Source organism: Mesoplodon mirus (genome assembly GCF_964341445.2).
Source record: "Mesoplodon mirus genome assembly, chromosome: 10".
Lineage (NCBI taxonomy): Eukaryota > Metazoa > Chordata > Mammalia > Artiodactyla > Ziphiidae > Mesoplodon > Mesoplodon mirus.
Window position 1 is genome coordinate 44,562,769 of NC_138986.1, and position 72,089 is coordinate 44,634,857.

Genomic DNA, 72,089 nt, shown 5'->3' on the forward strand with positions numbered 1-72,089 from the left:
TCCATACACTAAAGGATAAATTTGATATACCTGAACAGGACATGGAAGAGTAGTAATGATCTGGTTGTTTCCCCCCCTTCCAACCTCATTTCCCAGGGCTCCCTACATGTAATCTAGGCTATAATGCCGTGAAACATCTGGATTATACACACTTACTAGATACAGCTCACTGTCTTTGTGATGCCTTCTGTACCCATTTCCCAGGCAGAATCCAATACTGCCTTTTCTCTGCTCACATAGCATCTTAAAGTATATACCACTAATACATTGACTACATATCATTTTGTGACATTGTGTGTGTGTGTTTCCTTTATAAATAGAATAAACACAATAGTGGAATAAGATGGGCTTTGAGGGCTACATACATGGTAAGTCAAAATAGGTTCCTTTACTTTCCATTCATGTGTTAAGCAGGAGGGTAGAAAAAGGAGAGAGTAAATATTCCAAGGGAGAGAGCAACTCCTGGGACAGCATCAGAGAAGACACTTCTATAGGTACCAAGGATACAATAGTGAATACAGCAAACTAGGTTGCTGCCTTCACGGAGGTTTTACTTTGCTTTCATGTAATTATCTGTTATTTCCATTTGCTATCTTCACTGTTTCCATTTCCTAGCACAGTGCCTATACAAGGTAATCAATAAATGTTTGTTAATTTAATTGACTCAAATATAAAATCCAGATTAGATTTTTACATGGAATTGTGAAATGTGCGTGATACACAGCAAAAAATACTAGACAATCAAGATGGTCATTTTTCTAACCCAGTAGTTTATGAAGTGACTATTGCTTAAGCACTCTTCCGTACTAAAATTTTGTATGCTGTCAGACTTAAAATGCTGGCAAAGCTGTCCAAGGCAATCAATCAATATATACCAGTAATAGCAGACATCAAAATCTTCAGCATCTGTAACATCTATTACATGTTCCCACTTTTAAACTAATAGAACTTTGGCAGAGGAGGACAAAATGTGAACAGAATTTACAGCTAGTCTCCTAGGTTATAATCATTTAAGTGTATCAGAAAAAATGTAGAAATTTCCGATGTAACATTTAGCCAGGTAATGACAGAGAGAAATAAAAATGTGAGTCTGCAGGTCTTTAATACTATCTTTGTCAAAATCATCATCACTCCCTGCAACTAGATTTGTTGGACAGCCACTCTGTGTGCATTATGTGCTAATGTTATATTTCTTGCCTAAAAATCAAATGCCAGATTCTTACCCAGATAAAGCTTAGAATGTAATAGAGGAGATGTGAAGTGCACCCGACTGGTGTTAACAGAAGTACTCGCACACACAACCATAAATGTGTGAGCCATCGCTGAAGTTGGCAAACATCAAGTGATATCTCAGCTAATTAGTAGTTAGTGCTTTTGTTGATGACACATGTTCTTAACCTAATGATTTGTTTACTTACCTGTGGTCAGTTTTTAAGTTTATGTTATGAATGAAATCGAGGTTACCACATGATCAGCATAGGGGCTACCTAAATTGGCTTTGTTAACTTCTACTAGTTAGCTGGTGAACAGTTCACAGGAAAGAAATGATGACATGTCACTATATCTAAACATTTGCATCACAGCAGCCAACAAAACAACTAGAAGAACATGTCTTGTTAAAAATAAATCAGGAAGATCATTTTTATCTGCTAAAGAGGAAAAAGGGTCATTTGTGATATTTAGCCAGCTACAACTTAATGACTTCATTAATAGAAAAAACCCAGTGTTAAGCAAAGAAAGATCCTTTTTCTTGGTAATATTGTTAAAAATCAAGGAAAACATTCCCTGGCTAATGAAAGCAAATATGAACAAAGCATTTGGCAAAGTTTTAGGAAGATTATGCTTTGGGGACAAGATGAACTAACCAACAGTTGTTTCTATCACGTGCATGTGACTCTCTTAAGATCATTTCTCTGGGCAGCATATTACTTCAGGTTGATGTTGCTTTTCATGATTTGTGCCATCCAGGGACCAGTGTAATCACGAATGCAGCGTAGTGGGTTTGCTCAGAACCACGCTTTTGCTACCTCTGTCAGTTCCTACATGACCATTTTGTGCTTGTGCACAACCTCAACCTTTGTGATTGCTTTAGATGAATGTCAGAAGCAATGAACTCCTGCCTCTGTTAAATAAATACAGAGCCACCACTGTTTATTTCCAGTTGTCATTAGTAAGAAAACGGAAGAGCAGAAATAAAGGACAGGAAAACAAAAAGTGGGGATAGCTGATTAAATCTAGTTCTAGCGGCAAAAATAGTTAACACAAAATCTTTTTTTCATAGAATTTTGTTTAGAAAGTGCACCTGAGGGACCAGAAGGATTAGCAAACCTTGCCAGTCACTACAGGGTGCAGCTAAAGTAGGCTCATTGAAGTTTCAGTTCAAAAATGATAAGGTTTAATAAATCTCTGTGGGTAGATTTATCTCATAATTGCAGATCATATTTAGAGGACTGGACTAATTAGACTTGATTTGTATATGTTTTAGGTTTAATTGAAAGTCATTTTTTTCCTATGTTACTTCAAAATTATTCTTTGTTAATGTGGAAAGAGGTAACTTTCGTATAAGCTAAATTCTAAAACATACTGTGTTTATCTTCACACAGAGCATGCTGCTCTGCTGTTACGAAATACAGTCACTGTGCTAAAAAAAAGAAAAGACGCTGATTTCTGTGGTCTGTGATGTGTGATACTAAAGTATGATGTTTAGAGATAAATCTTAAAGAGAACACAAGAACATATTTATGCCAAAGCAGAGTTATATGTTAATAAAGGAAACAAAAGGATAAGAATAAAATAATTTCTTCTGTGCACCACCTTTTGTTTAACAAGGCCACTCTTGGTGGCTGATTAATTGTTTAAAAAGAATACTAAACCTAAAATGCTATACCTCATTGCAATAAAAATTATAATCCTTTGAAGTATTTAAATTAGCATGGTTACAAATATGACTGTATATGTTGGTTCCATTATTAGGCCATTATTATTTAAATTTTGCATTAGTATTCATCCATTCTGGAATTTTGTCTTTGGATTTCCATAATGTTTCTCTTGGTCCTCATTAGGGTATCTCGGTACATACGCTGCTTATTGCTAATGTGGCTATATTGCAATATCTTTCAAGTTATGGATGAAATCCGCAGTCATTTAAGTGCATTGCTGCAGTAATCTTTGTGTAATATAGCAAACTTCCTCATGATTCAAGTTGTTTATGAAATTGTGGAGGGGGTCCAAGGACAGGAAGAGAGCTTTGGTGTTTTCTTTGTGTCAGTGTTTTCCTGGAATTATTTTCCAGTTTTCCTTTCCTAGGCTAAACTTATGAATTAACAGCTCATGTATACAGTTACAGGACAAATTTGGAAACCATTGGAAAGTCTCTCTTACCTCAGAATAATTGTATTTGAGTCTCATTTTCTAACTATAAGCTGTGTGAATCTCCATCACTAGATTTTCATTAGGTAAAAGTTAATATCCTTTTAGTTAGTAAAAATAAAGTTGATCAATTAAATACCACTAAAATTCCCAGGAAGTTATTTTGTGGATATTGATAAACTTATTCTAAAGTTTATGTGGAGAGTTGAAAGACCCAGAATAGTCAACACAATATTGAAGGAGCAGAACAAAAGAAGCTGACATCACCCAACTTAAAGACTTACTATAAAGCTACAGTAATGAAGACAATGTGGTCATGGTAAAAGAATACACAAATTGATCCATGGAACAGAATAGAGAGCTTCAGCTAATGGTGCTGAAACAACTGGATATCCACATACAAAAAGATTAATCTAGACACAGACCATACACACTTCACAAAAACTAACTGAAAATAAATCACAGACCAAAACGTGAAGTGTAAAACTATAAAACTCTTAGAAAATAACATAGGAGAAAACGTAGATGTCCTTGAGTATGCAGATGACCTTTTAGATACAATACCACAGGCACAATCCATGAAGTGAATAATTGATAAGTTAAACTTCATTAAAATTATTAACTTCTGCTCTGTGAGAAACAATTCCAAGGAAAATAATAAGACAAATAAGATACTGGGAGAAAATATTTGCAAGACACATTTGATAAGGGATTGTTATCCATAATACAGAAAGAACTCTTAAAACTTGACAATAAGAAAACAAACAACACAATTAAAAAATAAGCCAAAGACTAACAAACACCTCACCAAAGAAGATAAACAGATGGCAAATAAGTATATGAAAAGATGTCCTATATCATATGTCGTCAGGGAAACGCAAATTAAATCAACAAAGTGATACCACTACACACCTACCAGAACGGCCCAAATCCAGAAACCTAACAACACCAAATGCTGGTGAGGATGTGGAGCAACAGGAACTCTCATTCATTGCTAGCAGGAAAGCAAAATATTACAGCAATTTGGAATACAGATTGTCTTTTTCTTACAAAACTAAAAATACTCTTACCATATGAGCCAGCAATCAGCCTCCTTGGTATTTACTTAAAGGAGTTCAGTTTCTTTAATTTATGTCTACATAAAAACCTGCACACAGATATTTATAGAAGCTTTATTCATACTTGTCCACACTTGGAAGCAACCGAGATATCCTTCAATAGGTGAATAGATAAATAAACTGTGATATACCCAGACATTGAAATATTATTCAGCATTAAAAAGAAATAAGCTATTAAGCTAGGAAAAGATATGGTGGAACCTTAAGTCCATATTACTAAGTGAAAGAAGTCAAACTGAAAAAGGTTACATATTGAATGATTCCAACTATATGACATTCTGGAAAAGGCAAAGCTAAAGTGACAGTAAAAAGATCAGTGGTTGCCAAGGAGTAGAATGAGAAGGAGGTATGAATAGGCAGAGCATAGAGAATTGTTAGGGCGGTGAAACTACTCTGTATGATATTACATTGGTGGACGCGTGTCACCAAATATTTGTCAAGGCCCATAGAATGCACAGTACCAAGGGTTAACCCAAATGTAAACCATGGGCTTTGGATGGTAATGTTGTATTTATGTAGGTTCATGGATTGTAACAAATGTACCACTGTGATGAAGGATGTTGCTAATGGGGAAGGTTGTGCATTTGTGGGGGGAGGGAATATATGGGAATTTTGTGTACTTTCTGCTCAATTTTGCTTTAAACCTAGAACTGCTCTAAAAATAGTCTTTTTAAAATTGAAAAAAAAGAAAAGAACGTTTCAATTCAACAAACAACAAAATAATGAAGTTAACCCTTATATCCATTAGGCCAAATTATTAACTTTTTATGTCTCCTCAACTTTCAAATAAAGCAATTTCTCTTGTAGAAATATTAATAACCAATATTAAAAGGAAACTTCAGTTCCCTTTCCTTCCCCCCCCCAACTGTCTGTCCCAAGACTTTCCACGTGCCAGATTTTGACTACTGCTCAAAGATGCCAGCTGCCTTGATGACAGAAAACATTTAATAATTATATGTCTAAGAAGGGGTGTGTTGGCAGGTGGGAAGGTGGGGTGTGAGATCTATCAGTCTGGAACAGAGGCTAAGAAAGAGAAAGGAGAGCAAGTACAAAATCAAAGGGTTCTGAGAAATGTCTTAAGAAGGAAAACAACAGAGAGGACACAGAATGGTAAGTGAATTTGCAGAGTTCTTTCCATGGTGGGCTCAGATTCAAAGGTGGGGTGAGGAAAAGATGAGCCTTGCCTCACAAGGAAGGGATGAGAGAACAAGCTGAGATGCCCAGAGGACTGCAGGATGGCCTTGAGCATGGATGGGAGGAACCATATATGACCCACATCCAACAATAACTTTGTGTTCATCATTCAGGGCATTTATTGTAATAGGTATAGTAAAGGGTTATTGTCCCGACAATTGATTTGTAAGTCAGATACCTCTCAGTGAGTTGAGATGATTGCTTGTTGTGAGATTTTTGCTAGAAATCTGGCAGTAGCTGAAAGCAGTTTTTGTTAAATAGGAAAGAGAGAAAGAGTGCTGGATTAAACGGCAGTGGACATTAGAGAGGAGAGAAACTGGCAAAGACCCATGGGATGCTTTCTAGCTTTTCCTGATCAGGTTCCCCTCTTGCTTTAGAGAGCATGGCTAGTGTGCAGTGAACCATATGGGTAGAAAGATGACAGCTATTTATTAAATAAATGATTGTGTGTAAATGTTTTCAGTAAGTGAAATTAGTTTAAATTACATTAAAGGCTAAGATTTTTTTAAACTTTTTATTTTTGAAAATTCAGTCACATAGCTTTTAAATTCAGAACTGCATCAAAGAGGGTGATGCAGTCAAAGATGAAAATAGTCAAAGGAAGCAAAATTGTTTGGTGAACAGCAAATGATGGGACATGTGGAAGGCTAAGATGGCCTATAATGCTTAAGAAATGCCATTCTCAAGGGCTTTGTTGTTGGGTGAGCAAGAAAGTAAATGCAGCTAATGCAATTTGGCACTAATATTCCAATTGATGATTCATTGGTTTTTAATGTGTATTATTCATAACTTTGCAACATAAGGGAGAAAGCAGTGTAAGCACAGGGGTAGTATTCTGACCCTAGCATTCAAACTAACGCTGATTTTTTTCATAAATTGGATCTAAAGATAGATTGGCATCTGAAATATTTTCTATATAAATTTTAAGCTCTTTTTAAAATATTGTTGATATTAGGTTTTGAACTGAAAGAAGTAATAGTTGCCAGATGTATGTAGCCTGGAATGGATAATGTATATTTTGCAATAAAATGAAGTATTAACTTTGAGAAAATACTTCATCATATTGAAAACTGAACATGTTAGTCTGATGCTTACATAGTTTATAAGGCATGTGAATTCAGATATGTGGCCTTGTTTGGGGTCCTAAGAATCAGGGACTAGAACTTATCATAAGTTTCCTATGCTCTTAAGATCCTTATGAGTGTTTGTGTAGTAAGGTTTTCTAGTTCATTGTAAGTTAAGTTACACACACACATACATACATACATATATACACATATAATTGTGGGTGTATATATGTATCTGTATATATACATGGGGGGACTAAGGGGGTGACAGAAAGTGTGTGAGCACAGGAGCAAAGAGTATATGAGAATCATTTTCAGAAGAAATCAAGCAAAATTACTAAAACATCATAATATGGATCTTAGTGAATGAAGAATCGTATCAAAACAAATTAATGGATAATTGTTAAATGAATATTGCTTTATATTACTTACTTAAAATTCTTCCATCAACCGTTTTAGATGGTAAAATATAATTGTCAAGATATTTTTCTGTCATTCATTTTTCTCATTCAATCATTCATTTAATGAATAAGCATATAATGTCCTAACTCTGATTTAGTGTTTTGAAAAAAAGATGCAAACACTGCATATTACTAAGGATAGGGTGGGGAGGTCAGACATTTTTCTAAAGAAAGTAGCTCTGATCTCTGAGTCATAAGTGCTGTTAATTTAGCAAAGTTGTGGGTTACTAGTGAAAAGCACATTCTGTTAAGCATCAGTATGCACAAGGCCTTGAGGCAAATGAGAACAGCAGAGAAAGCCAATACATCTGAACTGTAGAAAGGGGGCTAACCTGCAAGGTGAGGATGGGGAGTTAGGACACAGATCATGCAGTGATATGTAGGCTTTGTTACCAATGTTAGTGTTTGTCTAAGAGAAGTGTAATTCTTTGGAGGGTTTTACAAAGCGGGATGAGTAGTAGCATTTGCATTTTGCAAAGATTGCTTTGGCCCATAGAGATAATAAATTGGAGGAGAAAATTAAAATGTGTAGATTTAGGGTTAAAGTTCGTGGAATAAAGTATTTTTATTTATTGAAACACATAGAAAGAAAAAAGTGTGTGTGTCTGTGTGTGTGTTTGTGTGTGTAAGTATCAAATAGTAAGGATGACAACAAATTTTGAACAATATCTATAATAAAAAATGGTCCAAAAGAAGACAGCATGTTGAGAGCTAACACAAACTACAACCTCAGGTTGAATACGTACATCTTTTGTAGAAAGTGCCATATCTCTGAAAGGCTTATCCAATGTTCCCTTGATTAATAGAAAAAAGATCAAAGGGTTTGGATGGATCAAAGGCAAAGTAGGGAGAGTCCCTGACACTGCCGGTTCCAGGTCTCAGAGTGGAGAGTGGCAAGGGATGGGAAAGTGAGAGGACACCTTTATCATCTAATAACCTGCCCCTCCTGGTGAGAGAGCCTGCAAGAGGGAAGGTGCTTGAAAGGTGGGAGGGGAAGGGGCATGGGATTAGGAGCTTAAAACCCAGAGAGTATGAATAAAGGAACTTCAAACTGCCACCTCCAAAATCAGAGTGGAAAATTGTACCCAACCAAAAAGAACACAGCAGATTTTGGGAGAGTGGTTCACCAAGGACTTGAAATTATTGATAGCCCCAGTAGAGTCTCCTGACTCTCACTGTATTTCAGACTCTGCTGAATGCTACCAGTCACAATACAGAAAGGAACAAATGCAAGACCTGTGCAGATATGCTGTAAATAAAACTAAAACAAACACAATAAACAAACAATAGCAGAAGTATATAAACACATGACAACAACAACAAACAACAATTGGAAAGAAAGGAAGATAAAAGTAACATCTAACAAGTTTTAGTTTTAGAATCAGAAGAGGTCTGGAATGTGGTTCTCTACACTTTGTAGCAATTCTCACTCCATCATAAAGTGGAGACAAATGTAGAGAAGAAAATAGATGGCTCATGATCTATAACCAAGAAATGCATTTTAAATTCTCATAGACTTCATAAATTTGTGGAATTTGTGGAATTCCATGATTATATTGAATCCAGTACTTTACTGGATTTGTAGAATTCCGTGATTATATTTGTGGAATTCCATGATTTGTGGAATTCCATGATTATATTGAATCCAGTGCTTTAATTCTCCACTGTAATATTTGAGTCACTTTATATTACATTTAGGAGAAAAAGAGAGGTGACAGATCAAATTATCCAATATAAGTGTACTCTTACACGAGACTAAACATGCCCGGGGAAAATTGTGAAAATAATATCTGTAGACTATTACAGCTGTTCTTCTAAGGTTATCCAGACTATACACACACACACACGTGTACACGTGTGCACACACACACACGGCAATCAGGAAATGCTAAAAATTCTATTTTCTTTTCTTTAGTTGTTCTTTAGAATATTTATCTAAAATTAGAAAACATAATTGGGAAAGCAAACAATGGAATCTAATCTTAAAAATTAGGAAATTATTATTTCATTCTTACTTATATTTCACTGTTTATAAAGAGATGCATGATTTAGTCATCACCTATGGCTCCAGCCTCACTTTGTACCATTCTAATTCCTAGCTCAAATTACTTCAGCCACAATGATCTTCTAAGTATTTTTTGAATGATCCAAACTCAATATGTACCAGCTTTTGTCCCAGCTGGGATTGCCCTTCCTCTCAATTTCGCATGATTTTCTCTTCCTTTTTGTTCAGATCTCAGGTTAAATGTCATGCAATATAAAGTAGCTATTCAATCTCTTGCTATCTCTTTGACTTACTTTCTTTTCTTTTTTTTAGCTTTACTGAGGTACAATTTCCAAATAAAATTATAATATATTTAAAGTGTACAATGTGATGATTTGGCATATGTATACATTGTGAAAGGATTTCCACCCTTGAGTTAATTAACACACCAATCATCTCACAAGTTTACCTTTTTTCTTTTTTCTTTCTTTTGGTGAGAACACTTAAGTTCTAATGTCTTAGAAAATTTCAATTTTAGAATACAGTATTATCAACTAGAGTAACCATGTTATACATTAGATCCTCAGATTTATCCATCTTATAACTGAAGGCTTTACTTTTTTTACCAGCCTTTTCCCATTTCCCTCACCTCCTAGTCCCTGGCAATAACTGTTCTACTCTATGTCTTCTATGAGTTTGACTTTTTTAGATTCTACATATAAGTAATAGTAAACAGTATTTGTCTTTCTCTGCCTGGCTTATTTCACTTAGTATAGTGCTTTCCATGTTCATTCATTTTGTCATAAATGACAGGATTTTCTTGGTTTTTAAGGTTAAACAATATCCCAGTGTGTGTGTGTGTGTGTCTCTGTGTGTGTGTGTATCACATTTTCTTTATCCAGTCATTTGTTGATAGACACAGGTTGTTTCCATACCTTGGCTATTGGCTATTGTGAATAATACTGTAAAGAAAATGGGAGTACAGATATCTCTTCAAGATAGTGATTTCATTTTCTTTGGATATACACTTAGAAGTGGAATTGTGAATTATATGGTAGTTCTGTTTTTCGTTTCTTGAAAAATCTTTATATTGTTTTCCATAGTGACTGTACCAGTTTACATTCCCACCAATAGTGCACAAAGGTTTACTTTTCTCCACATCCTTGCAACATACGTTATCTCTTGTCTTTTTGGTGACCACCATTCTAATGTGTGAGGTGGTATCTCACTGTAGTTTTGATTTACATTTTCCTGATGATTAGTGATATTGAGCACCTTTTCCCGTACCTGTTGGCATGTGTATGTCTTTATTGGAAAATCAATTCAGGTCCTTTGCCCATTTTATTTATTAGGTTATTTGGGTTTTTTTTTTGTTTTTTGGGGTTTTTTTTTTTTGCTATTGAGTTCCTTGTATGTTTTAGATATTAACTCCTTATGAGAGATGTGGTTTGCAAATATTTTCTCCCATTACATTGCTTGTTTTTTCACTTTTTTGATGGTTTCTTTTGCTGTGCAGAAACCTTTTAGTTTGATAATGTCCCACTTGTTTATTTTTGCTTTTGTTGCCTTTGCTTTTGGGGTCAAATCCAAAAAAATCAGCTTCCCTGACGGAAGTAGCCACCCCCCTAGTGCATGCTAAATTAGAAGACTGGCTCTCAGGCAGCTTTGAAAGTATGCAGATAAACCCATTTCAGGGAAAAAGTGGGAAATGGGTATTTTTATCTCCTTCCTCTGGGCTGAGCCCTAGGGGGATAGTTGCAGTGAGTGCTAGTGAATTTGTTAAGATGTGCTTCTTTGTTTGCTGAAGTCCTGTGGGTCTTGTGGACACAAGCCCTGTTAGCTTTCAGAGCTGTTTGGGGGGGCCCATTCCTCCAGTGGGAGTCTTAAAAGTTAGGGCACTAGATGTGAGGTCCAAGCCCTTTGCTCCTCAGAGAGAAGCTGGGAGTCAGGTGTTCCTTTCTGATTGTATGGTGCTATGCCATGGGTGGAGATTTTGACAAGAGTGTCTCAGCCTCTCCTTTTTGTTTTGATGTGGGTATTTTCTCATTTATCTGATGTGTAGGAGTCACTCAGCTAGTTTCTGGATCTCTTTCTGATAGGCTTGCTCCATGGGTAGCTGTACATTTGGTGTGTTCCTGAGAAGAAGGAAACTCAGGAGGCTGCTATGTTGCCATCTTAGTCTACTCTGACTCTCACTAATTATTTTTATATCGAACCCACTAGGATATAAAAATCATGAGAATGGAGACCTTGCCTATCTTATTCACTGCTGAATTTGGAGTAATACTAACACACAATAAACACTTAATAACTACTTCTTAACTAATTAGGTTAACTAAATTCAAAGGCAAGAAAATGTTAGTCATCCAACTTCCGAGTTCAAATAGATATTTTGTCAGTTCAAAAAAACTTGCAACGTTATGGAAATATGTTGCTGCCTCCCTCTAATATGAATGCAAAGTATTGGATCACAATACTTTTAATCTTTAGATATGGTGCTTTCCTATAAGGTAAGCATTATCAACCTTGTTTTCTTAGATTTTGACTTTTCCAAATGTTTATAAATAATTCTGTATAATAGTCTAATACAACTGTCATCTCTTAGAAGCTTAAATTTTTAACTTAACTTTCTTTAAGTGATATCTTTTAAAGGGGATTCCATGTGCATTTACATCAATTATTAATATTAAAGAAGTCCATTTTAAACTTTTTAAGAAAATTCATGTGGTAATTTACTTGTGTTTTACTCAGCTCAGGCTGCTGTTGACTGAAGAAAAATGAACAACCTAAAAGTTGTGAGTTAAGTTTTATTTGGGGACCTTACTGAGGGAGTATAGCCTGGAAGACAGCTTCTCAGCTCAGAGGAACTGCTCCAAAGAGGTTAGGAAGGAGCCAGGATATATAGGAGTTTTTGCAGGAAAAAAACAAACATGGAGTCGAACATCAAAAGATTACTGCAAATCACAAAAAGCAGACATCTTAAGTTAATAATTTTAGCACTTTTCTGTGTTTCGGAAGATGCGAAAGTCTGGGCTCATTGAAATTATTCCTTAGATATTCATCTTAACTATTTAGGGCCAGTATCCTCTTGTTTTTTATTTTCCATCCTGAATTCCCCTCTGGGTGCACCATGGTTGGGGGTGTGTGGCTGCAGTGGCTATGGCTTGATGGTGATGGAGGGCAGCATTCATAGTCTACTGGAGTAGCAGGCGACATTTTTTGTCCACACTGCCATAACAACAACAACAAAAAAAAACACAGACTGGGTGGCTTAAACAACAGAAATTGGTTTCTCACAGTTCTGAAGCCTAGAAAATCCAAGATCAAGGTGCCAGCAGATTTGGTGGCTGGTAAGGGCTCTCTCCTTGGGTTGCAGTCAGCTTCTTTCTCACTGTATATTCCTATGGCCTTTCCTTAGTGTGTACACATGGACAACTCTCTCTCTCCCTCTTTCTAAGGTCACTAATCCTATCAGACTAGGATCCCACTCTCATGACCTCATTTAATCTTAAATACCTCCTAAAAACCCTATTTCCAAATACAATCTCATTGAGGAGTAGGGCTTTAACATATGAATTTGGGGGCAGGGACACAATTCAGTTCATAACATATAGATAATTGAATAAAAATAGACATTGAGGTCTTAAAAAGTAACAGCCCTAGAGTTTCAGGTTTTGCTCTGTGAGTGTGTGTGAAAGCACAAACAGAAAATATTTACCGTTTATCAATCAGAGTGTCGAGGAAAGGTCTGTAATTTACGAATATCTGTGGCTATACGTACATGAATCTAATCCATGCAATTGACAAAGTAAAAAAATTTAGTCAAGCGTCATTCAGGGATCTGAACATACAGATGGTTGACTCTACTGTTTATTGTTTGGTGGTGTGTATAGAGGCAGAACACATTTGCATGAAAGGGTCATATTCCTTATTGAGAGCTAAGAGCTTTTCTTCATGCAGATAATATACTCACAATTTACAACATTATGATTTTTCTTTTATAAAAGACATTTTCTAGATCACTGACTCAGAGTTTTATATATGTGTCTGTGTTAGAGACTTATGACACTGATAAATTTTCAATAAAAATAGAGAAAATATATTGTGAATATGCTGAAGTGCACATTCACTGAAAAATCACCCATACCCTTCTATATTTGTTTACAGTTACACAACATAAGCATATTAATTCATATAAGTCACTCAGTAATTCATTCAAAAGATATTTTTAAATGTTTTCTATTTAATAAGCCATGGGTGAAGTTGGGAAGCATTTCTTCATGTATATTGCACATGCTATTTGATCAAAATATATTTTGTATAGAAAATTAACGATTATCCTGGGGACTTTTTTTTGAGACAGAGAAGGTTAGAGAGTTGAATGATAATTGTGTTAATATGCCAACATGTACATAAAGGACTGCATAAGTAAATGAATTATTTTATGTTCTCTTGTACAGGGAAAATAACACAATATCTGAGTAGATAGGAACTAATAAACTGCAAGAGACAAGATCTATTTCATTGACACATTAATGCTCTGTGTCATTAGCACAGGAATCATCAAAGAAATATTTAAATGAGGAAAGCTAGGCAAGTCTAGAATCTGGATAGGCAAGGCATATCAGCCCAGTTTCTCTGTGTAAGAAATAATAGAAAAAATCTCAGTGATATACAATAATAAGCATTTATTTCTTGTTCATGTACCTGCTACTCATTTGGGTAGATTTGCTTCAGCTGTGTATATAAGGTTTAGCCAGGGCAGCTGTTTCAGACTGTGGATCCAGCTTAGCTGGGTTACAAATGGGGTTCAGTTTTCTTCCACGTGTCTGCATTTGGGAGCCCAGATAAAGGAACAACAGATGTCCAGAGGAAGCTCTTCTCATAATGATCTCTAGAATACATTCACTGATGCACATGATAAACCTCACTTGCATCACATCCATTAGTATCTTACTGGCCAAAGCAATGGTGTATATCTAAGCCATTATCAGTTAGGCAAATAAATACAACCCTGTATTCATGGTGGGGCAAGGGGCAGGGATGAATATATGCTGAAAAGTAATCTAATTTTCACAGTGTGCCCTCTTATTCATAGGTATTCACTTGCTTTCTTCATGCAGAGTTACTATCTCCTTAGAAAGAATATGCCAAAATCTCATTGAAAAGTTTCATTCAATCATGGCGTCAAGCTTGAAGTCTAGGATCTTGTGATTTACACTGGGCCAAGATTTTGCTCCTCTGAAACCAGAAACAATGAACAAAAAACAAGTTATTTATTCCCTATATACCCAGTATAAAATAATGGAACTGGGGCAGGATAACTTCATTAACAATCCCATCCAAAAAGGTGAGCATATAGCATTCACTGATACATAAAAATTCTAAAATTTGGCCCAGTAAATGCTACCAGGTTGTTCTCCTGTTAGGGAAGTTGCCTTGATCAGTCACCAATTAACTTCCTCAAAGTGGCTTTCCAGTCCATAGTTTTCCACAGTTCTTGGATTCACTTTCTGGGGACTGCTTCAGTTTTTTTTTTTGTTTTGTTTTTTTTTTTTTTTTTTTTTTTTTGCTGTACGCGGGCCTCTCACTGTTGTGGCCTCTCCCATTGCGGAGCACAGGCTCTGGACGCGCAGGCTCAGCGGTCATGGCTCACGGGCCCAGCCGCTCCGCGGCATGTGGGATCCTCCCAGACCGGGGCACAAACCCACGTCCCCTGCATCGGCAGGCGGGCTCTCAACCACTGCGCCACCAGGGAAGCCCCGGACTGCTTCAGTTTTATCATTTTCCTTGGTCATTTCTAAAGAAAGTATTGGGAAATATGTCACTCATTGGTGAATGCATAGCTTTTCAGCCTCTTTCTGCATCTAGAAATTTGGGATCCAGTCTTCTTTTTATACTTTATATAATCTCAGTTTCTTTTAATCTGGCTGCTTATACTTTTTCCATCATAACTCTTTCAAAAACGTTGAATGTGTTTTACTCATTAGTTTCCAGCAAATTTATTTGCTCAAAGCTATACCCACAATTACTTTCCAGACTTGTCTTTCTTTTTAGATTTACTTACCAGTAATTTGGTATATTTAATTTTTCTGCTATCAAACTTTCTAAAAGCACATTGGGCCAGCTGAAAGAATCTTCTACAATCACCTTAATTCTTTTAGAGGTCTAAAGTTTTGCAGATACACTCTTAATTTCATCATTGCCTTAGCACCAGTTCCATTTTTCAGTTCTGTAAATTCTGGGCTGTTTTTATTTCCTCTGAACTCTGCTTGCCAACAGGTCAACTCCTTTCTGAGCTCATCTTTTTCTTGTAGTGTCTTAACTAATTGTATTAGTCAGGGCTCTCCTAAGTAACATAACTGATAGGATGGATAGATACATACATACATACATAGAAGAGGAGATTTGTTATAGGAATTGGGTCATACAGTTATGGAGACTGAGAAGTCCCACTACCTGCCATCTGCAAGCTGGGCAAAGAGGAAAGCTGGTGGTACAATTCAGTCTGTGTTGAAAGACTGGAGACCCAGGAAAGTCGATGGTGTAAATCCTCAGTTCTGAAGTTCTGAGAACCAGGAGTTCTGATGTCCAAAGGCAGGAGAAAATGGATGTACTATCACAAGGAGAGAGAGAGAATTCTCCCTTTCTTCACCTTTTATTTTTTGTTCGGGCTTCCAACTGATTGCGTGATACTACCCACACTGGTGAAGTGGATGTCTTTACCCAGTCAACTGAATCAAATGCTAATCTCTTGCAGAAGCACCCTCACAGACACACCCAGAAGTAAATTACCAGCTATCTGGGCATCCGTCAAGCTGACACACAAAATTAACCCTCACACTAAGGTACTTGATGTACACTTTCAAAATATTGCCTCAAAACTGCCTGGTTCAACACTGCCAATTCAACGCATACATTTTCTTTTTACTTCATTACTGCTAGAGTTACCAAATGTTTTGCCACTACATTACACAGAGCATTCTTCTCAACTGCATTTAACAATTTCTTTACCAGCCTGCCAATTCCCAAAATCACTGCCACTAATTTTAGTTTTTAATTTTTGCAGAACCATGCTCCTAGGACCAATTATGTGTTAATCAGTTGTTGTTGCATAACAAAGCACCACAAAATCTTTGTGGCACATAAAAATAAGCACTTACTTCTTAGTCATAGATCTGTGATTCACCTAGAATGTCTCTACTTCAGACTGGGGTAAGGTTACTTTGGTTTGAGAGCCTGTGTTTGAGCCCATGTCCGTTCAAGTAAATTCATTCTGTAGGTAGAACTGAAAGAGGCAGAAGCAATCTGAGGGAAGCTCTTCTCATGGCAAAATACCAGAGCCCAAGAATATTTGCCTAAAGGCATATCATATTTTGAGTCTTGTCATGTACACTATCATCCCATTGAACAAAGAAAATCACGTAGCCAAACCCAGTATCCATGGGGCAAGGAGGATTTTCTTTCCATGGAGACCAAGGTTTGCAGGAAATGAGTGAATGCTTGCTAAACAAGGATTGAATCTACCAAAGCAAGGGAAAGCATTAGAAGAATACAGTTATTGCATGTCCTGCCGTGATGGTGATAAGCATGGGCTTCTGGGTCTCTCTGTGTAACTTAATCTTGAGACCCCACGGATATCTGGGGAAATTGATGGATTTTTTCAACCTAAAAGTAGACTGTGAGACCTTCTAAGAATAATAGAAGGTGGTTGGATTCTGGTGTTTGGGAGGAGAGAAATTAATAATTGGCAGCTCATAGTAAAAGGGAGCTGAATACTAGGAAAGGACGACTGAGTAGGAAAAGGTGTTAGGTGTGCTTTTCTTCTCTTCCCTACTTGCGCATTTCTTTACGTGAAAGGGGAAAACAGCATTAATCATAGCAGCAGTCCATGGGCTAATATCAAGATGACATAAGGGCAAAAGTAACTATACACCTTATGCTGGGAAGCCACCAAGGAAGACTATGCAGTGGTCAAAGCCATTAAATAAAGGTACCTGTCTATGTGTCTGCTCACACAGTCACCCTGCAGCGAGATTGTTTGGGACCTACATGATTTTCCTTAAAGGAGGAGCCCTGCTGAATGGAAGATGGACTAGAGTAAGAGAGTAAGGGTAGGGAAATCCATGCTCCTATGAAATGAATAGCTGATTCTGGCAAGATTTCCAGGAGAAATATGACTATGGCTAAAATGCAATCATATCAGAATTGATTTGCTGTGCCTGACCTCATTGTATACCAATCTACCATAAACTGAATGGGAATTACTTTAAAGAGGAGGTGGGTCCACTATAAAGCAAACTGTCAAAGCTGACAAATATACTGTCAAAGCTGACAAATATACATCTTTCCCCTGCTGACTTCCTCTGCTTCCTTCTGGCCTGAAGGCAGCAGCCTTTTGTGTTTATTTAATGGTGACCCTGTAACATTCTTCTCTATGAACAGCCTCATTGCTGTCCTGTTGGTAAGAAAGTGGCTTGTTTTTTAAAGTAGATCTCAGTTATCTTACAATCTCATGCAATGTGCTTCTTAACCCAGGCATAATAGGAATTGATATGAAAGCCCCTGTTAAATAATAAAAGGGTAGAAAGAAAAGCAACATTTTTCTATTCATATGTAAATGAAGGATAGGAGATGAAAAAGAAGAACAACTCTCCTTTTTGTTGTGATTCTTTTTCTTTACACTTTATACTATATATTTTATCAAAATTAATTTCTTATCCCTATTAAACTTTATAGTTAAAAATTTAGATACAAGTTGTATCTTATTTATACTAACTCAAGATTCTCTTTTTATCAACAAAAATAATGTATAAATCAGATGAATCATGTACAAATATTGTTGCTTCTTTCTTTCATAAACATTTGAAACTCTTTAGAGTCAACTAAAGTAGAAATCAAAAGAAGAAAGCAAACCCCCATGCTTTAATAAAATGAACAGGTAACAGAATAGATATTTGGTGCAAGGAAGAGAGCTGTCTTTAGAAAAGTAACAAGGTGAGCTTTCAGAGACCCTGTTTATGTTCACCTGTAGAACCCATCGATGTATGCAGTAATTTGCAAGCAGAGGCTTGTAAATTTCATTCTCTTTTCTACTCTCCTCTATTTATTGAAATTCCTAGTCTACCTGAAAAATTTTAATAAGTGGCGTAATGCATTCAGCCAAGATTTACAATGTCATCCATTGAGTTGGTAGAGCCAAAAGAAAGTGCTTTCCTGAGTTATGATTTTGCTCTCTCCCAATCTACTTTCTTTCCTGCACCTGTGCTGATTGGCTAAAATCATCGAGCATAAATGGCTGGTCACCCCTCATGTATAATTCATGTAATCAAAACTTTGCAACTGTGCACAATTTCGAAACCTATGTCCTATGTGCCCAAATGGGCTTTCTCTAAGTTGTCAGGACTTGCTGCAATGCAACATGGCTGGCTCTGCTATCATAAACTGAAGCAATAATGAAATTGTCTGAATGGTTCTAGAGAGAGCAGTTTAATCAGGCACTGCTTCTACCTGGGATTGGCTGACAGGTGGCCCCAAACATTGAGAGGCTTAAAAAAATAAACAAACAGCTTTCCTCGTATCAAACCAAATGCTTGTATGGCTTACTGGGCAATGTACATGAAGAGATTTTCTTTTTTTTACTTCATAATACTGTGTTAGTTTCTGTTGCACAACAAAGCGAATCAGCCATATGCGCTCACATGTCCCCATATCCCCTCCCTCTTGAGCCTCCTTCCCATCCTTCCTATCCCACCCCTCTAGGTCATCGCAAAGCACAGAGATGATCTCCCTGTGCTATGCAGCTGCTTATGGAGGTTCCTTTAAAAACTAAAAATAGAACTACCATACGACCCAGCAATCCCACTACTGGGCATATACCCTGAGAAAACCATAATTCAAAAAGAGACATGACCACAATGTTCATTGTAGCACTATTTACAATAGCCAGGACATGAAACTAACATGAAGAGATTTTAATCAGTGACTTTTCATTCCTGAGGAACAAAAGTAATGCTTTAGAAAAATGTAGGTATTGTTACTTAACAGTGTTTGTAAATCCAGCATTAAATTTAATAATTATGTAATTGGATCTGAATTACAAAAATGAATGCTTCTGAAGCATTGGGACTTGCAGAGTATGTTATCTCATATATGCACATGCCTCTGAGTAGATTAATGAAATTAGCCAATGGTAATAGGGAAACATTTCTCATTGTCCTTTCTTAGATGAATGATTTCATGATTTGGTATTGTGTCCATAACCATGAGCTAGTGATAGAAGAGAAAATATGGAAACATTATGAAATGTCACATGTTTCCCATGTGCCAAATGTGAATCACTGGCAATTTTGAAATTTTTCACCATGGGGAATACTATGAGTACTACTTAGGCAGCTCTTTATTCCCCCAAAATATAACATTTTCATGCCTTTTTGGTTATTTTTCATAACTGAAAGATTATACCTAGCTATTTTGCCTTCAGCATTGGAACTGGGTGCTTTATCTAGCTCATTCAAAGTAAAACTATAGTCCAGGTAGGTCATCATGCTATTTGGTATTAAAACAATCTTAAAATTAAGGAAAACCCAGAAAATGTACTATGAGCTAAGATGATACACTGATGATACACTGAGAAGCAGAAGAATACTCATTTATTTAACCAACAAGCATACCCTGAATATCTGCTTCATGTAAGACACTATGCTATATACCAAAAGGTATACAAATGTCATTACAATGCAGATACTGTCCTCAAATAGCTTACAATGTATTAAAGGACAGAAGAGAGTTATACAGAACTGTGACACAAATTAAGGTATGATAAGGCTCCATAAGATGTAAAATAAAACTTTCTAATATGGTTGAGAGCAAGATAAGTTATATCAGTTTTGGCATCAAGACTCCAGATTGTTTCTTCTCTTTCTATATTCACTCTACTGACTTCACTTTTGAGGCACTAGCTCTTCCCTTGGTTCCAGGATGATTCCATGTTTAACACTGCAAAACATTAATATCCAGGGTCAAAAGGAGTGAGGTTATAATGAGCGAGGAAAGTGATTCTTAAATCCACACACTTTTCTTTGGCCAGAATTGGGTCATATGCCCATTGCTTCTAGATGAGGCAGAATAGAACTACTATATGAACTTAGATTAACTAAGTTCTCCTGCCTGATTTGGGCATGGGATCACCTTTCTTTGAAGTAAGGCTGGACTTCTTTATGAAATCAGATTTCTGTTCTCAAGGAAGAATAAGGAAAAAGATGCTAGGTGGACAACCAGCTGTGTCTGCTGCAGTCAGTTGAGTAGAGTAAGAGAGGAGGGCCAGGACGTACAAAATTACATGAAATTTTGTAATTAATTTTGTTATTGGAAGCAGCAGGGATAACAGAAGTCCAAGTTAAAGCCTTTCTGGGGCTTCCCTGGTGGCGCAGTGGTTGAGAGTCTGCCTGCCGATGCAGGGGACACGGGTTCGTGCTCTGGTCCGGGAAGATCCCACATGCCGTGGAGCGGCTGGGCCCGTGAGCCATGGCCGCTGAGCCTGTGTGTCCAGAGCCTGTGCTCCGCAATGGGAGAGGCCACAGCAGTGAGAGGCCCGCGTAATGCCAAAAAAAAAAAAAAAAAAAAAGTCTTTCTGGAAGTATCCTGTATAGAGTAATTCTATCAAAACATCTGGTAGGAAAATGTAGGAGAGTAATGATATATTCAGGAAGAAAGTTTAGGGTGATGAGAAGGATTTTTCTAATAAATAAAAGAAACATGGGCATTTTTATTCAGGAATACTGTCAAGGAAGAGACCAGGTATTACAAAATGGAAGTAAAATCTGGAAGGAGGCTAGAGTAGTATTTTCCAATATTTGTACATAGTATTTTCCAGTAATGTACATATAAATCACCTATTGATCAGAAGGATCATGGTGAAGCCTTATCAGCAATATGTATCTCAATATAAAGAGCATGATGTTTTGTTTTGAGACTAGCCTTTGTTGAGGGAGAAAAAGGGCAGAGAGCATGTAAAAAATAGGTGACTGTTAAGGGAAGGAGTGAGGAGAAAGCAACTGCAAAGAAAGGACTTCAGTTGTTCACAATGGCTAGAAAGAATTTGTTGTAGAAAAGGTAGAAGGGTGTCATGGGTGACTTAAAAAACCTTAGGTTTACTCTCACCCTATTTCACACATAGGAGCCTAGCTGAAAAATAATCAAAATTTTATATTGAACTTTCCCAGTTTTACCAGAAAAAAGAGAGAAAAGTGGGGGAGGGGGATAAATAATTTAATTTATCACTTATACTCTAAGATTCTACAAAAGTGACACATTGTAAGTCTTGGGTTACAGCCAAGGTTAGCTATTTTAATTTGCCACATATTAAAGAATCAACCAACTAAAGATAAATATTGGAAAATTACAAAGTCCTTTTTATGAAGTATTGTAAATTATAGTGAAAAATCTAGTAATCGTGAGCTTAGATAAATAAGGGGTGTTTTGTCCCTTATTTATTTAAAAATTATAGCTTTGAACAAGTTCACACTGCATCCGAGCCACAAATAAATTGTGTGAGAGTTTGTGTACGTGTGTGTACAAAATATATGAGATTAAGAGTTTAGAAGCCATAGTTCATGAAGTATGGTTTTGAAAAGACAGGACAGAAAGGGATATGAGAGCTATTTTTTAAAATAGGGACTTCTCTGTAGAAGTAAGAGTAGACTCAGAAGTTCCTAGAGAAGAAGTCAATGGATAGAATTTATAAGAAGGCAAGTTTTGACTTAATAAAAAGGAAAAGATTTTAACAGTTTAAGAAAGCTCAACAGGCTTCCCTGGTGGCGCAGTGGTTGAGAGTCCGCCTGCCGATGCAGGACACACGGGTTCGAGCCCTGGTCTGGGAAGATCCCACATGCCACGGAGCAGCTGGCCCCGTGAGCCACAATTACTGAGCCTGCGCATCTGGAGCCTGTGCTCCGCAACAAGAGAGGCCGCGATACTGACAGGCCCGCGCACCGCGATGAGGAGTGGCCCCCACTTGCCACAACTAGAGAAAGCCCTCACACAGAAACGAAGACCCAACACAGCCATAAATAAATAAATAAAAATTTAAAAAAAAAAAAGAAAAAAAAAGAAAGCTCAACAATTGATTAGGTTGTTTTTGAAGGAAGCAAGGTTTGATCCCTTGAAGAATGATTCACCATCTGCCCAGGACATTATGGAGGAGATACATTTATTGATGACAAGGACAAAATGTATATTGCTTTCAATTTACTAATATTAAGCTATATGTATGGATGTGGTCTTCAAATTCCTCTTATAAAATTTTACTCCTCATCAGGGTTAAACACATGTAATTCAACAAATAGAAAACACAAATCTGATTACATTAGTATGGGTAACGAGAATTTTGACAATGTCATTAAAATATTTCTATGCCAATTAGTCTTCAGAAATATACTTTCTGGGCCTGAATCTTAGGTACTTGGGATTTGTTCAAACAATCAAAAGTTCATTTTACTACAGTTCTTGTGCCTATTGATTCCTGTTGATTGATTGGAAAGCCATGTTTACCTCAAATGAGTTAGTGGGAGTATTTATATCCTATTTGCCCAAAGAACTAGGTTCAGACTACATAAAGTAACCTAAGGCTTAGCTTTATATATTCTACTAATCACCAGGTATTTATAAATATCTGTGAGATGAAGCTGATACCTCAGGAAAACAAATGTTAGCTTATAAAGTTGATGATCTTATTTCATGCCCTAAATAGCTTTACATTTATTCCTGTTAGTTTATTGAATTTACAAGGAATCAGGATTTAAAAAATTATTTTAATTCTAATTTTTTCCATCGTAAGCAATGCATTTGAAAAGAGTACTTTGCAAAGATAAACATGAGACCAAGTTCCATGCCGTATATTCATAGTGGCTTACACATACAATGATTACAAATTCTGTAACAGTGGAAGGAGAGATGTGACAGAGTATTTATCTTCTCATGAAAGAGGATCAAACATTTGTTACCACGGTCAGTTTTTAGACCCAAATGAAAGTCAGACCACCAGGGAAGTCCCCCTTTCTTTCTTCCTTCCTTCCTTCCTTCCTTCCTTCCTTCCTTCCTTTCTTCCTTCCTTCCTTCCTTCCTTCCTTCCTTCCTTCCTTCCTTCCTTTCTTTCTTTCTTCCTTCCTTCCTTCCTTCCTTTCTTCCCTCCCTCCTTCCTTCCTTCCTCCTTCCTCCCCTCTTCTTTCCCTTCCTCCCTCTCTTCCTTCCTTCTTTTCTTTTCTTTTTCTTTCTTTTTTTTTGAGTGTCAGTTGGCTCATAGCTGTACTCATTTACTCATTCTGGATGTTTTCTAAAATATTAATAGAAAGTGTTGCTATAAGCATCCTCGCATTTTGTGCTAGGTGATTAGTTGCCCCCTTTATTACTGAATGGTGAAAAATCTCATTCATAGGCATGTGGGAAATACATCAACTTGAAAGTAGTGACATACATCAAAAATCAATTTTCCTAATCAGACATCTGATGTGCCTACTTATAATTGGAAGGTGTTTTTTTTTTTTAAACTTTCTGATTTATTCCTTAGGACTTCAACTTGACAATCTGGATGTAGAGGTACCAGGAAAAAATTCCAATGGTCATTCCATAGGAGTTCCACAAAGCTCATCTTTCTTTTTCCAATGGAAAGAATATTAAAACTTTGACTAATGTGGTAAAAAAATAATTGAACCATTTTAAGTGATTAATATTTTATAATTTCATTGATTTGCCAAGATGATGCTAGTAGGAGTTTGAGACCATCAAATATATGGCCCATATGATGGTGTAATCATGTCTTACACATACTCAATTCCCATAAACAAGGAAGCAAGAATTTTAAATAATTTCCTGGTTGGGTGGATTGTATGAGTAGCAGTTCATTGCTATGTTTTTCTACCCAGGCTCAAAGGGCAGAATTTCCATTATGATTCTCAGTGGTGTTTATTTACCTTAGTGGAGGTATGCTTGGTTAGGGTTAATTTTTGCTCCTGCAATCTCTGAAAGCTCGGTATCTAAAGTTTCCTTAGGTTTCTGATTCACTGATTTCTAGATTTTACCTGTCATTCAGAGACCATGGCATAGGAACAATGGTTCTCAGATAACTCTAGAACTCTTATCCTGTTGGTTTAGAGCCTTTCTTTTAGAGAAAAAAAAAAAAATCTTTACCATGGCACCACCTTACAGAATAGCATCCTTTGTTGAAAAATTGGAGTACTGGGGTATACTATTGCAGCAGCAACAGACTGGGTTGGCTTACCAATGGCATAGATAGGGCATGCTGAAATGAAAATGGAGTCAAAGCTTGAATTGTGAACATCTGTATATAATTGAGTTTTGCTTTCAGAGGATGCACCATGTTATCAAGCTTGATTGGTTTTATGCTAAATGTATTATGGCAGCTTTCCCCAAAAGAATTGGTCAACTTCTCTGGAAACTCATTCTAGAAGACAGCTTCATTCTATTTTAGGTTTCTGACAAGGTTTGCATAACATTGCTCCATTAACTAAATTGACATGTATTTATTCATTTGTATTTCATTATTTCAGATTTACTGGGCCAATTATAAGTGCTAGTTATTATGCTAAACATTATCATATGTTTTGCAAGTGTTCCTATAAGGGTATTCACTGTGATATTGGTACAGACAAGTGAGGCACAATAAGAACTGCCAACATCAGGAAAATGATGTTAGGGCTAATGTTTGAAAACTATAGGCACTGACCAATTAAATAAAGGACTGTAGAGATTTCTCTTAGGACAAAGCAGTAACAAGTGTCAATGAAGTAAGCAAGAGCATGTGGCTTTGTAAACAGCTGAGTACACCTGAAAGAGAGGATGAGAAAATAGGGAGTGTTAAGAGTTCACAGGACCAAGATCATGAAAGCAAAGGAGCCTTGAAGTATTTCAGTGTCAAATAATGACACAATCAGAACTGGATTTTTAAATAGAAAGCCTGGAAGAAAGATGGAAAATAAATTGGAGTTTGGAAACTTGGGGTAAAAGTTAGAAATCTTATCCAGCAATCCGAGTGCAAGTGATGAAGTAATGGAGTGGCTGTAGATATACAGAAGAAAGAATAAATAAATGACATGGAAATGGTGGAATGGACGAATCTTGATTACTGATTGTGTGTGAAAGGTTTGGGAAAAAGTCACCTTTGGGATGCCTAGATCTGCAGTTTTCAAAATAAGTACTGAGGTTCCCCTGGATGCCACAGTGCACCCACAGGATCCTACACAATATTTTAAATTTTTAAGAAAATTGCAGCAATATCCATAGGACACGTGTGAATTACTAACTCAAGGTAGTTCATAGTTTCAACATTCGATTGTGCTGCCTTCCTTTCAATGATGTCATATCTTTGTAAAGCTAGGTTTTCAGTGGTTGTTGTGATAAATATAAAATATTGCTTAAAAAATGTAGAACAAGAAATGAAGGTGGAATTGCACAATATAACTCCATGGTTGGAGAAATTTCACAGAGCCCAGAAATACACATCCCCTTAGCAAGTAAACATGGTTATTTAAAAATGAAGTAAAATATTATCTTTTAAATTTATTTTTATCATTTTTTCTAACGGCTACTAAATTGTTAGAATCTAAACACTTATTAAATTATTTGGGTCTAATTTCTTATTAAATAGAACTCTTAGATATTTCATTTGGCTTAGGTTTTTTGTGGAAAAAAAAGCAAAAAACAAAAAAAACCTGAGATACTAAAGGCACCACCGATCAAAACAGTTTGGAAATCTCTGGCCTAATGATCTCAGTAGAAAGCCAAAGAAGACAGGGGAAAAATGATCTGGGCAGACACTAAGGACATAGAGTGGTTCATAAAATGAAGTGACCTCAAAATTTGTGATGGCTGACAAGGGGAAGAGTATGAATGGTAGTGAGAGGAGAGAAAACAGAGATTAATATGGTAATTAATGATAAATAACCACATTTTAATTTTTTTCCTTTTTTTTTATATGGCAGGTTCTTATTAGTCATCCATTTGATACACATCAGTGTATACCTGTCAATCCCAATCTCCCAATTCATCACACCACCACCCCCGCCCACCGCTGCTATCTCCCCTTGGTGTCCATACGTTTGTTCTCTACATCAGTGTCTCAATTTCTGCCCTGCAAACCAGTTCATCTGTACCATTTTTCTAGGTTCCACGTATATGCGTTAATATACGATATTTGTTTTTCCCTTTCTGACTTACTGCACTCTGTATGACAATCTCTAGATCCATCCATGTCTCTACAAATGACCCAATTCGTTCATTTTTATGGCTGAGAAATATTCCATTGTATATATGTACCACATCTTCTTATCCATTCATCTGTCTGTGGGCATTTAGGTTGCTTCCATGACCTGGCTATTTTAAATAGTGCTGCAATGAACATTGGGGTGCATGTGTCTTTTTGAATTATGGTTTTCTCTGGGTATATGCCCAGCAGTGGGATTGCTGGGTCATATGGTAATTCTAATTTTAGTTTTTTAAGGAAACTTGATACTGTTCTCCATAGTGGCTGTATCAATTTACATTCCCACCAACAGTGAAAGAGGGTTCCCTTTTCTCCACACCCTCTACAGCATTTGTTGCTTGTAGATTTTCTGATGATGCCCGTTCTGACTGGTGTGAGGTGATACCTCATTGTAGTTTTGATTTGCATTTCTCTAATAATTAGTGATGTTGAGCAGCTTTTCATATGCTTCATGGCCATCTATATGTCTTCTTTGGGGAAAAGTCTATTTAGGTCTTCTGCCCATTTTTAGACTGGGTTGTTTGTTTTTTTAATATTGAGCTGCATGAGCTGTTTATATATTTTGGAGATTAATCCTTTGTCAGTTGCTTCATTTGCAAATATTTTCTCCCATTCTGAGGGTTGTCTTTTCGTCTTGTTTATGGTTTCCTTTGCTGTGCAGAAGCTTTTAAGTTTCATTAGGTCCCATTTGTTTATTTCTGTTTTTATTTCCATTACTCTAGGAGGTGGATCAAAAAAAGAACTTGCTGTGATTTATGTCAAAGAGTGTTCTTCCTATGTTTTCCTCTAAGAGTTTTATATTGTCCAGTATTACATTTAGGTCTCTAAGCCATTTTGAGTTTATTTTTGTGTATGGTGTTAGGGAGTGTTCTAATTTTATTCTTTTACATGTAGCTGTCCAGTTTTCCCAGCATCACTTATTGAAGACACTGTCTTTTCTCCATTGTATATCCTTGCCTCCTTTGTCATAGATTAGTTGACCATAGGTGTGTGGGTTTATCTCTGGGCTTTCTATCTTGTTCCATTGATCTATATTTCTGTTTTTGTGCCAGTACCATATTGTGTTGATTACTGTAGCTTTGTAGTATAATCCGAAGTCAGGGAGTCTGATTCCTCCAGGTGCAGTTTTTTCCCTCAAGACTGCTGTGGCTATTTGGGGTCTTTTGTGTCTCCATACAAATTTTAAGATTTTTTGTTCTAGTTCTGTAAAAAATGCCTTTGGTAATTTGATAGGGATTGCACTGAATCTGTAGATTGCTTTGGGTAGCATAGTCATTTTCACAGTATTGATTCTTCCAATCCAAGAACATGGTATATCTCTCCATCTGTTGGTATCATCTTTAATTTCTTTCATCAGTGTCTTATAGTTTTCTGCATAAAGGTCTTTTGTCTCCCTGGTTAGGTTTATTCCTAGGTATTTAATTCTTTTTCTTGCAATGGTAAATGGGAGTGTTTCTTTAATTTCTCTTTCAGATTTTTCATCAGTAGTGTATAGGAATGCAAGAGATTTCTGAGCATTAATTTTGTATCCTGCTACTTTACCAAATTCATTGATTAGCTCTAGTAGTTTTCTGGTAGCATCTTTAGGATTCTCTATGTATAGTTTCATGTCATCTGCAAACAGTGACAGTTTTACTTCTTCTTTTCCAATTTGTATCTCTTTTATTTCTTTTTCTTCTCTGATCACCATGACTAGGACTTCCAAAACTCTGTTGAATAATAGTGGTGAGAGTGGACATCCTTGTCTTGTTCCTGATCTTAGAGGAAATACTTTCAGTTTTTCACCATTGAGAATGATGTTTGCTGTGGGTTTGTCTTATAAGGCCCTTCATTATGTTGAGGTAAGTTACCTCTATGCCCACTTTCTGGAGAGTTTTTATCATAAATAGGTGTTGAATTTTGTCAAATGCTTTTTCTGCATTTATTGAGAAGATCATATGGTTTTTATTCTTCAGTTTGTTAATATGGTGTATCACATGGATTGATTTGCATATATTGAAGAATCCTTGCATCCCTGGGATAAATCCCACTTGATCATGGTGTATGATCCTTTTAATATGTTGTTGGACTCTGCTAGTATTTTGTTGAGGATTTTCGCATCTATATTCATCAGTGCTATTGGTCTGTAATTTTCCTTTTTTGTAGTATCTTTGTCTGGTTTTGGTATCAGGGTGATGGTGGCCTCATAGAATGAGTTTGGGAGTGTTCCTTCCTCTGCATATTTTTGGAAGAGTCTGAGTGGGTGTTAGCTCTTCTCTAAATGTTTGATAGAATTCACCTGTGAAGCCATCTGGTCCTGGCTTTTCTTTGTTGGAAGATTTTTAATCACAGTTTCAATATCATTACTTGTGATTGGTCTCTTCATATTTTCTCTTTCTTCCTGGTTCAGTCTTGGGAGGTTATACTTCTCTAAGAATTTGTCCATTTCTTCCAGGTTGTCCATTTTATTGGCATAGAGTTGCTTGTAATAGTCTCTTAGGATGCTTTGTATTTCTGTGGTGTCTGTTGTAACTTCTCCTTTTTCATTTCTAATTTTATTGATTTGAGTCCTCTCTCTCTTTTTCTTTCTGAGGCTGGGTAATGGTTTATCAATTTTGTATATCTTCTCAAAGAACCAGCTTTTAGTTTCATTGATCTTTGCTATTGTTTTCTTTGTTTCTATTTCATTTATTTCTGCTCTGATCTTTATGATTTCTCTCCTCCTGCTAACTTTGAGTTTTGTTTGTTCTTCTTTCTCTAGTTCCTTTACGTGTAAGGTTAGATTGTTTGAGATTTTTCTTGTTTCTTGAGGTAGGCTTGTGTAGCTATAAACTTCCCTCTTAGAACTGCTTTTGCTGCATCCCATAGGTTTTGGATTGTCGTGTTTTCATTGTCATTTGTCTCTAGGTATTTTTAAATTTCCTCTTTGATTTCTTCAATGATCTCTTTGTTATTTAGTAACGTATTGTTTAGCGTCAATGTGTTTGTGTTTTTTACGGTTTTTTCCCTGTAATTGATTTCTAATCTCATAGCATTGTGGTCAGAAAAGATGCTTGATATGATCTCAGTTTTCTTAAATTTACTGAGGCTTGATTTGTGACCCAAGATATGATCTATCCTGGAGAATGTTCCATGCGCACTTGAGAAGAAAGTGTAATCTGCTGTTTTTGGAAGGAATGTCCTATAAATATCACTTAAATCTATCTGGTCTACTGTGTCACTTAAAGCTTGTGTTTCCTTATTAATTTTCTATTTGGATGATCTGTCCATTAGTGTAAGTGAGGTGTTAAAGTTCCCCACTATTATTGTGTTACTGTCCATTTCCTCTTTTATAGCTGTTAGCAGTTGCCTTATGTATTGAGGTGCTCCTATGTTGGGTGCATATATATTTATAATTGTCATATCTTCTTCTTGGATTGATCCCTTGATCATTATGTAGTGGCCTTCTTTGTGTCTTGTAACATTCTTTATTTTAAAGTCTATTTTATCTGATATGAGTATTGCTACTCTAGCTTTCTTTTGATTTCCATTTGCATGGAATATCTTTTTACAGCTCCTCACTTGCAGTCTGTATGTGTCCCTAGGTCTGAAGTGGGTTTCTTGTAGACAGCATATATATGGCTCCTGTTTTTGTATCCATTCAGCAAGTCTGTGTCTTTTGGTTGGAGCATTTAATCCATTCACGTTTAAGGTATTTATCGATATGTATGTTCCTATTACCATTTTCTTAATTGTTTTGGTTTCGTTTTGTAGGTCCTTTTCTTCTCTTGTGTTTCCCACTTAGAGAAGTTCCTTTAGCCTTTGTTGTAGTGTTGGTTTGGTGGTGCTGAATTCTCTTAGCTTTCGCTTGTCTGTAAAGCTTTTGATTTCTCCATGGAATCTGAATGAGATCCTTGAGGGGTAGAGTAATCTTGGTTGTAGGTTCTTCCCTTTCATCACTTTAAGTATGTCATGCCACTCCCTTCTGGCTTGTAGAGTTTCTGCTGAGACCCTCCAACATTAGCAGGTAGGTCTGGTTCAGGCTCCTATGGGGTCACTGCTCCTTCCCCTGGGTCCCAGTGCACACACTACTTTGTGTGTGCCTTCCAAGAATGGAGTCTCCGTTTCCCTCAGTCCTGTCAAAGTCCTGCAGTCAAATCTCACTAGCCTTCAAAGACTGATTCTCTAGGAATTCCTCCTTCCGTTGCCAGACCCCCAGGTTGGGAAGCCTGACGTCGGGCTCAGAACATTCACTCCAGTGGGTGGACTTCTCTGGTATAAGTGTTTGCCAGTCTGTGAGTCATCCACCCACCAGTTATGGGATTTGAGCTTATTATGATTGCACCCCTCCTACCTTCTCATTGTGGCTTCTCCTTTGTCTTTGGATGTGGGGTATCTTTTTTGGTGAGTTCAAGTGTCTTCCTGTAGATGATTGTTCAGCAGTTAGTTGTGATTCTGGTGTTCTCGCAAGAGGGAGTGCCACATTTATATTTTTAATGATTATTCTTTGTCAGCCACAGTGAGGATGGGTTAGTAGGCATTATCAGTCTCAAACCTCTCAGCAACCATGAAAAATACTCTTATTATCTCCTGACCAATATGGCCAACAGGGACATGAAAAGATGCTCAATATTACTAACCATCAGAGAAACACAAGTGAAAACCAATGAGATATCATCTCATACCTGCTTTTTTTGGACTATCATCCAAAAAAAAAGAAAAGTGACAGCAAATGCTGGCAAGGATGTGGAGAAAAGGGAAACCTTTTACACTGTTGGTAGAATTGTAAACTGGTACAGGCACTATGAAAAACAGTATAGAGGTTCCTCAAGAAATTAAAAATAGAACTACTCTATGATCCAGCAATCCCACTTCTGGGTATATATCCAAAGGAAATGGAAACAGGATCTTGAAGAGATATCAGTACTCCCATGTTCATTGCAGCATTATTCACAGTAACAAGATGTGGAAACAACCTAAATATCTGCCTATGGATGAATAGATAAAGAATATGATATATATATTTTATAATATTATATATATAAATATTTGTTATATATATAATTCAGCCACTAATTCTGCCATTTGTGACAATATGAATTAAACTTGAGGACATTATGGTAAATGAAATAACTCAGAGAAACATAAATACTATATGGTATCAGTAGAATGTGAAATCTAAAAAAACCAAACTCATAGAAACAGAGAGTAGAATGGTGGTTGCCAAGAACTGAGTGGGGAGGTGGGAGTGGGGGTGAGGAGAGTTAAAGGGTACAAACTTCAAGTTAGAAGCTGAATAAGTTCTGAGGATCTAATATACAGCTTGGTCAGTATAGTTAACAATACCATATTATATAGAAGTTGCTGAAAGAATAGTTCTTACGTGTTCTCACCACACACACACACACATGGTAATTATGTGAGGTAGTGGAAGTATTAACTAACCCAACTGTGGTAATCATTTTTCAATACAGGCATGTCTCTTTTTATCACACGTTGCTTTATTGCGCTTTGCAGATATTGCAGTTTTTACAAATTGAAGCTTTGTGGCAACCTTGCATTATCAAATGATGGTTAGCATTTTTTAGCAATAAAGTATGTTAATTAAGGTATATGTATTTTTTTAGACATAATGCTATTGCACACTTAATAGACTACAGTATAATGTAAGCATAACTTTTTTTTTGACCTGGACCATTCACTCATTTATTTAACATGGAAGTGCTGACCGTACCTGGGGAAGCCCAGATTCCTGCCTGTGCCCAAGGAGCTCGTGGTCTAGCAGAGCAGGCAGACACACAAACATGCAAGGTATCCTCTGTAAGCAGTGTCATTGTCTGAGTCCAAAAACATAACTTTTATATGCACTGGGTAACCAAAACATTTGTGTGACTCGCTTTATTGTGATACTCACCTGATTGTGGTGCTCTGGAGCTGAACCTGCAATATCTCAGAGATATGCCTGATGTAAGAGTAGCAAATTATCACATTGTACTTCTTAAACTTACATGATGTTAAATATCAGTTATATCTCAATATAGCTGGGGGAAAAACTCCAAATACAGGTGGCCTAATCACATTGACCAGTGTCTCCCAATGTCCCCCAGTACTTTTCCTTTAGTGCACTCCAGTGCTTCAAAACCCTCCTGCCTTTTGTTCTAGAGGAGCTATGTTCAGTCTGTCTCTTATTGCAATAGTTTTGACATCTACTGAAACAGTCTTGAATAGTCTTCTTTGCCTGTTTAGCTTCATTGATGTAATTTTTTGGCACTCTCCATTTTATAGATGTGGAGCTGAAGTTTAGAATGATTAAAAAACTTACTGAAACTCACACAGCTGGTAAATGATGGAGGCAAGATTCTTACCCAGGTTATCTGAGTCCCAAGCTTGAGCTCACAGAGGATGGTACAGGTTCACCTTTTGGGAGATAACTGTGTGCAGGCATCAGACTTCATTGATGCCCATACTATGAAGCCCAGCGTGGCCTAATATTTTTCTAAAACTCACAACATGAATTGTTACTAAATTTCCAGTAACTAGAAACAAGAACCCTGGAGTTTGGAATGGGGCTAAACTTGCAGATAATATAAAAAATAAGAGTTCAGGAAATCTTGATTTGGGGCTGAAAACTATCAGTGCTAAAGAGATTGCAGTGCCTTTGAACAAGAGCCCAGAATTTAGTCAGAGAGACTCTGTGCATTAATTCTGTTCTGCTACCAGTTATGAGATTATTCATTTAAATCACTTAGCACAGAGTAAGCACTCAAAAATACATAGATAAAAAGAAGTCTGCTTTGGTGCCTATGTTAATAGTCTTTATAAGAAATGTCTTGATTCCTGCTGTAACTACAGCTTATCTTTGGTTTAACGTGCTTGTTTAAAGAAACATGTTTATACCATAGAATCTGTTGTTTGAGATGGAAGGTTTATGTGGCATCTCTTGCGCAGTAATGAGTGCTTACACAACACTGCGTGACTGCCATCCTTTGGGACCCACAAGAAAATGAACCTCTTGTGAGTCAGTCACAGCGATGAAAACATTTACAATAAAATTGGCTTCCCTTTGTGTGCAGTTTACATCCACTTGTACAGGGTGAGCTGATACAGGATATCAGCACGTATTCTCACCAAGGGCGATCCTCTTGAGACTCACGAAAGAAAGGCTCATTTCTGCGAAGCTCAATGTGTCTCTTTTTACTTTATGCTATAACTTTTCTTTGACATTACAAATGTTTTCTTATGCAAATTGTAACTATTGGCTTTGTATTGTAGTGATCTGTTCTTCTACAGGTAATGGCAGTAAATTTTATAGAAATACAGGTTTGGGTGAAACTTCCTAAGCTCTCTCTTTCCATTTGGGCAAGTATAAATCTTTCCCTCCAGCCTTGCTCAGGGATAACCAAGATGAAGCAGCAGGAGACAGATAAACCACAATCAAATCTGGAAAAAAAAGGAGGGGGGTTTCAATTAGTTGCTATCTCAACTGAATAATGGATCCAAAATGTTGTATATCTGCAAGGAGTTCCACTGAGTTTTTTGAGGCATAAGTATGACCACTCCCTGCTTCGTGTACTGGTTAACTCCTGAACAACACAGTGAGGCTTGGTTCTAGGGTAGGAGTGAATTGGCAGAACCAAACAGATGATACAGCATTGCTTTTATTTGTCACTGATATATTTCTGAATTTGGGAAATTAAGCCTTGGGAGTAAAATGAGAGGTGTAAGCAAATTTTGCTGACTCATTCCATTCTGCCGTTCAGAATTAGGTTTATGATAGACATAGGTGACTTGTATGAGAGGAAAGCAAGACTGTATTTTTGAAAGTGACTGATTTCCCATGTGGATTATAGTTTTATTTTAAAACAAACTAATAAATACCAACCTAATTACCTTTCCAACTAACAAACTAATCAAACAAAAAACAAATACATAAAGTAAAGTAACAGCTGAGCAAGTTTAAGCGTGTTTGAAGTTTACATTGGTTATACTTAATCTGTGAGGGGAGAAACAGCTCATTCCCAACTGTTCTTGTGTTATAATTCATTTACTGTCTCTGTTCTGTTTATGTGATTGCATGATTCATCAGGCCCTAGCAGGAAATGAGAGGTCTCTTATTCCCAAGAAATGGCATGTCCCATCCTGCATTTCACTCCTTTGTTTTTCAGATCCTATGTCTTAAAATAAAAGTAGAATTCCTCAAGGACAGCATCCTCACTCCTACATATAATTTGCTATGGATAAAGCAAGAGGCAGTTGGTGACTGATCATAATTACATTAATACAGAGCATTGCAAGTTCCCTATATATATGTGAGATGGCTAAATTCATTCGAACTACATTTCATAGTATGAGAGTTACTTTAATGTTAAGGTACCTTTACTATAAAACATATGAAGAGTATACTACATTTTGAGATTCATGAAGATGCTGGCCTGCACATGCCTAAACAGTGTCGGATTTGGCAAGCTCTACAGTCATATACACTCACATAACTGAGATCTAAACAGTTGGATGTATCTAGATAGAAAGAAGATGTATGACTTATACACCACTGAAACATTGAAACTTTCATTAATTTGGAAATGTAAACTTGTGTGTGTTTTCATGGCATAGAATTAAATTGTGAGTGTTAACATTGGAAGCCTGAATCCTTTCTGAATAACTCTGCTTCGTGCTGCCTCATGTTTTATGCAAATTATGTTTTTACTAGAATTGCATTGCCAGGCTACATTAAACTTTAATGTACTTAGAGAAGAATTGGATTATAAAAATTACTGTTAATATCATCATGTCTATATAAAGAAATTAAAGAAATTATTTGAACATTTAAAAAAGAGACATAGGGAGTAAGAATGAATGATAGTAGAGGAGGAAAATGATTATTTTTAGTCTATAGTACCATTTGGTGCTTGGTATCAAAATTTAGGCCAATCCTTCATAATCAGCTTTATTATAAGATTCACATTCAAGAGTTACTATTTTCTCTTTAAAGTGAGCTTAGATGCTAGTCAGTCTCTTTAAGTTAGATTCTTCTTCAGAAATGAGTGTCTAATAGTTGCAGAAATTTTCTGACTAGATAAAAAGATTATTATAATTACATAATATATTATATATTGTATATGTAATATAATTAATATAATATGACTATGAGGAATACACCTTGGTATCCATAGGGGATTCATTCCAGGACCCTCACGTATACCAAAATCCTCAGATGCTCAAGTCCCTTATATAAAATGGCGTAGTACAGTTGCCCCTCCATATCTCCATATCTGTAGGTAATGCATCTGGGGATTCAACCAACTGCAGATGGAAATCCTAGGTTGGTTGAACTCATGGATACAAAAGGCCTGACTATATATTCTTATGTGACTTGCACTTCATATACTTTCTAAATTCGATTTAGGATAGACTGAATCCTGACATTGAAGGATTTCTTTTAGAGATTTTCCATTCCTATAGGACTTTTCTAAATATAATTTGGGCTTTTTCAATACCTTTGTCTTAAATACCTATAGACTATTTTAAAAAGTTAATAAAAACAAAAGGGTTTTTTTGTAATTTCCTGATACATATGTTTACATATTATACATTATTATAATGTTATATTATAATAATATATATTTATTTAAATATATGTTTACACACATTTTTTTTAAGAAAATGCCTGTTTCATCTTTTACCATTTAGTTAAGGGAGTTAGTGATTGTAAAACAAACAGAGTATTTGAAGAAATTGATAAAGGCTATTCAGTTATGTTTTGAGGTTTATCCCCAAGTGAATGTATTAGGCTGGAGAAAAATACACTCTGGAAAAGATATGGAAATAAAGACCAGTGAAGGGAGTGCTAGATAGATATGTTTGATGCTTCTTTCTTACCTTATTAAATAATTTACAACTGTAGATAATCTCAATATTTATCCACATATCTTTCTGATAATTCCATTCCTTTCTATAGACCTGAGTTTCTATTTGGTATCATTTTATTTGGGCCTTTAATACTTCCTTTGACATTTCTTTTACTGCAGGTCTGCTGGTAATAAATTCTACCAGTTGTTTTTCTTTTTCTTTAATCTAAGATGTCTTCATTTTTTGAAGGATAATTTTGTTGGTTATAAAATTTGGAGTGAAAAGTTTTGGTTTTTTTTTCTGTTAGCACCTTAAAGTTGTTTAACAATTGTCTTCATATCCACAATGATTATGATGAGAAGTTTATTTTTTAACTTTGTCTTCTACATAAGCAACCATGTATGCAATGTGTCATTTCTATTTGTATACTTTTAACATTTTCTCTTTACCTTTATATTTAGGGATTTGTTCACGATATGTCAAGGTGTTGTTTTCTTCAGATTATCCTACTTAAGATAAACTGAACTTATTAAAAATCTGTAGGTTTAAGTTTTAACTAAATTTGAGAAATATTCATTCACTTTTTCTTCAGATATATTTTTCTATCTGTATTCTTTCTTGAACTTCACTCATGTTGCTGCAGATGTCAGTAGTTCTTTTATTTTATAGCTGAGTAAGTTTTCCATTGTATGGATGTACCACTATTAGTATATCCATTCACCATTTGGTGCATATTTTTTGGTTGTTTTTCAATTTTTGGCTACTGTAAATAAACCAGGACTATGGGGAGACAGTTGCAATGTGTCTTGTAATTGAAAAGAAAGGAAAGAAAAAATAAATCATTAGCTCATAGACTATGTGATCACCAAAATTCCATATGACTCAACATCAAAATACCTTGACATGAACATTAGGCTGCCTTCTTGCATTTATGGCTTTGAGTATATTTCATTTTGGTGTATTAGAGAGACACAGTCAAGGGCACATTTTCTAATTCTTTTCTTCAACTTCTAAACAATATCCTAAAGTGATGTAATTCAGTATAAACTGTGGATTTTCGTTAATTTAGTAAGAGTTTCCTGTAGATATAGAATAAGTACAGTTTGGTGATTTTTGATCTGTTTTTGTTAGAGACCAGTAGAGCATATGATTTTCAGAATTTCTTTCAGACTTTTCAAAGTCCAAAGGTGGCTCCCTGCCTTTCATTTCTACAGTGAATTTTTTTCTCCAAGGACAGAGGTGCTATTGATGCCCTCTGTGGTTCCTAGTCTCAGCTAAGAACGATGAATTTGGCTTTCACGTTATCCCAAGGGATCTCATGCCATAAACGCATTTTCAGTCATGCAGTCTGTGGAGTCAGCTTGTAGGTTTGGCAAACAGTAGAAAACAAACTTATTATACTTCTCAGCCTAACTTGTGAAAACAGCAGTGCTCCTCTAGTTTCAAATCAAAAATTGTAGAATTTTCCATAATAGATTTGAAACCTGTTAGCTTCATGGGGAAGTTAAATTTATGTTTTGTATAGCAGTTTCATTTTTTTTGCAGTTAAATCACAGTGACTCGCATACATACTAGGCCAGTCTCTAAATATTTCAAGGTACATTCTAGACATTATACAATTAATCTACCCAAGGAAACTAGAAGGGCCTCATATGATTTTCTTTTATTCTGAACAAATAATAAATATGTAATGGATTAATTATCCATCTGATTCCAATTTTGAAATAAATCTGATGTAAAGTTCCCATAAATTATTTTGAAATACCTCCTTTCTCCTCTCTGCAGTGTCTCCCTGCTACCCACCCCTGTGCCATCTTGGATTATTAGTATTAAAAATGAGGACTTTTATGTCCAATGCATCTGCTTAGGGGCGAGAGAGCAAATATTCATTCATGTTACACAAAAGAGTAAGCTAAAAACCAAGAATAGTAAGAGACCTAGGCTTTTATTTATAGTCAGGAAGAAATCATCTATATGCTACTGCTCTGCAGAGAGTTCTATTAAAAAAAAAAAGGATCTTCAAAATTACCATGAGATCCAGGTATATTTAGTTAATGCTGTTAATCATCTTTTCTTAAATGTATTTTCATAGAAAAAATGATGTGAGGATATCTCTACCTGTGGATAAAAAACATTTGCATGATTTCCTGAATTGAGCCTGTTTATTATTGTTGATTGGCAAATAAGCCACATCACTGCATGCATACCACCTTGTTTTGACAGTGAATAAAATTAATCACATATACTGATGGCCTGCTTTGTGCTAATTACTATCCAGTAGTTTGGGATTCAATGAAGAAAAGGGCATGGTTCTGCCCTCCCTGTACTCACAGCTGACAATCAAGTAGAGACATACAAATTAACAAAAGAATTATAGTACAATGAGTGCAGACATAGATGTTTATACAATTTATATGGCAGCAAAGAACAGGAAGTGTTTTACTCTTATTTATGATTATCAAAGAAAAAGAGAAAGATTAATTGGCCTTTGTTTTTATAATTAATTAATTGGTTGTGTTGGGTCTTCATTGCTGTGTGTGGGCTTCTCATTGTGGTGGCTTCTCTTGTTGCGGAGCATGGGCTGTAGGTGTGCAGGCTTCAGCAGTTGTAACATGCAGACAGTAGTTGTGGCTTGTGGGCTCTAGAGCGCAGGCTCAGTAGTTGTGACACACAGGCTTAGTTGCTCCACAGCATGTGGGATCTTCCTGGACCAGGGCTCAAACCCGTGTCCCCTCCATTGGCAGGTGGATTCTTAACCACTGTGCCACCAGCGAAGCCCCCTGACCTTTGATAGGGTTTTGAAGGTCTCTAAGAAGACAAGGAAGAGAGAGAAATTCTAGGCAGAGGAAGCAGCATATAGAAAAGTTCAAAGGTGGGGGGAAAAAAGTATCTGTATTTGGGGATATGTTAAGTCTCTGGAGTATAAAGAGTGAGAAAGAAGCAGCAAGTTAGAAGGCAAACTGATGAGTGGGGCAAATCAGGAAAGGCCCTATGTGCCAGCCGATAGATATGCACTGAACCTGCAGTCCCAGTGAATGCCATGACCACTTATGGACTGTAGGTAATTTAATCTGGATCCTCATGGAGAATAATGGGCAGAGCTGAAGGAAAGGAGACTGATTAGCAGGCACTGAGAAAGTCTAGGCATGAGATAACAAGATCACATTCAGAATAGAGGCAATGGTGATGGAGAGAGGGAACAGAAGAACAGATATGTTTTAGATGATTTATATCACAATTGGGGGTATCAAAAAGATAGGGAAGGTCTAGAATGATCCCCCGTTTTTTTGTCTTGAATAAATGAGCAGTATGATAACATTACATGATTCATGGGATAGGGATGGCACAGTGACTTCTGAGAAGAAATACAATAGTATTGCTCTTTGTAGATCATATTTATACTATAATCTTTCTCTCTGGAGAGAACCCAGGACCATCATGAGTCTGGATTTACACAGGACAGTCTCAGTTTATGCCTGTTGTTTTAGTTACTAATTAGTAACTGATAAGGTGTATGGCTATGTTAGCTGTGATAGATTGCCAAACTAAAAATGATTTTTCTGTCTTTTATACCTCAGAAAGATCTTCCTTTTGAATTCACTTGCACTTCTAAAAAAGTCCATGGAAGGTACATTCTTCTGTCAGACTCCTAAATTACTATAACATGTACAAAATTATTTTCTTACGGATTTACCTGCTCCAGTAGATTGTCACTTTCTTGCGTATAAGAACTTCATTTAAAAAATTCTCTGGCTGCTAGAACAGTGCTTGCCACACAATAAGTGCTCGCTCTCTCCCTCCCTCTCTCTCTCTCTCTCTCTCTCTCTCTCTCTCTATCTATCTATATATATATATGTACATTGATTGGCCCTATATATGGTTATTGTGGTTTCATAATTGGTCATAAAGTTAAGAGATTCATTAGGGAAGATGTAAAAGTTTTCCTCAGAGAAAACTATGATAGGCAAAGGGTTTGGTGAATTTTGAAATTATCTGGAAAAATTCCTGGGGATTTGGATATTATGTTGTAAAAATTTTCTCTCTTATTAAATAGTTATTTTGGGGACTTTAATGTCTGTGATTCCTAGTTTTAATATCTGCAAATGTCCTTGATTTTCCATATTACTGATTGTTATTTGGATCTGCTGACATAATGGATTGGCACTTTGCACCATAAAAAAAGATATGCAAATATTTGTTGGTGTTATTATCTTATTACAGATATTAATGTTACAAGGTTTATAATGATAATATGTTTCTTTTGCAGTGGAAATTTTTCTTAATCCCTGAGACTTTTTAACAACTTCTTAAATTTGGAGAATGGAAGTATAATTATTAGATAAAGAGGCCAACTGGAAAAAACAGAATAAGCAAATTCTTAGTTGAAAATAATAGTGCCAATGAATGCAATATTGCACTTGATGAAAATGAGTCAGTTTCTACAACACTGATATAGAAGTACATTTAAATTTTATTAAAACCCTGTGATTTTTAAGTTTCTTATATAGTATCCTCATTAACAATAAATGCTTTAAAAGTAAGGTGATAGTAACATTTTATAGCTATGTTTTTAAAAAATGTCAGAAAAATGGAAAAAGAAAATTTATCCAGAAAATCGAAAAGAAAAAGGGAAACAAACCTATTCACTCAGAACTGCTGAGTTCAGGGTGTCCATAGAGGGAAGGATCATGAGTATAATTAGCCCAAAAGTCAAAGAGAGAAGGAAGTGTTAATTTGAATAGACTGCAAGTGTATTATATCTGCTTTCAGCATTGATTAAGTCTTCAGAACACTCTCATCAGGGGAATAAGAGCTGCGAAGTAAATATTAAAATCCTACCACAGACTACTATTCTCAAGAAAATCAATATACCAAAGAAAAATTACACTAAGGTAAATGCATACACGCATACGTATTAATATAGCTTAGTGATCTGAGAGGAGACACTATTATTCATGTTATTTTTTCTAATATATATTTATATATTATATTTACATTGTATAATTTTATTTATAAAATGGTATAATATTAGTGTTTCATATATATTTTATTTGTCCATAGATTTTCAAATATAATACTCATAATGAATATTTATATGTCATCCTTACTTTATAAAGCATTTATATATATGTATACATATATATATAGTATATATATCCAGTATGATATATATACACTTTAAAGTTGACAAAGTAAAATTGACATATAAATTCATTTTGAATCTTACATTTGAAAGTTGCTGGACAAATAAAACATATATAAACACTAATATTATACCATGTTACAACGAAATAATATAAAGAAGTGAAAATCCATTCATTTGCTCACTTAATTCAACCCATTAGATTAAACTAGTCATACATCTCATGTACAGACACACAGATTAACATGTTATTTGAATCGAAGGGAGGAGAGTGTGGAATTGGAGTTATGAGATCAAGAAAAAGAATAGAAAATTCTTCATTAAAAAACACAGTATGAGTAAAAGATCAAAATAAATCTATATGTGCTGATATATGAATGTCTATGAGATATGAAATGAAAAAAATCAAGTCAAGTAAGTATAACTCCTATATTTGTGCCTATAGTCTTGTGTATGATCCATGAGAAAGATGTATCCATATGGGGAGGAAATGTTTAACTTTGCCATTATGCACATTTACTGATTTTTTAAACAGGAATTACTTTTAAATTTGAGAAACCCCAAACAGAGAAAATTTGTAGCATAAATGACGTCATATCTTTGTCCATGTGGAGCACATGAATATATTTGTCTCTTAGACGTACTCTAGTATTGATCAAATGCATAATTAATGTATCGTGTTCTTAGATACTTAGTGAAGAGCAGATATTTACTAAATTACACTAAATGTGCTTATCTTCTAGTGTTAGATCCAATAGGAACTGATATTAATTCTTCTTATTTCATCTCTTCTATTATTTTCCCCATTCCCATTCTCAGTCATTCTGTGTGTATGTCATGTTGAACTCCTGATAAATATGCAAATTTTCTACAATCTCCTTTTGTATTCTATAGGACTCTGATACATACATACCCCAGGTCTCTTTCTTTAGGAACTCTGGTTATATGTTCTTCCACTAGGGAGACTTCCTGAATCCCCAAAACTGAGTCAGTTCCAACTGTTTACATACTGTCTTACTCACTGTTCAAAACCCTATCACACTGAATTCCAACTATATCTTTACTTGCTTGTATCCTGAGATGGGCTTTAAATCAGAAGAGGGCTGTAATCATATCTGCAGTGTCTAACTCAACAATTGGTACCTAAGTGATTCTCAATAACTATTTTTTTTTTCTCAATAACTATTTTAAGTGAAAAAGTTAAACAGTTAAATTGACTACTCTCTTTGAGCAATATATTGGTTATTTAAGCACCCAGAATAATTTTGGTCCAGCTACTTACCTTTATTGCAGGTAAACTGGCTGATATACCTTTTTTTTTTTTTTTTTTTTTTTTGCGGTACACAGGCCTCTCACCGCTGTGGCCTCTCCCGCCGCGGAGCACAGGCTCCGGACGCGCAGGCCCAGTGGCCATGGCCCACGGGCCCAGCCGCTCCGCGGCATGTGGGATCCTCCCGGACCGGGGCACAAACCCACGTCCCCTGCATCGGCAGGTGGACTCTCAACCACTGCGCCACCAGGGAAGCCCTGATATACCTTTTATTCCCACATCCATAATAACATCAATGGATATTTTATGCTCTTTCAGATAATTATTAAATCACTAAGAAAATACATTTAAACTTGGCACATTATTATATATTCCAAGTTCTCTTTTGAGTCTGTATTAGACTCAAAAGATGGAAGTTAAATTTTGTTGATAGAAAGGACATAAATGTATAATATAATTAAAAACTTTAAGGTATATGTATATATATACACATACATACATATATACCTACATATATATATGGATCTATGAGATGACAAGCTAGAGTTAATGACAATTTTAAAAGACCCAGATGTGTATCTAATATTATAAGACTACTTTTGATCGGTCCCTATTAATGCTGAGTTATCTCAAGGACTGGTTGATATCAACTAATAAAAGCACTTTTATAATGGCCACCTAGACAGAAAATACTTTTCAGGGTGCTTACTAAGGCACAACTCACTTACTGTTATTGGCAATAATTACAGTGGTTCAAGGTTGGAGCCCAGGTATGCCTCTTGTTATTAACCCCTAAATCCAGATATCCACTGAACATTGGCTAGAGAGCATTCTCCCTATTGAAAATATTGGAAATACCAAAATGATTTTGTCTTAAATAATTTGGAGATAAAAAATGGAAAGAAAAGGGCTTCCCTGGTGGCTCAGTGGTTGAGAGTCTGCCTGCCGATGCAGGGGACACGGGTTCGTGCTCCGGTCCGGGAAGATCCCACATGCCGCAGAGCGGCTGGGCCCGTGAGCCATGGCCGCTGAGCCTGCGCGTCCGGAGCCTGTGCTCTGCAACGGGAGAGGCCACCGCAGTGAGAGGCCCACGTACTGAAAAAAAAAAAAAAAAAAAAAATATATATATATATATATATATTATTAACCTTTTTGTAAAACTCATTTGTACTGTTTCAGTTGTTTCAAATTACATATTGAAATGTGTTAAGCTATAAATAGGTGGTGTTTTCTGCTGTAAAGTGCCCTGGGGAGGGCAAACATTCCCAAAGATTAAATTGCACACAAAAAATTCATATAGTTCATATTGCTCAAGATGGAGGATCTGGTGCTGTCTTCTATTACAATGCAATGATGCATTAACCTAAACGATGGAAGTCCACAAATAGATATCCTAAAGTGGTCATACCTGGGTTTTGGTTGGGCAGAATATACTTGTAATAAAATGAAATATATTGCTGGTGCCTAAGACATGGTTAGGGAGCATGGAAAATATACTGGTCCTGTAATTTTACGAAATAAAAGTTAGGTTTCTACTCACTAATAGAGGTTAGCAACATAGCCTGTGCAAACAGGTCCCAAACAAAATGACTACTTTAAAATTTAGGAGTTGTGATTAATTGAATTAGGAAAGTTTCTGGGTGTATCATTACTGCCTAGGCTCAAAATTTATCCTCCCTTTTTAAGAATCAACTTAGGCAGGGAAAGTTCTGGAAATATGTAAGCCAAATATTAATGACAGTGGTGAGGGGTAGATAGATTAAAAAAAAAAGGTATAGACACTTTTACTTTATACCTTCCAACTATTCTGATGCACATTTAGGTTAAGTAGCCTTCTTTTTCTATTTGCAACTAAAAACTTAGTGAATATATATGTGTGTGTATATATGTATGTATATATATGTATGTGTGTGTGTATATATATATACATATATATATATAAAAGAACAATTATCTTAAGATGATCTTTTTAAGGTATCTATGTCCTTGATTGTAGTACCTTTCTTTTTTTTTAGGGAAGAAAACAGGCCGTAAACAACTTTATATTATCAGTTCTGCCCAGTTCCTGGCACAAAGTTGTACTCCACAATTGTTGATTTATTTTATGCACTTGTGTTTCCATGCAGAAAACACACAAACAAGAAAACCCACATCTCTTTTCTTAAAAGAACAGGTAGACATTGTTCGCATTTGGTGTGACCGCTGTTGGGTATCATCATTCCCTTACCGGCTCCAAGTAGTTTGATCAGAGTCACCCTTAACACCTTCCTTTCCCTCCTCAAGCTTTTCCTGCCAACCCTCGTCCCTGATCCATCCACACAAATTCATGGGCAAATAATTATTTGGTTTCTAAGTACTGTTTCTATGACTCCAAACTCCCTTTCATCCACATCCATCTCTGCTTCTCCACAGCTGCCAGTGTAGTTCAACACCTCACCATTTTTCAGCACCTCTCACCTGGAACATGGTAATGGCCTCCTAGCTGGTCTTTCTGCCTTTAGAGTCTCATATTCCAATCCATCATACATGAAACAAGCAGCATCATAATTAAAAAAATAGATTTAGTAGTATACCTGCCATGCTTAAAACAAATAAAAACAAAATATTTATGGTTTCCTCTTGCTTACAAGACAAAATCCCAACTGTGATAAAGTGGAGATTTTTTTTAATTTGGTTAATGTTTATCTTTAAAATCCTTAATTTCCATGGATTACTCATAGGTGCCTGAAACATGTTAGCTGACTTTTGTTTTTGGAGTAAAATAATAGACATCTATTTTAAAAAATATCTTAACCTATTTAGAATTTGTCTTGAGTGTAGAGTTGTACTGGTTAAACAAATGTTATTTCCCTCCATTATAGTGATTTTTGCTATGTTCATAATCTAAAATAGGAGCAGAAGGATTAATGATATGTCAGATCTTCTTTAAATCTATTCTCAACAGCAACACAAACTGCAAAAAGAATCCACGCTATTGAAGTGGAAATACATCAGTCACAGAAATGAGCAGGCTGCAGGTCCAAGTCAATACCTTCCAGCCCCTTAAACAGAGGCAAGGGAAGCAAGTTTGCTTACGTTCAATTTGCCAGAGAGCGGGGATGAATAGCAGTAGTGAACGTCTCTGACTGCAGCTTGCCAATATCAACTTGAAAAATTATCAATCATTAATCCATCACAGTCCTAATTATTACTGAACTTCTGCATTAACAGGAAAGGAAATTTAATGAAATAGGTTAAAGAGCTTTGGTTTAAGAAATCATCTTATTATTAGTTTACATCTAAAGACTCATCCTCATACTAATGAACCTAAACATTTAAAAGAAATCCTGTGGGCAAGTTATGAAAGAAGTTATGTTGCAGAAGAAATCAAACGTTTTAAGACCTACTCATTCCCTCAACAAGAAGTCTCGTTATTCTAATATTTTTTCATATTTAAGGTGATGTAGGAAATTCCAGAGTATGTTTATGTTATTAAATATGACCAGGGGAGGAATGGATGAGCTTTCTGCTTTCCTTAATCACGTAAGACCCAATGACAATTAGAGGGAACAAAATTTTCATAATAGATTGAGATAGTGTTTAGCATTAACGTGATCAGCGGTTTAGCTGAAGAGCAGGATGATATAATGAACTCTGAGAGTTGAAGCCTGAGTAGGTTAAACAGGAAGCCAGGCTGCTCAGTTGCAAATGCCTATAATATTAAACCCGGTCCATCTGTCATTTTTATCCTTTCCTTTTCTCTGGGGAGATATAGGGATGATGCCATGCTTACTCTGTGAAACATGCCTATGGAAGATGTGCAGAGTCAAAGATTTGTTAGGATGCTTCATCATTTAATTTCATAGTATGCTTCATAAGTCTTCATAATATTTATCCTATTTTTGTTTTAAATAACTATGAAATCCTTGCAGTGCATTGTATATTTTTAACACATTAGATTCATATCTAAAGAATAAAACCAGCTAATGAAGATAGTTTTTTATATTGTTTTTAATATGAGCAATTCTTTCCAATTTCCTTTTACAAAATCTGAATGTTTTGGACATACACAATTTAATTGCTGTTGTTTTTACGAGAGCATTTCAATAAAAGAGAAAAAGACTCCATTTGGTTTTCCTGCTTAGAGAATGAAAGCAGCAGGAAAAAATGCTGTTATTCAAGTCTATAACAGTCAACGTCAGTGAAGCAAATGATACTTGAAAATAATATTTAAAGTTGAAAGCAGAGTAAAGTAATGGCCATTAGCCTCTAGTGCCTAGATGTGACTTCCCAGCTGATGGCATATATGGTAGGATATTATATCTGATAATTCAACTAGCATATATAGTCACCCATTAACCTCTGGAGAATCAGGGATCCATGGCAAGCCCAGAATGTGCCACTTAACAACATCTCCATTACTTTCAGTGGTCAAACTCTGTAACACAGTGAATATGGATATGTTCTGAAGTACTTCTGGTGATTTTTGCAGAAAGACATATTTGGAATAGTAGTCAAAGGCTCTTAAGAGTTAATTAAATATGAATTAGATTATATTAAAAAAATGATAAAAAACCCCGCATTTGGCCGCTTGTGAAAAACATTCCTATGATGGTCACTAAAACACTTTGCAATAATTCTGTAATACTGCCTCCTTTGCTCAAAATGATTGATCCAAGCCCACGCTATATTTCCAAAGAGATTGAAATTTGGAAAGCAAATGTTTTTAAGGTATCTTATTATCTTATTTATTTATTTTGAGCTTTACTGAAGAGTCAGTGCCATCAAACTCTATCCCTTAAAGCTAATTCTGTAAATCTTTTGTTACCTTTTTTTTTTTCAGTGTTTAACTTCAGGGAACTGTGTTGTTAAAGCAATGTTTTTATTTATATGGGAACTCTGAACCTAATCATGTGTTGTGCTTGCCCTAAAATTGCCTTTCTTGTCATGATCTCTTTTGTTTTGAAGCTGAGTTAAGGAGCAAACTCAGAGTTAAGTCAAATCACTCAGGGTATATCCCATTATAAAAATGGTCTAGAAAGAGGCATTTAAAAGATAAGTGAATAAATGCTCAAAAGAAAAGTTACAGAAAAGAACGGTGAACAAGAAAAATACACTTTCTAACCACGAAGAGATTCATTTACACTTTGATTACTAAAATGTTTTGCCAGGTCATTTAGATTCTGTGATTTAAAAAAAAAAAAGCTCATTGATGAATATATCAACATGCTGTTCTTTTTATCCATACTTGGCTTAGTGTGTGTATTCTTTTTACAAGCTTGCCATCAACTCTTCATTTTAATTTAATTTTTACTTTTTATGTTGGAGACAGTTTTAAAAGCCAAATAATTCTATGAGCTTACTAAGAAACAGACCAATTTCTCCCTCCCTGCAAGTCCTATATACCATAGGCTCTTACCTCTTTTAGCCATTTTGATTTTTAATTCATTTTTTCTGGTAATCCTCTCCATATTTCCAAATAACAAGCTTATAATAGGGTTCTTAATGTTTTAATTTCAGAGTTATTGGATTTTTACTGTGAAAAATGTAGTTCTTTGAAGATTTTACCACTTGTAGGCCTGTGCTTTCTCGCTGAGTTTTCAGTAAAACTCTCCCACGTCCAGCAAGCTTTGTGTTTCAGTTCCTCAGCTCCCATCTCTTCAGTAGCCACCCACCACAACTCTGTCTTGTGAGGAAGGGGCTCTGAGCATCTAAATGCTTAGTACACAACTTTTCAGCCAGTCCTACTTCTAGCGCCACCTGGACACTTCAGTGGAGTAATTTTTGAGCCTTCTGGGGTTTTCTGGTGGCAGTCAGCTTAACTCCCTGCTTCAGCGTCTCCAGACCTAAGTCTCAGCTTTCTTCAGTTTGCTTAATCAGCTATCACTTTTACATGTGCTTTCCGGCTTCTGAAATTTTGCCACTGTCAGCTCATCCTGTTATCTTTGTTCCTGTGGAATTATACGGTCTTTTATCCTTTTCTTTATGTATGTGAGGTTTTTGAAAAGAGCACAGGTGCACAGTTTTCATGCTTCCATGTTTGTGTCATTGATTTTTTTCTATCTGTTACGAACTCATTAGAGGTACTTAATTCAAATATAGTAATATTACAAAATGGTTTTATATAAAATAGTTCAAATCTTTATGATCTCTTCTTATTATGATTTTAATAATCTTTATTTCAACAATTTATAATCTCTATACCACTAGTTCATTTCTCATTCTTATAATAGGTACTCTTACATGTGCTTGATAATAAGACTGAATTCTACTAACAGCACAAAGAAATGCTTATTTGACGTTTGCAAATGTCGACAAAATGTCAACTCATTAGTCCTTTCTCTAGCCCTGTGGAATAGTTGCCAAGAGGCAACCTTAACTTTACATTTACAGATAGAATAGCTGAGCCACTGAGGGACTGTGAAATTCGTGAGGTCACCCCCCAAAATCAGTTGTGGTAAGAGAATCAAGAATGTTTGACTTCAATTGTTTTAACGTAACCATGAAACATCAATCAGTTCTTCCTAGTCAAATTCACCTAAGTATAATGAAATACCTTTCTACAAAATCAACCTGCACTATTCCCCATAAATATTTGAGGAAAAATTAAGAAAAGTTTTACATTGCAAGCATATCTTATAGACAGCACAAGAATTTTCACTTACCCATCTGGTATATTTTTTTCCTCATCAATATTTGTCAAAAATTCAAAATAATGTAGTACTCTCCTGGGCAAACCTGGTACTTGGTTACCGAAGACGTGAAAACCTATATGCATGCTGTCTTTCCACTCAACCGTATAACGCAGCACTTTGCCATCTCCATTAAAGACTGACTTTGTACCATGCCATGCATTTTATAATATTTCTATCTAAATGCAGATTTCTACATTCCGTGTGTACCATGTAGTCAGGTTTTCCATAAAAATACCAGCAGGAGAGTACACTGAAATTCATTTTGCATATTAAAGAAATCTCTTTCTGAGAGTCCTTCTTTTATTTGTTTTATCAACTCAAACAATAAGCAAGAAAATTAGAGTTTCAGCAATAATGGAAAAGCTTTTTATGATTTTATAAGCCTTGCCACTTGTTTCCCCTGCTTAGACAATTTACTGACTCTTAAGAGCAAGCCAGTTTAAAATGTTCCACTGGAGGGCCTCCCTGGTGGCGCAGTGGTTGAGAGTCCGCCTGCCGATGCAGGGGATACGGGTTCGTGCCCCGGTCTGGGAGGATCCCATATGCCGCGGAGCGGCTGGGCCCGTGAGCCATGGCCGCTGGGCCTGCGCGTCCGGAGCCTGTGCTCCGCAACGGGGGAGGCCACAGCAGTGAGAGGCCCGCGTACCGCAAAAAAAAAAAAAAAAAAAAATAAAATAAAATAAAATAAAATGTTCCACTGGAAAATGAAATAAGTCTATCTGTATCATTTCACCCAAGTACTGTAGTACTCTATTACCTGGCGACAGCTTCACTTTGAGTAACATGCCCCCTGAATGCTTTTCTTTGCAATATCTACAGCACACATAAAATATGTCCCATAGGGATATGTTCCACTTGAAAACATTATTACAAATGCCATAATATTTTCCAGCATATATCTTGCTGGCATGGTTGGGTCAGGAATGCAGTCAGAGCCTAACAGAAAATAACGTCTCTTCACACTTCTTGCAAAATTTTTAACAGAGAAGGAAAATTTGAAAATGACTGTCACTGGAATTATGGCAAATTTCAAACGAGCTCATTATATGCAGTTTATTGAAGCTTTCCGTATGCCCAGAGGCAATTCATTATGTAAGGAATAAACAGAATACATGGAGAAATAAAGTGCACATGAAATTAAAGAAACAATACTTCTAAACCTGTAAGCACCAAAATTAAAGTTAAAAAAAACCAGTTTCCCATATTTATTTTCTAAAATCTATCATAATTTTAAAAATCATGTTGTAAAAGGAAATCAAAATAAGTTATATATACATACATTCATATACAAATGAGAGTTTATATCTGAGGTAAAGCCAATTACTGAACTGAAGGCAGTAACTTAGAATGTTTAAACAAATTTGAATAAACAACCTCATCCATGTTGGAAAATATCTAAATTTGAATTGCTGTAATGACCTGAAAACTATTTATTATTTTATATGCATTGTTATTTTTCCCTTGTGTAGATAGCTTACATCTATAGCATCAAAAAATCTTTCTCTAGTCTACTTTTTATTGTCCACACAGATTTTACAGTTTTTAAGACCAAATTATTTTTTTAATTTATCTAGTTCCTTCATACATACCTTCTTTTTTGTTTAAAAATAACAATTTTTAACTTTTTCATTATTCACTGTGTCTGCAACAGTAAGAACCTGTTTAGGAGAGAAATGGAATAGCGCATGTTTTTTCTAAAGTCTCAATAGGCCAAATACATAACATAATAAAATATATAGATATCAAATATTTATATATTCCCACATTTTAAAAATAATGCTTTTAATCCATTTGAATAAGAGAGTATACATCATGTAAAAATGAAATAAAACTGAGAATACTTTAGATATTTCTGATTTTTAATAAACATTATGACGTGTTTCAAATTCAATCAAGATGGATACCATTTGGAGGAATTGGAAGTTTAATCTGTACTGTTGTGTGACTATGTCATGGCCCAGGTACAGAGGCATACTGAGTTGTCAATGATCTGGAAAATGGCATGAGGCAACATTTGAGTCTACAAATATACTCTTCTTAGTGGTAGAATGAATCTTCTAATTACCATACATATCAGCTATTACTAGGATGTAATTTGTGTTTTCAGTATATCACCTATAAAAATTGCTTACCTACATTCGCTCTAATCTATATTTCCTTCTCAGCAGAAGCCCAATAACTAAAACACATTTAATCTGCCTCTTTAATCATTGCATCCTAATGTTTTATTCTGTTCAGCTGGCAAAAACAAAGGCAAAAATGCTCTATGTGGCCTTCTGCAGGAAAACAAGAAAAGGTACTGTTACGGAGGGACAAATCATGTATGTCAGAGACTTTTGAAAGGAGTTACATGGAAATCAGTAGAAAGCGAATTATTTTTACCTCTTTTAGAGGAAGAAGTTGGGAATACTAAATCGAAAGAAAGCTCACTGCAAGGCCAAAAAGACAACTATTGTTGGCAGCTTTAAAATGAAATGAAACACCTCACTTCCAGCAGAAGGTTGCACATTGTCCCTGGTGAGACAAAGAATTAAACACTTGTCAGGGGTAATCTATGGCTGACATTCTGAACGATATGGCAGAGTAAGGTTGCAGCCCTCTCTGGTAGCTGTTTTCTCCCAGTTGAGCAATGAAAAGCCAAGGACAAAGCCTCAGTTCAATGGTTCTTTTCCCCTTCACACTACCCTTTCTAATTTATCCACAGGAATGGATTCGAAAGGAAAAAAATGTTTAACAGAGTTACTCAGAGAGGTACAATGGTGTCCACAGTTTACAGTCAAAATATTATTTTGCTTGAATTTCCAGTACTGTGGCATGATTAGCCTAAGTGTTAGGCATTGTGACTCCCAGTGTTTAGTCCCTGAGAGCAGGCATTCTATATAAAGTAAACAGAATTTTACTGAATACACCTAGTTGATCTCTCACCAGAGTCATATGTATATAAATCTAATTTGGGGCTGGCCTTAACACCTGCCTTGAATAGTGACTACCTGAATTTATATGAATGAGGAAAAGGATGGTCCAACTGTTGTACTTCTATTTTTACCCTTTCACTTCATATTTTCTGACCCTTTACTGATGAAGGAAGAAGTTTAGCAACTCAAGTCCATGAACTAGGATTTGCATTACTGAAGAGTTGGAAATGTTTGTGATTGCAAAATTGCACAGTTATTTCACCACTCTTTCAGTATACAAGGCTACTTATGCCAAGGGTAGATTCTTAGGTCATATTTCTAGGAAGGCATTTCTCCAAGGTTTTCATAGGTCAGTGTGTGGTTTTAACTTAATACAGAGCTAGTGAATCTAGAGGAATAAATGGTTCACATAGCTCTTGAGCCATTCCTCTAGAATACCTATAGGGTCAGCCAAACTAATGCAATTAGTTTTTCATCAGAGAACTGACTGTACTGTACTTTAAGTCCAGAAACAGTAGGTGGAAACTTCAGCTAACCATAGACATAGCCAACTGCAACATGACTCTCTCTTGTATATGGCCAAGAAATTACATGGCAAATGACATTAAAATATTCAATGATATGTAGATGCATGAATAAGTATGTCTATTTGTGGATAGTCTATACATATGCATTATATACAAATACACGCACATATTCTTAGGGTATTACAAATGATTTTCAGTCCCCTCAGCATTTCACTGTGAATGCTGTTTTCAAATCTTTAAAGTGAGTCCTTTGAACCCTCTATGATTTCTACAACCTTCTCCAATTCATGGCCCAGAGGAAGCAATGACGAATGAAATGAAAATGTATTGGCACAGTTTTTACACATAAGCATATGGATTTTATTTTTAGTTCAGCTAAGAATCTAGAATTAACAGTTTTACATTACAAAAGAAAATGAGATTATGTATACACAAAGAATTCACATAGCAACCCAGCATCTACTGAGATTATTTTCCAGTAACATTCTCAATAATTTGTTTTCATTCTGAGTAGGCATGGTCACCAATTCACTGCCCAACTTCAGCTTGAGTCACTTGAAGTTAGTGTGCTCACCTCCAAGTTTTCCCACAAATGTCATTTCTCACTGAGGTCTACGTAAAACACCCTCTCTAGAAGTTAAACTCACCTGATTTCCTGTCATTCTTGATCCCTCTTATCCTGCTCTAAAGCTTTTCTCCATTGTAATACCATCTTCTGGAATAGCATATGTTTTTATATGTATTATGTTTGTTGTCTGTTTTCCACAAAACTGGGTATTGTTCCTTGGGTTTATCACCTAGCTGGGACCCATGACTGGCATGAAGCAAGTATTCAAGAAATATTTGCTGAATGAATTTCTTCTTTTAAATATGAGATCTTGGAAATGCTCTTTGCCAATCTGTCTTTTCGAATAAGTGGGGTTATGCTGCAGTAACCAGCAACCCTTGCATCTCAGTGAGTTAAAACAGTAAAGATCGATTTCTCACTCATGCCACCTGTCGGTCATGAATCAGGTAGGGGCTTTGACCTGTTTCCATCCGTCAGGTAGTCAGGTTAAGGGAGGCTCCACCTCAGTGTTTCCACTATTGTCAGAGCATGACAGGCAAACATGGCAAATGCTGTGCTGACTCTAAGGATTCCAGTTGGAAGTGATACATGACTCTTCTATTTATATCTCACTTACTAAAGCAAATCACATGGTCACATTAACTTCCCACAGCCAAGGAAGTGCCATCCTGCCATGTGCCCAGATAGAAAATGGAATATATCAGTGCGTGCTTGGTGATCAACACACATCACAGTAAATAATTGTTATTTATTCCAACAAGTCACTGGTACACATACATATGCAACATGTATGAAATGGAAGAATATAAGTATAGGTCTGCTAAAGTTGAATTATTTTCTTGAAAATTTCGCAATTTTACTTATGTCATGCTAGCCCTACAACTTCAACGGACAGAAATCCTCATTGCAAGGGTCCTGGAGGAAAGATGGGATGGAAAGCATTTAATAGAAGGGAAACAAATGCAAGCACAGGAGTTGGTCTTTCATTTTTTTTTTTCCTCTGTGTCTTAGAGTGCTAAGACCTTTTTCTTTCATAAAGAATTGAACTCTAATTTAAGTCAAAAGCAATAAGCTGGCCTCAGCGTTTTTCCTCCTCCTTTTTCCGCTACTTCTTCTGTCCTCTTCCCTTCTCTCTCTTTTTTTTTAATCTCTTCCACTTTTTAATGTTGCTCTTTTCTTTTTTTTTGAAAATGGAAATAACTTACTTCTTAAATTTTCTGGATATAAAAATAAGTTAAGAGAACAGCATCAGAGTTTAGAAAAGAAGAAACAATTATCTGAAATGTCAGCTTTATTTTAACCACTATGTATGCAGTGTTACTATTTCTCCCTCCCTTTCCCCCCCTCTAGCTCACACACACACACACACACACACAGACACACACACACCCCCCACAACATTCATTCAAATAAATGGAAACACACCATCCACATTTATTTATTGAGATGTAATCATACTATGTGAACTGATTTTTGAGGATTTTGTTCCCTCACAAATATATTGTGATCTTTTGTAAAAAATAAATTTAAATCTACTTCAATATTTTAATGTTTGTGTAAAAATAATTGATGAATTCAGAATATCTAACACACAGTCTTCTTTTTTGTGGTAAAATATATATAGCACAAGTTGTCATTTTAACTACTTTAATGTATACAGTTCAGTGGCAATAATCACATTCATAATGTTGTATAACCATCATCACCATCTATTCCTAGAACATTCTCATCACTCCAAACAGAAACTACGTACCCCTTAAGCAGCAACTTCCCATTCTCCGTTAACCACAGCCCCTGGTAACCTTTAATCTTCTTTCTGTCCCTATCACTTTGCCTGTTCTAGATAATACATATAAGTGGAATCATACAATATTTCTTATTTTGTGTTTCTCTTACTTCATTTAGCATAATATTTTCAAGTTTCATCCCTGTTGTAGCATGTATCAAAGCTTCATTCCATTTTATGTTTGAATAGTATTCCACTGCATATATATGCCCCATGTTTTGTTTATCTAGTCATCTGTTGATAAACCCTTGAAGTGTTTCCATCTTTTGCTTGTTATGGAAAATGCTGCTATGAACATTGGCCTACAAGTATCTGTTTGAGTTCAAGTCTTTTGGGTATATACATAGGAGTGGAATTGCTGGGTCACATGGTAATTCTGTGTTTAACTTTTTCAGAAACTATTTTCACAGTGACTGCACCATTCCATATTTCCATCAGCAATGCACAAGGGTTACAATTTTCTCCACATCCTCTTCAATACTTGTTATTTTCCTTTTTTTCCACCTTAAATTATAGCCTTCTTAGCAGTTGTAAAGTAGTATCTTATTATGGTTTTGATTTGCATTGCCCTAGTAACTAAGGATGTTAAGATCTTTTCATGTACTGATTGGCCATTTGCATTTTTTTGAGAAATGTCCATTCAAGTTCTTTGCTCATTTTTGAATTGGTTTTTTTGTCTTTTTGTTGTTAGTTCTAAGAGCTCTTTATATATTCCAGATATTAAACCTTTATCAGATATATGATTTGCAAATATTTTCTCCCCTTCTATGGATTGTCTTGATAGTATCCTTTGATACACAAAAATCTTTTCCCAGTGCCTACTGAAGGATGTTTAGGAAGTGTCCAGACTTTTTCAGTATTATTCACTATTTTCCAGTAAGTATTCATGTCCTTGCATCTATGCATGCTTTTTTGAATAATGCCTTGTAGAAATAAAATTGATAGATGAGGCCTTCCCACTTTTAAGACTTTTGGTAAATAATAACTCAATTCCTTTATTTTAGTTCCTCACCAGTACTATATGGAAATACCTAATTTTCCCCAGATTCACTCACATTATCTTTCTTTTTCATCCTTTCATATAATAAAATGTTTTTTTAATGGCTTTATATTTTTGGAGGCCAAATTACAATGTCTGTGTAGGGAAAACTTTTTGGACAAAAAAGTTTAGAAATCTTTAAAATAAATGGATATTTAAATGCAATAGTTAAGCTTGTAAGCAAAGGAAATCCAGGAACTACTTGAAATATACATTTTAAATGAATAATATTTGATTTATTAAACTAATAATAATTTATAAAGTTAATAATCATTTTGGAATTCATCTATTGTTCAAAAATGAATTTTTGCTTTCTCACTTGCACAAATGAAGGTGCAGCTAATAATAATTCCTATATGTAAGACAAATGCATTACCATATGAACAATATTTACTAAAGACAACTCACATGCTAATAAATAGTCCCATGTCACAATTTTTTGTTCCTTAGAAATTCTAAAGTTTCATTTGGAAATTACTAAAGCAAATAATTAACACTTAAAGATATAATGATTGTAATAAAATGAATATGAGTCATTTAAAACCTGATAATTGCTTGTAGAAAATATTTATTTTAAAAAAGTAAATGAAAATATTCAGATAAACAGCGTTTCTTGCATATAAAATATGTAATTAATTTAACTTATACGTAAGTTAAATAAGTAATTAATTTAACTTATACAAACTTGTTTGTCTTATACAAACAAGAGTTAATATTTATAAACACTGGAAATAATTAGATTCAACCATTATATCACATACCGTGTTAATCTGAGATTAAGAAATACTGTAACTGGCATGATGTGAAGAAAAGATCATGAAGCTTTGCACTGAGACAGTCCTAGGTTTCAAACCTGCTTTGAGCCTTACTATCTTTGTGAACTTGGGCAAGTTACACATATTTTCTAGGTTTCATTACCTTCATCCACAAATAAAGATGATAACAGCTTCGTTGGGTAAATGCTGGGATTAAATGAGATAATGTATTTATCTATCACAAGGCCTAGCAAATAATATATAATTAATATGTGTTAGTTCTGCCTTCAAAAAAATATACTAAGTGTATAGTATCCATAATACATGGAAATGAGAGCTCAAGGCTTTTCTGTATGCTATTCTTCCACAGAAATATGTGGATGAAATTGTTTGTACCTTAGTTTGATGTTCGTTACTCTGATTTTACATAGTTATTTTGTTTTGTTAAATGCTTAATAGTAGCCTGTGGTGTTATTTAAACAGTGAGCGATTTGCTTCTATAATTATAAGCATCTTTATCTCTAATTCTAAGACTTGCATTAATATCAGTGGGAGGTTGATGTGGCTATAATATGTAAGGAGGCAATCATAGAAATTCCTGTCTAGCAACTAACCAATGGGTTCTCTTGGAAAGGGAATTCCATATGTCCCTCCTGTTGAGATGTTTTAATTCAGCACTACACACTGCCTATACTAATTAACATGTGTGGAGTTTACACAGGTTATGGAATAGATAGTATTTGTTTTTAGAAAAGGTAATTGCATGAAAAACTAAAGTTGATTCTATTAGAGCCAAAGATTTATGTGATAAATAAACCTACCCTCCTAAAGGTTGCATGCAATTATTGTGAGTCCCAGATTTCAGGACATCTAAATACAGACCTGGCACATGATAGGCACTGAATAAAAATTGTTCAGAACAATATTGAATAGATAAAGATGATAAAAATAGAAAGAAAATAAATTATTGTGACTTTTAGCATTCTATGAGGGTGCTGAAGTGGACCATGAATCGGTTACCTGTTCACAAGATAACTGCAAAGCATAAGAATTTTTCTCAAGAAACCCTGATCTATTAATTAAAAATAAAAAAGCAGGAGCCATCACTGTGTGAGGATGCCACCACCTCATGCAGAACACATGCTGTCTTCTGACCTTGCTCATTATTGGTCAGGCCTGTAGTTCTTTACACTAACCTTGATCCTGCTGATTTGCAGTCTACCACTTTAAAACGTCATGATGAAATGTAAAAACAAATGGAAGTATTGATAACTTGATTGCTCTTCTTTCATAGTTGCAAATAGAATGTTTGAGAAATACATTGAAAATAGCTGGATTTCAAATGGAAAATTTAATCTCCATTTTTCATTTACTACCCCAACTTTACTCTATTGATTATTACATTTTTCATTTCCTCTTCTGAGTCTATTTATTTCTCCCCCCCCCATTTCCTCTGGGAGCCATCCTCACTAGGAACTGGGGAATCCTGAGGGGTACAGAATGGCTGTTTGCAGAGCCATCTTATCTAAAAGTAGTATCTATGATCCTGAGGGGAAGGAGGTGCTTGCTCAGAGATGCTTAATGCTCTCCAAGCTTATTTTTGAAAAGCACCATTTGGGCCTCCAACCAGCTCAGCTCTAGGGCTTGCTTCTTTCTGCTTTCATGTTAAAAAGCTCCTTTGTCAAAGCCCTTAGGCCCAGTGGTGATAACTGCTACAGAAAAATACTAGTGATGGAAAGATATATTTTCAATAACCCTTGACTTTTATTAGTTCAGCCACTGCTAGAATAAAGGATGAGTGGGCCCTTGATATTTTAAATGTTCTATGTCCCCCTCCATATACTTTCCAGGTCAGCATTCTTTACTGATGAAAATTCTGGTCTGGATTTTGGTTTGCTGTCATGGGGAGAAGTGTCTGCAATTATCTACCTCTGAGCTTTGGTTGTTATCCCCAAAAGCCTAAGGACAATAATGGTAGCATGAGCTTTGTAGTGTGTGTGTGTGTGTGTGTGTGTGTGTGTGTTTTAATTTTCATTATGTCTGAAAATGAGGCATCAGATTAATAAATCTCTAGGAGTGTGTTTGGAGGGGGGAGGTTTCCTGAAACAGGGGAGAACAGTGCAATCTTCTGTGCTAAAAAATTTAAACATAATCAGGAAGATTTTTTAAAACGTCACATAAAACTTCTCAGAAGAGCTCTGTAGCTTCAAGTCAATGTTATGGATAAATTTTTAAAACTCAATTATCTGTAAAACTTTTACTAGCCCACAATTTTTCAACATCTCTTTCTACAGTAACTGTTGCTAGAATGAAATGCATTACATGACAAGAAATAGTTAGCACAAAGATGTATGGAGCTAATGTTATTATTTTTAGAATAATTTCAAGTCTGCTCAAATTTAATCCAATCTAATTGTTCAGGTATCCTAGGATAGCAGATCCATACTAATCTATACATTACACTGGGAAAAATTTAGCTCATGCATTTAGCAATAAATTAAAAGTTGACTTTCAAATGTGTAGAGATGAGCTAGATTTATTGCCCTCTGACTTTCAAAGCAGCTTTCTCAGGCTTTCAATCAAATGACCAGTGGTACAGTGAAAAAAGCACTAATATGAAAGCTAGGAAAAGTGGATTCTAGTAATAACTTTGAATGTGGGCAAGTTAGTTAATGCTTTCAGATCTCTAGTTGCTCATACGTAAAATGAAGGTGCTTGATTAGACAGCATCTGAGGACCATTTGAATTAGAAAATTCTGTTTTTATTAAGAGATGCCATCTATAATTTTTACAAAACTGTTGAAGTCAATTTGAGATAAAATTGGCTGAAAACTTTATAAAACAGAATAATTTTTCATTTATATGGATTTCCAGATATATTCTGTCATCTTGGCACTGATATTATATCATTAGTTCATTGTAAAATAATTTTAAATATCATCTTACCTGCTCCTGTTCTTAGGTCTGTGTTAGAAAAGAATGTATCTAGAAAGAAGGTGATATTGCTTTTATTTTATATAGCACCTTATATATTTTATAAAGGGCTTTCTTACATTTTATCTGGTATGATGTACAAAAGAAGTCCCATGAGGTATATAGAATGGGAATTATGGTCACTGTGTTAAGTTTGAGATAAGTGAGGTTAAATAAAGTATTTGTTCAAGTTCATATAAAAATAAAAACAGAAAAGGGCACCCTGCGACACTGTTGGTGGGAATGTAAATTGGTGTAGCCACTATGGAAAACAGTATAGAGGTTCCTTAAAAAGCTGGAAATAGACCATATGATCCAGCAATCCCACCCCTGGGTAAATACCTGGAAAAGATGAAAATTCTAATGGGAAAAGATACATGCACCCCAATGTTCACAGCAGCATTATTTACAATAAGCAAGACATGGAAACAACTCAAGTGTCCATCAACAGATGAATGGATAAAGAAGATGTGGCATATATATACAATGGAATATTACTTAGCCATAAAAAGAGTGAAATATTGTCATTTACAGCAACATGGATGGAACTAGAGAACCAGACAGAGAAAGACAAATATTATTTGATATCACTTATATGTAGAATCTTAAAAAAATGCAAATGAATCTACACACAAAACAGAAACAGACTCACAGACGTAGAAAATAAAGTTATGGTTACCAAAGAGGAAAGGGAAGGCGGGAGGGATAAATTAGGAGTATGGTACTAACAGATGCAAACTGCTATACATAAAATAGATATGCAACAAGGATTTACTGTATAGCACAGGGAACTATTGATATATTCAATATCTTGTAATAACCTATAATGGAAAATAATCTGAAAAAAATACACGTATATATTTAACTGAATCACGTTGCTGTACCCCTGAAACTAATACAGTATTGTAAACCAACTATGCTTCAATAAAAATTAAATTAAATTAAAAAAATAAATAACAACAGAAAAAGTCAAGAATAAGGTTTATATAAAATCAATCTTCTTTGTAAAAATAGGGCAATCTGTAAGAGAAATAAATATAAGCACATAAAAAATGAAAATAGAAAACTATAAAATGATAAGAATATTAAATTTCAATATTCAGAAAGTAAAATGAGAAGGGACCGAAGTATACTTTCTTTAAAATAAATTTTAAAAAGATACTCCATGACGTGCTAGAGGTGTCAGTTTAAGAATATCCTTAGATACCACTCTCTTTTCATCCTAACTTTGCAACTTATTACTAGTTAAAACTCATACCACATTTGCTTCATAGGAATTTGAGCTCAAGTATTTAAACGTCAAGGGTAAAGGGTTCTTTGGACTCTCTTTGCATTTAATCAGCTTATACATTCTTCTCATCCTCTGGTGAAATGAGAAGTTTGAAAGACTCGAGAGATGAGTCTGATCTAGGGAAGAATTTGGAAGAAAGATGGTGGCAGATTTCCTGAGTATAAAAGTAGTTATTTCAACAATGTTGGAGGAAGACATCAAAAAGACATGACTGCCATTTTACCATCAAGCTGGACTCAGGCATTTGGAGGCTCCCCCCTCCTCCCCTGTCCTTGAAATGTGCATTTCACTTGCCTTCCAAGCTTCCAGAAATTGATCCAAGTATACAGCCTTGAGAAAGTAATATGGCATTGAGACTGTCTGAACTGGGTATGTGATTGAACCCAATTAAATCCTCTATATAAATTTTTAACAATCTGGTTAACCAGTGCAGAAATCTGCTCATGTTGTGGCCACCAAGGTAAGACTCCTAAGTTCTCTTAATAAACTTAATAATCTGAAATATATATATGCATATAGCTGAATCACTTTGCTCTGCACCTGAAACTGACACAATATTGCAAATCAACTATACAGAAAAAACAAACAAAAACCAACCCTGCCACACCTATCAAACTGGAATAGCCTGCCTCTTTCTTTGGTCTCTCACCTGCCCTCCTGGTACAGGTTGGTTTCAGATTACACCCAGGAAAGCTCCCCAGGAGGTTATGAAGCAACAAACAAGCAGCAGCATTAGATTAAAAATAAAAACTAAACCTTCTTAGATTAGACTTGAATGTACTGAAACAGGCTTTGAAATTCCGTAATCAATAAATATGCTTTGATAAAGACTGTCATCGATTTATTCAGATACCAGTTATGGTGTGTTTAAACAAATCGTTTGAACCTGCCAGTTGGTGGAATCCAATGATCGAATGCCATAGTAAAATTGGTTTTAGATTTCTCTAGGATTTAAAAAAATATAGTATGTTGTTTGTTTGTTTTAGATCTAAAATCCATGTAACTACAGGACAATATATGAAGCTTAAAATTCACATAATTAAAACATAATTTAATTAAGTACTATAGTTGGTATGGTCATTGATTGAAAAATACATGCACCCCAGTGTTTATAGCAGCATTATTTACAATTACCAAGATATGGAAGCAGCCTAAGTATCCATCAACAGATGAATGGATAAAGAAACTGTGGTATATGTATATACAATGGAATGCCACTCAGCCATAAAAAAGAATGAAATTTTGCCATTTGCAACAACATGGATGGACTTGGAGGGCATTATGTTCAGTGAAATGTCAGAGAAAGACAAATATTGTATGATATCACTTATATGTGGAACCTTAAAAATACAACAAACGAATGAATATAACACAAAAGAAGCAGACACAGAAATAGAGAGCAAACTTGTGGTTACCAGTGGTGAGAGGGAGGTGGGGCAATATAGGGGTGGGGGAATGGGGGGTACAAACTATTGGGTGTAAGACAGGCTCAAGGATGTGTTATACTGTACAGGGAATATAGCCAATATTTTGTAATAACTGTAAATGAAGTGTAACCTTTGAAAATTGTACACAAAATATAAAAATTAAATTAAAATGAGAATAGTCAAGATATAAATATCCAATTCTGACTTCAGATATTAAATGTAAATACACAAACTGTGGTGATGTTGACAACAGATATGAAGTCAAAAATAAGAAGTATTATTGAGAAAGTTTGTATCATTTTAGACTTTGAGTAAAAAGAAAGTAAATTATTTTTAAAAACATTTTAGAAAATAGAAGAGCACATAATTTCTGGTTAGTAACTGATGTTATTGGCATTAGTCAACTGTCTCATATTTGGAAGTGATGATACATCTGTTAATTCAGACTAATGCATATATATATATGCACAATTTAAAAAACTTGATGACAGCAAATGAGTACATGGCTCTACATCTGATGACATTAAAGAGAAAATGATCTGTACATATTGCACTATAAAAACAGAATAGTGGTGGTAAATAAGCTGATTCCACGACTGTATTATAATACATGGTCACTCATTTGTGTTCCACTGTCAGTCTAATACATTTCATTTCTCTTCATGAATAAGTTCACACTGATCTGTAAAAAATAAATATATTTTGGTCAAATGATAGTTAGATTTGTAAATACTAGATTTATTTGCAGCATCTGAGATAATAATATCAGCAAGTACATGGAAATGTGTTTTTCTAGAAGAAATTGTGTACATGATGCTATTAGAAAAATACTATTTCCTTCACTGTTCTACCTCCGACACCAAGTTGCACAAAGTAGATATCACTTTGCAAATATTCATGTGTATTTCTTCTTACTGGTTTAAAGTCAGTGATTATTGTATGTTTAAATAATAATGATTGGATTGTGAATGCAAATCTCATAAGATTGATGAGGCAAAAATCGTGTTATCAATATTGAAAGAACATTAACTCTATCATTCAATGACTTATTAGTGGCCAGTCACTGACCTTTCATAGGTGAAAATAAACAACAACAAAATACTCTAAAGCCCCACATGATAGGCCTATTTGAGTTAGGTGCTGTTTCATACTTGTATGTGAATTAATTAATTGGTTTAAGCTAAATAAATAAATAAACAAATAAATAAATACATTCCAGACACTTGGGCATATAACACTGAGCAAAAGAAGAAAAACATAAAGCATAAATATACATATAATAAAAAATATACTGTAATAAAAATAATAGATGAAACTGACCAATTCCTTGAAGAACACAACATACCCAAACTCACACAGGGAAAAACAGATAATCTAAACAGGCCTATATCTATTAAAGAAATTTCATCAATAATTAATAACCTTCCAAAAAGAAACACCATTACTAGATGGTTTAACTGGTGTATTCTATCAATTTTCTAAGGAAGAAATAATACTAATTCTATACAAATCCTTCCAGAAAATAAGAGAGGGAACACTTCCTAAGGCATTCCAAGAAGCCAGCATAACCCTGATACGAAAACCAGATAAAGACATTACAAGAAAGGATAAATGCAGACCAATATCTCTCATGAATATAGAAAAAAAAGTGAAATCTTCATTATTGTGGTAGTGCTCATTTTGGATCATTTCTTCTCATAATATAAGTTCATATGCTAGAGCCATAACACATAGTTTCTAAGTATCTAATTCAACTTGCAATATCAGAATAAACCTTGATTAGAGAACTCAGCCTGATAAGATTAAATCAAAGAGGTATAGGTCATACCTCTTTTGCAGTTGAATGGCATATTTCTCCCTTGTCTCAACGGACCAGTCCTCATCCCTGCATAATTGTTTTTCCATATTGTTCAATAATCTCTTGTATTCTTCTTCTTTACCAACCTGGAATGTTTATTCCTCCCACTCTCACTTTTCTTCTTTGAGACCATTTAGAATTTATATCCCTCCTGGGCTTTCCTAAAAGACTTACTAATTTATCATAGTCTATAACAATGATAACTTTAGCTTAACTAAGTTTTATTTTCTTGTTCTCCCTAAATTTAAGAAAATATGGAGCTAAAAATCCCCCACAATATGTTTGAGATCTGAATGCATATGCTAAAGCACCAGAATGTAATCAATGAAACTTAATTATGTTCAATATAATTTTGTGAAAATAATAATATTCTACTGTGGATTAAAGGAAAAAATCAGGTTTTTATATACAGGAACAATGTCAATGGAAAATATCATGGAAACAAAAGAATGTCTCTGAAACATACAAAGTGCTAGGAAAATAGAAACTAGATGTGACATAGTGTTTAAATTTGACGGCTCCTCCCTCTGATGATTGAGTATAGTTTTGCTTCTGAAGGAGTTTCAGCAAGACTAGCAATTGCTGGATGCCAAAGAAACAAGGGCTTGAAGTGATACCACTCCAAGATATCTGAGTAACAAAACCAATAGTAGAGAGAAGGAATAAGTATGATTTGATTGAAGAGAGCTGACAAAATTATTTTAACTGTTTGCAAGACATCACACTGGTTACAGACTTAACAGGGAAAAATCAGCTCTGAGTATGGAAAAACATCGAAGATTTCCCATGGTCACTCTGGAAAAGTAGGTTTTAATGAAGCAAATGAATTTTCCAGCTGATGGATCCCTGCTGTTTTATTTACTCACTTAATGATTGATACAAACAATTTTATGATTAAAATGTTTATTCTGTTTTTCTGTAATTTAAATTATCTCATTAGCTTGGGGGACCCTGACAATTAGATGTACAACTTTTTGCACATTTAATTTATAACATTTTTGCACATTCTATTACATTTTATTATTTTCTGCCTATATTTTTCCCTTTAAATTAGAATTTCTCAAACTTTTTTTTGTAAATAAAAATCCTCATAATCTTAAATGTTAGAAATATATTTGAAGTTAAATGATAGTAAGATTAATGATGAATATCAGAGTGATGAGGTATTATTTAGACCTTTACACTAAAGTTATCTGTACTAAGCTTAATGGTATCTAGCCTGAACTATAGCTCAGGTTTCCTATCCAGTCATACTTATTTTTACTGGTTATTATACAAGTTAGAAACTTATGACACATAATCACTAGCTGATAAGAATGATGATGAGTGTTTCATATGTCTGACAGATAGTTCTAGATATTCAGATTGACAAGAAACCGAGACGAGATTTTACACTGAAAACCACTGGAAACTAAGGGGATAAGAATTTCAAAGGTAAAAGCTACAAGTTTTCATATTTAACTTGGGTGAGAGAAGTCAGTGAGGCCTCGATTCATTTAGCTGTGGAAAGTTTTCTATTGTTGTAGTGTATCACTTTCATGTGGTGTCGAATATTCTCAAAAGTAATATGCCATTAATTAATTTCTCTGACAAGTGAAAATTTCGAGTCTAGGGGAGAAAATTCAATGTCTCAGCAATTTGCACTAAAATTGGGTCTTAAAAAATACTCTTTCCCTAATCTCAGTTTTAACAATCATAATTTTCTTTCACACTATTTGAGATACTGACACATCACTTAGAAAAGTAACTTAAAATTTTATAAATTATCTTTCTTGACATTATTGAGGTATACATAAATATTTTAAAATCTATTCCTTATTTCGAAAGCTCATGCAAGTATCTTTCCCTTGACAGCTTGTGTTCTACACTCAGAGGAAGTAAAATCTGTGCTTGCTGCCGTTTCTCTGCAAAGCACAAAGCAGCAGTGTATGCTTGGTGACCACAGTTTGATTATACTCCTAGTATTTACTGTATTATTCCATATTTAAATAAAATCCTCAATCATATTGTTGACCAGCTACTATTTTCTCTGAATGAAGCCGTGTAAGGATTACAACGTTTTAAAATACATTTATTAATTCCATTCCATGTTGCACTCATCTACATTACTTTTTTCAGTTTGCATTATGTGAAAAAAGTTATTAAAAACACTTTTTGTCCAGCAGAAAACCTTTTCAGTAACAAACAGATACTATATATAGTATCTGTTTATGTGTGTGTGTGTGTGTGTGTGTGTGTGTGTGTGTGTGTGTGTGTATATACTGAATCAATGCCAAGAAATGGTTTTACCTTTACCCATCAGCGATTCTGGGAAGCAAACAACATATTAGTTATCCATAGGGTGGTGATTTCTTTCCCCATTGTACGAAATTGACGTTGAGCAAAACTCTATAGTGCTATTTCATAGAAGGATTTTGCCAAGAACTTTTTCTGTTTTTCATATGTCATTAGCGTTATATCTAGTTTTATGAACTTCATATATATTTATTTTAGAAAGTGAAACTTTTAAAATTCTATCTTTACTGATGAAGGATGAGGGGAAAATGTATCAGTAGGACAATGAAATCCAGTTTTCAAAAATTCATCTTCCAATTGGCAATTTTGTTTTAGATTTTGTTGAAAAATAACCATTTTTTCAGGTTTATTTATTTCTCTGGCCAAGTCTTTTTTTTTTTTAAGATCTTTATTGGAGTATAATTGCTTCACAATGGTGTGTTAATTTCTGCTTTACAACAAAGTGAATCAGCTATACATATATACACATCCCCATATCTCCTCCTCCTTGCGTCTTCCTCCCACCCTCCCTATCCCACCCCTCTAGGTGGTCACAAAGCACCGAGCTAATCTCCCTGTGCTATGCAGCTGCTTCCCACTAGCTATCTGTTTTACATTTGGTAGTGTATATAAGTCCATGCCACTCTCTCACTTCGTCCCAGCTTACCCTGTCCCCTCCCTGTGTCCTCAAGTCCATTCTCTACGTCTGCGTTTTTATTCCTGTCCTGCCCCTAGTTTCTTCAGAACCTTTTTTTTTTTTTTTTTAGATTCCATATATATGTGTTACCGTACGGTATTTGTTTTTCTCTTTCTGACTTGCTTCACTCTGTATGACAGACTCTAGGTCCATCCACCTCACTACAAATAACTCAATTTCGTTTCTTTTTATGGCTGAGTAATATTCCATTATATTTATGTGCCACATCTTCTTTATCCATTCATCTGTCGATGGACACTTAGGTTGCTTCCGTTTCCTGGCTACTGCAGTGAACATTGTGATACATGACTCTTTCTGAATTATGGTTTTCTCAGGGTATATGCCCAGTAGTGGGATTGCTGGGTCGTATGGTAGTTCTATTTTTAGTTATTTAAGGAACCTCCATACTGTTCTCCATAATGGCTGTATCAATTTACATTCCCACTAACAGTGCAAGAGGGTTCCCTTTTCTCCACACCCTCTCCAGCATTTATTGTTTGTAGATTTTTTGATGATGGCCATTCTGACTGGTGTGAGGTGATACCTCATTGTAGTTTAGATTTTCATTTCTCTAATGATTAGTGATGTTGAGCATTCTTTCATGTGTTTGTTGGCAATCTGTATATCTTCTTTGGAGAATGTCTGTTTAGGTCTTCTGCCATTTTTTGGATTGGGTTCTTTGTTTTTTTGATATTGAGCTGCATGAGCTGCTTATAAATTTTGGAGATTAATCCTTTGTCAGTCACTTCGTTTGCAAATATTTTCTCCCATTCTGAAGGTTGTCTTTTCATCTTGTTTATGGTTTCCTTTGCTGTGCGAAAGCTTTTAAGTTTCATTAGGTCCCATTTGTTTATTTTTGTTTTTATTTCCATTTCTCTAGGAGGTGGGTCAAAAAGGATCTTGCTGTGATTTATGTCATAGAGTGTTCTGCCTGTATTTTCCTCTAAGGGTTTTAGAGTGTCTGGCCTTACATTTAGGTCTTTAATCCATTTTGAGTTTATTTTTGTGTATGGTATTAGGGAGTGTTCTAATTTCATTCTTTTATATGTAGCTGTCCAGTTTTCCCAGCACCACTTATTATTTTCTCAGCACTCTTTCAGGTTTATTTGATCTAACGCCAATAGAATTACATTCCGTAACAAGCTGACTCTTTTTGACTATTTGCATCTATAATGTTACTCTGAGATCAGACATGTACATTGATAACTTTGTAATATCTTCACTAAAACAATTTTAAGTCCTTTTAGTCATCTGGTGAAATTCGACCATAAAACAGCACAACAGAAACAATACTGCCAACGATAAACAACACATAAGTGATATAAAAGAGTTAGATGGGAAAATTGTAACTTATTAACTGATATTGTACAATTTTCAAAAAAAGAATATATCAATCATCAAATATAGTAGGATTTCTGTGAATATAGTAATTATTATATTCCAAAAGTGTAAAATATATGTGTAGTGAGTTGAATAGTGCCTTCCCCAAATTCATGCCCACCTGGAACCTCAGAATGTGACCCTATTTGAAAATAGTGTCTTTGCACAGGTAATTAATATGAGGTCAACCTAGAGGGGTGGGATAGGGAGGATGGGAGGGGACGCAAGAGGGAAGAGATATGGGAACATATGTATATGTATAGCTGGTTCACTTTGTTATAAAGCAGAAACTAACACACCACTATAAAGCAATTATACTCCAAGAAAGATGTTTAAAAAAAAATGAGGTCATACTGGATTAGGGTGGGCCCTAATGGCTGATGTCATAAGTGGCTTATGTCATAAGAGGAAAAGAGACACATATGGAAGAGGGCCATGTGAAAACAGTGACAGAGTGATCAAGAGATGCAGGCAGAATCAAAATATCTTTTAAAGGTGAAAGTGGCATACATTTTAAGATAAAGGTAGAGATGAAAGGTAAAAGAAAACACAAATTAATAATAACAGAAATGGTAAGAGGGGATATTGTTATAAATTCTAGAGGCATTATAAACATAATAAGGTAATGTTATAAGTAACTTTATGGTAATAAACAACTTGTATGAAATTTACAGTCATTGAAATTACAAAAAATGCAGCAGAAATAGAAAATCTAAATGCCTCAATATATGTTAAATGGTTAAATTCATTATAAAATATTTTTATAAAAATATCCTAGGTACAGATTATTTTACTGGTGAATTTTCTTTTTAAACACTCAAGTAAGTAATAATACAAACCTTCCAGAAACTCTTTCAGAAAACAGAAGAAAAACTTTCACTTTATGAAACCTGAATAACCCTGATAACACAACCTCACAAAGATATTACAAGAGAAAATTAAAGATTCATATCCCTTATGAACATCAATAAGAAAATACTTAACAAAATATTAGGAAATAAAGTGCAACAATTTTTTTGAAGATGATAATGCTTAATGCCAAGGGAGGATTAATTTAGCAATGCAAGTTTGGTTTAAAATTTGAATATTAATCAGTACAATTCATCACATTACTGGGAAAAAATGATAAACCCATATCAACAGGTGTAGGAAACCATTTGAAAACAGTTCAACATTCATTCATGATAAACAGTCTGTGCAATCTGATAATAGAGGAAAACATCCTCAAACTAATAATGTCTAAAAAAACCTATACCTACGTCTACATATTTGTCTACATATGTTTGTAGCAGATTTTTTATAATAGCCTAATATTGGAAATGATCTGAATGACCATCAACAAGAAAATGGATTAAAAGATTGTTATATATTCATATAATTCAATATTCCTCAGAAGTAAAAGAAATGAACTACTGATATATACAAGCAATGTGAATGGGGCTAAAAAATACTGTGTTGACCAAAAGAAACAAGACACAAATGACTATGTACTTTGTGACCTTGTTTATATGAATTACAATAGTGTATTTGCTCTTCAACCAGTGACTACAAGGTACAGTGCACTTTAAAATGAATGTAAGGTATTCATTTTTATTTCATTGATAATAACTGATTTTGCTTGCAGTTAAGACAGGTGGTAAGATTTACAGTATAAAATATTTTACACCTGAGGAGAAAAAGTTTTCTAGGCAGCTTTTAGTATAATGATTTCAATTTTCAATATAACTACACACATAAAAAGAAAAATAAAGTTTTCTGTGCTAGCAAAGGAAACCATCAACAAAACAAAAAGAAAACCTACCAAATAGAAGATATTTGCAAATTATGTATCTGATAAGGAGTTAATATCCAAAATATGAACTCATATGACTCAACAACAAAAAACAAACCAATTAAATAATGGGCGGAGGAACTGAGTAGACGTTCTTCCAAAGAAGACATACAGATGGCCAATAGGCACATGAAAAGATGTTTATTACTAATTATTAGGGAAATGCAAATCAAAACCACAATAAGATTCATACCTGTTAGAATGGCTATTATCAAGAAGGCAAGAAACAAGTGTTGGTGTGGATGTAGAGAAAAAGGAACCTCATACACTGTTAGTAGGAATGTAAATTGATGCAGCCAATATGGAAGACAGTATGGAGATTCCTCAAAATATTAAGAATGAGCTACCATGTAATCCAGTTATCTCACTTATGAGTATTTATCCAAAGAATGCAAAAACACTAATTCAAAAAGATACAAGCACCCTTATATTCATCAGGACATTATTTATGATAGCCAATATATGGAAATAAACTACATGCCCATGAAAGGGTGAATGGCTAAAGAAGATATGGTATGTATATACAATGGAATACTACTCAGCCATGAAAAGATGCAGTCTTTCCATTTTGACAACATGGGTGGAACTTGAGGGTATTATGCTAAGTGAAATAAGTCAGATAGAGAAAGAAAAATACTATATGATTTCACTTATGTGTGGAATATAACAAACAAACAAAAACCAAAATAAATGAACAAACCAAACCAAAGAAAAATGAACACATAGATACATTGAACAGAGTAGTGACTATGGAGAAAAAGTGGCTGGGTGAGGGCAAAATGCATAAAGGGGATCAACTGCATGGTGATGGATAGAAACTAAATTTTTAGTGGTGAGTATGCTGTAGTGTATACAAAAGTAGAAATAGAAATAGAAATGTTGTGTACATGAGACCTATAATATTATAAACCTATATTACCTCAATAAAAAATAAATTTTAAAAATAAGAATTAAAATGGGGGGGAGAGGCTAAATGGGTAAAGGTGGTCAAAAGGTACAACCTTCCAGTTTATAAAATAAGTCCTGGGGATATAAAGTACAGAATGATGCCTATTGTTAATGATACTGTATTGTATATTTGAAAGTTACTAAGGAAGTAGATTTTAAAATTTCTCATCACAAGAAAAAACTTGGAACTGTGTGGTGATAGATGTTAAGTAAACTAATTGCAGTAATCATTTTGCAATATATACATATATGGAACCATTATATTTTACAGCTAAAACTAATACAGTGTTGTATGTCAATTATTTCTCAATAATGTTTTTAGTTTTAAAAAAAGTATTCAAAGGACAAGATGCTGAAATTTGTGTTTTAAATAAATTGGTGAGTGGAAGATGGGTTTGAAGGGCTTCAATGCTGGAGACCTGGAGAATGTAGGTTGCTGGCAGCCACCCAGCCAA